Source organism: Cynocephalus volans, chromosome 10 (genome assembly GCF_027409185.1).
Source record: "Cynocephalus volans isolate mCynVol1 chromosome 10, mCynVol1.pri, whole genome shotgun sequence".
Taxonomy (NCBI): Eukaryota; Metazoa; Chordata; class Mammalia; order Dermoptera; family Cynocephalidae; genus Cynocephalus; species Cynocephalus volans.
The window spans coordinates 111,704,838-111,756,646 of NC_084469.1; the positions used below are offsets into that span (position 1 = coordinate 111,704,838).

The 51,809-nt window shown below is 53.1% G+C and overlaps 5 protein-coding genes and 1 non-coding gene across 6 annotated transcripts in view; 2 read left to right on the forward strand and 4 right to left on the reverse strand.

Annotated features, from left to right (window-relative positions):
• SLC5A5 (solute carrier family 5 member 5) overlaps positions 1-649 on the reverse strand; it is a 15,802-nt gene extending 15,153 nt beyond the window's left edge. The window contains exons 1-2 of the mRNA XM_063110080.1: positions 578-649; positions 338-477 (exon numbers count right to left, since the gene is read on the reverse strand). Coding sequence (XP_062966150.1) covers positions 338-477; positions 578-649 — 212 coding nt within the window. The remainder of the gene's footprint in view (positions 1-337; positions 478-577) is intronic.
• A 1,393-nt stretch (positions 650-2,042) lies between these two features.
• RPL18A (ribosomal protein L18a) lies at positions 2,043-5,521 on the reverse strand. Its single transcript, XM_063110906.1, has 5 exons — positions 5,444-5,521; positions 3,944-4,123; positions 3,202-3,331; positions 2,345-2,454; positions 2,043-2,187 (listed from the first exon to the last, which is right to left on the reverse strand). Exons 1-5 carry the CDS (start codon positions 5,459-5,461, stop codon positions 2,095-2,097), a joined length of 531 nt encoding a protein of 176 aa, XP_062966976.1. The 5' UTR covers positions 5,462-5,521; the 3' UTR covers positions 2,043-2,094.
• On the reverse strand, positions 2,634-2,766 carry LOC134389829 (small nucleolar RNA SNORA68). The gene has a single exon (XR_010024791.1). It is a non-coding gene; the product is annotated as a small nucleolar RNA SNORA68 (small nucleolar RNA).
• Positions 5,522-20,605: 15,084 nt separating the features above from the next.
• On the forward strand, positions 20,606-32,496 carry JAK3 (Janus kinase 3). The gene is made up of 23 exons (XM_063112458.1): positions 20,606-20,789; positions 21,271-21,394; positions 21,683-21,794; positions 21,976-22,121; positions 22,546-22,843; positions 23,233-23,355; positions 23,456-23,613; positions 24,044-24,155; positions 24,398-24,584; positions 25,168-25,295; positions 25,523-25,654; positions 26,428-26,512; positions 26,975-27,102; positions 27,814-27,946; positions 28,025-28,176; positions 28,305-28,455; positions 29,096-29,235; positions 29,312-29,501; positions 29,948-30,072; positions 30,359-30,531; positions 30,871-30,988; positions 31,264-31,374; positions 32,306-32,496. Exons 1-23 carry the CDS (start codon positions 20,606-20,608, stop codon positions 32,411-32,413), a joined length of 3,318 nt encoding a protein of 1,105 aa, XP_062968528.1. The 3' UTR covers positions 32,414-32,496.
• Positions 32,497-35,262: 2,766 nt separating this feature from the next.
• On the forward strand, positions 35,263-36,458 carry INSL3 (insulin like 3). Its single transcript, XM_063108929.1, has 2 exons — positions 35,263-35,452; positions 36,253-36,458. Exons 1-2 carry the CDS (start codon positions 35,263-35,265, stop codon positions 36,456-36,458), a joined length of 396 nt encoding a protein of 131 aa, XP_062964999.1.
• Positions 36,459-40,062: 3,604 nt separating this feature from the next.
• B3GNT3 (UDP-GlcNAc:betaGal beta-1,3-N-acetylglucosaminyltransferase 3) lies at positions 40,063-50,221 on the reverse strand. The gene is made up of 5 exons (XM_063110081.1): positions 50,191-50,221; positions 49,790-49,871; positions 43,538-43,597; positions 41,590-42,139; positions 40,063-40,614 (listed from the first exon to the last, which is right to left on the reverse strand). The coding sequence occupies exons 1-5, from the start codon at positions 50,219-50,221 to the stop codon at positions 40,063-40,065; spliced, it is 1,275 nt and encodes a 424-aa protein (XP_062966151.1).
• Between the last annotated feature and the right edge of the window lie 1,588 nt (positions 50,222-51,809).

The window sequence follows — 51,809 nt, forward strand, 5'->3', positions numbered from 1 at the left end:
GGTGTCTGGTCAAGTTTCTGAGAAGCTGAGTAGACGGTGGGAGGTGGTGAATGGGTATAGGTTAGGATGTGGGGGCTCATTCACCCTTGGTTCAAAGTCCCCTCAATAATGGGCTTCACCCCCACCCCTCAGCCGGTTGGGCAGAGCTCTCCTACCTGGCCCCCAGGCTGCTGCAACACGAATGGAGCCCTGGGGGAGCTCCAAGCTACTTGAAGAGGCCTGACATGGGGATGGGGTGTGCAGCGGGCTTTTGTGGCACCCTGGCCTGGCCCCCCTCCCACTTTCCTGGCAATTACCCTCCCGGATGAGCCTCCTGGCCTCTCATCCTCCGGCTCACCTGATGCCCTCCCCCTCCTGCAGCCCTGCAGGATCACCACCCTCTCCACAGAGGAAGAAACTAAGGCTCAGAGTGCACGGGGACTTCCCACTGGCACTGCTCTCCTGGCCCAACAGCACCACACCCTCCTTCAGGCCCAGCTCGAGGTCAAGTGGAACAGAGCCGCTCCAGATTACAGCCTGAACAGCACTGGGGTCTCTTCCAGGTCAGGCCTGGGGGAGGGGAGGCAGTCCACAGGGCCATACTGGAGCTCCTGTGCCTCTCCTGTGTGGCTTCTTCTCCGCCCAAGACAGCTGCTGGAGCAATGGCCATTGTGCCCACATACCAGCCAGACTGATATTTCCTGCAAATGGCACATGTCACCGCTGTTAACATCACATGACCACCCCAACTGAAAGGGAGGCTGGGTATTTGGGGTAACAAGGAGTTTCTGCCACAAGCCACTTTTAAGGGTTCTGTCTGTCCATTTATTTAGCAAAGATTTGAGGCCCTCTTAGAGACACATGGGTGACACACCTGGTCACTGCCCTCAGACACAGTCTGGTAGGAGACAGAAACCCAGGGATCTGTAGTGGGCAGAGGGTCCCGGCCCCAGGGAGTCTTTCCCGTGAGAACGGCTGCTTATGCCCTGTGAGTCTGGGTGCCTCTCCTGGTTCCTGGGCATTGCGACACCTCATGGGTGGGGTTTTCTGGAAACCACCCAGTCCTCTACAGGTGGGGAAGCTGGGGGCACGGTGTCTTTTTTGCCTCAGTTTTCTCACTGGGACACAAAGGCAGGCCCTGTAGCCTGCGTATGGGTCACTTCCCAAGTACTGTGGACTGAGTAAACATGGCATCCTGTGACACCAAGCCCAGAAGGCCAGGCTGGCCCAGGTCACACACCAAGGACAGGAGGCTGCCAAAGCCTGAGCTCTTGGCTGTCTCAGCTCCCCCATCAATGCAGGCTTAGCCCTCCACCTGGCTGAGGGGCTCAGCCCGGTGGCTACCCCCAGGGTAGGATTAGCTTCATGCCTGGAATTTTCCAGGCCTGAAGTGGTTTCCTGGAGACAGGAACGGACAGTAAGAGCCTGACCTCCCCAGCATTGTCGTTAGGCCCCACCTACTGGCAAAGGGGAAACAGAATGCCCACATAGTAGGCCCATGACCCTCTCTGGTGACCCCTTGCTCTGAAATCTTGGGAAAAAAACCCAGGCTCTGGGCCACAGTTGACCAGGAGAGGAAAGCTCGTCATCATGGAGTCTCCCCAGAGTCCAGGCTCAGCAGAAAAGTGTCTTATCACCAGCAACAGCAGACAGGTGAGGCCTGTGTCTGACAGGACAGCTGGGACAGACCTGGGGGTCCTGTGACCTACAGTGCACCCTGCAGCTCACAGCCCAGGTTCTCCTGACAGGGCTCAAAACCAGGCTTCTGGCTCCAAGCCTGTGCCACAACAGTCCCACGGGAACTAGCCTGGTGTGGGGGAGGGCGCTGAGCAGCAGGAAGGGCTCAGGGGTTGGGGCCTCAGCCCCTCAATGCCCTTTCTGGAGAGCCAGTGTCTGGGCCCCACTCCAGGAGGGGAGGCTGTGAGGGTTTGCTTGTTTGCACTGATGACCCCCCCAGGAAAACTTGCAGCCAGCTCGGCAGCTGTGCCCTGGGAGGTGACCCATGGGCTGGCCTCTCACCATGTCCTTCTGAGCCCTGTGGGGTGTGCAAAGACAACAAGCGCTCAGCGTGCTCCCAAGGAATTTATTCAGGCAGACCCGGGCGAGAGGCTGCGCCTAGAAGAAGGTGTTGGGCCTCTTGGTGGTGAAGCGCGGCTTGTGCTGGCGACGCAGGACCCGGTGGGGCAGTGGGAACTTGATCTTGGAGTCCTGTGAGGAGGAGAGGTGGGGAGGGGGAGGAGGCCTCTTAGTCTGGTCCTCTGGGGGTCACTGAAGTATGACTGCCCCCACTGGGCTCCTATGTCAGACCCAGCGCTGCCCTCCAGGGGAGCCCTCCCGAGCCCAACCCTGCCGGCAGGGCACTCACGTGGAACTGCTTGACCGCTGGTCGGCGGCACTTGCTGGCCGCAATTTCCTCCACCTTCATGATCTGGATGGAGTGGGCCCGGGCGCGGTGCCGCGCGCCCATGTCTCGGTCTGCAGGAAGGGGTAGGGTGGCTGAACTTGCGGGGATCTGGGCATAGGGCAATCCTCAAGTGCCTGCTCAGTAACCTGACGCATCCTGCCAGATACAGCAACTGCCTGGGGACCCAACTTGGGCTGACTGGGGAACTAGGTGCCCAGAGCATGTGGCCCCAGTGGGCACTGGCGGCAAAGGATGTAGAAACTCCAAATTCACTTTGAGGGGCACAGCCACAGCCCCACAAAGGCGACGAGATCCACTTGCTGTTTGCACCTCTGTTTAAACCGCTGCTATAAGAAACAGTGATTCTTGGGTTTAGGTGCGAGCAGAGAGGTGTGGGGGCCTCAGGGGCCCTGGGGACACTTGGTGCCAGCTCCCAAAACCAGCCGGTTGGACTAGGTTCTGGGTGGTTCCCAGAAAACAGAGCTGTGACAGGGAGCCCACGCTACATGAGGGGCAGATTCCCCCAAAAAGGCAGGTTCAGGATGTAGATGTGACGGACAATTGAGCCTGGTGGGAGGACTTGAGCTCCCTCCCTCTGAGCCCCAAGGTCCTCATGCTGCCAACTTCCAGATAAAAGCATGCCTGGGGCCTAGGGCCTCCTCTACTCCTGCCCCTAAGCAAAGCCTCCTCTGCGGCCCATGCCACCATCTCTGGGAATCTGTCTCCACCCCCTGCAAGCCTCTTGTGTTCCCCGGCCTCAGTCTGAGGGAGTCAATGTGAATCTACAGGAGGGAGGGGGGTGGAAGCCGGCAGCTTACAGCACTGGGTGACGGCGCCCGCAGTGGTCAGGTCCCGGTATTCCCGGTACATGTTGTGGGTGCCACTGCGGGAGTCATAGCGCAGCCAGATGCCAAAGTTCTTCACCCGCAGAGGGGACTTCTCAAACACCTGCCAAGGAGAGACCGCATGAGGCGAGAGCAGCAAGTGGATCTCACCCCAGTCCCCACCCTCGCTGAACCCACATCTCTGCCCCCTAAGGACAGCCCAGCACCCAGCCTCTGCTGGGGCCAGACTCTCAGCTTCCCAGGCCCACGCCTTCCTGCAGGCATCCTTGGGGACCTGCCGCATAAGGGAATTCCCATGGCAACAGTGGCAGTGCAGAGCAGTCTGGGCCAGGCTGCTTCTCCTGTAAAGGACAATAGAGCTCCAGGCTCCTCCCCAAACCCAACTCTCTGGGACCTGTCTGGGCTAAGCTGGCTGCTGCCTAGCACCCATCATGGCACATATGTCCAGGTGACAGCACCTCTCTCCATTTTATGGATGTGGCCCAGGAAGGGTAACAGCCTCAACCAAGGTGTCTCACCAAGCCTGCCAGTCACCCCTCCCTGGGTCCCAGGGTTCCTAATCAGGAAAATGGCACAGAGACACCCCTCCAGTCTTGTGGCCTGAACATGAACATGACTTGGAGCTACGAAGTCTGGTAACTCTGTAGGGGATGCAGTGCCCCATGGGAAGGTGTGAATCCACTCCAGACTCCACCCTGCTTCCAACACCCCACACCTGTCCACAGTAGACAATTTCCCCCGAAGACTTCTTCATCTTCTTCAGCTGAGATACAAAGTACCAGAAGCGGGACTTGGCAACAACATGATTAGGCGCAAAGATTCGCATGCGGTACAGGGGCGGCGTGCGGCACTTGGGGGTGGGTAGGCAGCGCCCCACCACCTTGTACTCTCGCAGCTGAAAGGAAACAGAGGTGAGGTGGGGCCAGCACCCAGAGCTCCCAGAGGCAACTGTGCAGACCCTCTTCACTCCCCTTCCCAAGCCTGGCAATGTCTAGATTCAGGAAATCCAGGAGGCAGGGCCACCCTAAGGCCTCCATGTGGAATCCCAGTGACTGTGGGTCACACTACTGACCTGAGCTTTATCCACAAACTCAAGTGAGGGCAGGCAGGGCTCGAGGGGAAATTAACTGAGATGTCTGCCCACCCTTTACCAGGGCTAACGTCTTCAGGTCAGAAAAGCTTGGCAGGGCTTTCGACTCTGTTATCCCTTCCTTTCCCTTTTGTAAGTGGGAAAGCAGAGGCCTAGACCAGCCGCCTCCTCTCTCCACACTGCAGTCCCTGTCAAACAGCCACTCTGCAGTTCATAACATCTAGTCACCAACCTCTTTCACTCTCGAGGCCAGAGACAGTGACCGGCCCAGGATCTCACAGACCACTCCAGGCAGAACTAAAGATAAGAATAAAGGTCCCTCCCTGCACTGCTGCCCTGAGTCCTGCAGATGCCTCAGTTTTCCCAGCTGCAGGCCCCCGGTTTGCAAAGATGAGGATATTCCGCCAAGTCCCAGCCCTGTGATGTGGCAGAAAACAGCCGCCTACGTGAAGGACTCGCCATCTCTACTAATATCAATGAAAAATAGGCACAGCTACCGAAGACCTGGCTCTTGCTTCCTGCTCTGAGCTTGACCCACTGGTCTCGGGACCACACAGGAAGGGAACGATGGGGTCCGCCCTTTTCCAAGCGAGGAAACTGAGGCTGGAGATACTTGTAGGACCCACCCGCGCACCCAGTGTCTCCCATCAGTGCGCCATAGAGACCTCGGATCCTGCTCACAACGTGTCCCAGCGACAAGCCACGCGCTTCCCGTCTCAGCTCGCTGTTTACGGTTTTCTGCTCCCTACGGCCAAGCCGGGGGGAAGGGACTACAACTGCCGCCCCCTCCCACGTACGCTTCACAGGTGGGGAAACTGAGGCTCGGCGGCTCCATGAGGTGCCGTGGCACGGGCCTCCAACCCACGTGACTTGTCCCTTCCCCTGGGAAAGGAGACCCGGCCCCTCGGGCCCCGGCGATCCCCGGGCCGGCCCCGGCCCCGCTCGGCCTCCCCACGCGGTGCCCGCCATGGTCGCCATGTTGGCCGCACCTAGGGGGCGGTGCGCGGTCGAGGGGGGGCCCGGACGAGAGCACGCACCGCCGGCCGGGCCCACGCCATCACCCCGGGCCTCCCATGCGTCCCGCGCCACGTCACCCGGCCCCCGACCCCTCCGCGGTTGCCTTACAGTGCCCGAGGCCTTCATAGCGTACTCTCCGTGTAGGCCTCCACCCACCAAAAGGAAGTGCTCACCTTCGCGCAGCCGCTCACCATGACTTTACCGCCGGAAGTCCCGCCGTCTCGACGCCGCGCGCCCATTGGCTTCTAGGCCCCGCGCTCAAGGAAGTCTGCTTTTTCATTGGCTCCGGATCCGTCCACTCCCAACCCTGCCCCTCTTCAAGGCGAGACTACATCTCCCAGGAGGCAGCGCGGCTAGCCCCGCCTGTTCTACCGTTGCCGTCAAGGAGCGTCGGCGCGCGCGGTCCGCCGGGAGTTGTAGGCACTCGGGCGGTCCCGGTGGCAGGTCCGAGTGTCCCTCTGCCCCGGGAAGCGTGAGAGCAGAACGGGACCTCCTGGGGTTTAGGATGACATCCCCGCGCTTTTTCCCATTCGGGGCCTCTTCTTCCCGGGAGGTGTGCTATGGAGGTCGTGAGCCATGTATTGATCAAGATCCAGCCCCCATCTTGAGGGGCTCCGGGCTTAGTCATTTGTTCAGGCAAAAGGAAGCACTCTTGGTGGGAAGACTGAAGACGTAAAAGGAAACAACCACAAACAACTCACTGACAATAGGCTATGAATGAAGTAAAGCAAAGAGGAAAGAGAATATATAGGGGCGTTTATTTTTTTGGGGGGAGGGCTCTTGGGGGAGGTGACATCTGAGCCCAATTAGCATTTTAATTAAAATTAATAATATTAATTAATTAATAATTAATTGGGATATAATTTACATACCATACAATTCACCCATTTAAATTATACAAGTCATCACGGGTTCGGATCCCTGTAGAGGACAGTCGCAAAAAACAAACAAAAAACCCAAAACAGGTACAATTCAATGGTTTTTAGTATATTTGCAGACATACATTTATATATATTTAATGTGTGCACAATTTTAATATTATTTAATGAATGTGCACATTCATGTATATTTAATATGTGCATATCCTAATTTTAGAACATTTTCATCCTCCCCAAAAGAAACCCCTTAGGCTTAGCAGTCTCTCCCCATTTCCTCCCCCAGCCCTAAAGCAACTACAAATCTACTTTCTGCCTCTATAGATTTGCTTTTTCTGTACATTTCACATAATCGTACAAAATGAGGTCATTTGTGTCTGGTTTCTGTCACTCAGTACAGTGTTTTCAAGGTTCATCCACGTGGTAGCGTGCATTAGTATTTCTTTCTATTGCTGAACAATATTGCATTGCATGGATATACCACATTTGGTTTATCCATTCATCCATTGATGGGCATTTAGGTTTTTTCCACTTTTTGGCTATGTTGAATAATGTTGCTAAGAATATTTGCATACACATCTTTGTGTCCATGTATGTTTTCATTTTTCTTGGGTATATAGCTAGAAGTGGAATTGCTAGGTCGTATCCTAATTCTTTGCCTGCAAAAATTACGTTTTTATGCCTGCATCATTTTACGTTCCCACCAGCAATGTGCGACGGTTCTAACTTCTTCAAGTCCTCGGCAACATTTTTATTACATTTCTTTTTTATTATAACCATCCTACTGGATGTGTGAAGTGGCATCTCATTGTGGTTTTGATTTGCATTTCCCTAACGGCTAATGATCTTGAACATCTTCTCATGTGCTTATTGGCCATTTGTATATAATTTTTGGAGAAATGTCTTTTCAGATCCTTTGCCCATTTTAAAATTGAGTTGTCCTAGGGCCAGCCCATGGCTCACTCGGGAGAGTGTGGTGCTGATAACACCAAGGCCACAGGTTCGGATCCTACATAGGGATGGCTGGTTAGCTCACTGGCTGAGTGTGGTGCTGACAACACCAAGTCAAGGGTTAAGATCCCCTTACCGGTCATCTTTAAAAAAAAAAAAAATTGAGTTGTCTTTTTACTATTGAGTTGTAAGAGTTCTTTATGTATCCTATAGATATAAGCTTCTTATCAGATACATGATTTGTAAACTTTTTCTATTCTGTGGATTGTCCTTTTACTCCCTAATGGAGCCCTTTGAAGCACAAAAATTTTTAATTTTTTTTTTTTTGTCCTTTTTCGTGACCGGCACTCAGCCAGTGAGTGAGTGCACCGGCCAGTCCTATATAGGATCCGAACCCGCGGCGGGAGCGTCGCAGCGCTCCCAGCGCCGCACTCTACCAAGTGCGCCACGGGCTCGGCCCAAAAAAATTTTAAATTTTGATGAAGTCCAATTTATCTATTTTTTCTTTTTGTTGCTTGTGCTTTTGGTGTTATACCTAAGAAACTATTGCCTAAACCACTTATGCCTGTTTTCTTCTACGAATGTAATAATTTTAGCTCTTTTTTTTTTTTTTTTTTTTTTAAAGATGACCCGTCAGGGGATCTTAACCCTTGACGTGGTGTAGTCAGCACCACACTCTCCCAAGTGAGCCACGGGCCAGCCCTATAATTTTAGCTCTTATGTTTAGCTCTTTGATCCATTTGGTGTTAATTTTTGTATGTGGTATGAGGTTGGGGTTCAAATTAATTTTTTTACATACAGATATCCATTTGTTCCACCGCCATCTGTTGAAAAGATTATTCTTTCCCCCACTAAATTCTGTTGTTGAAAATAAATGTGTTTAATTCTGGGCTCCTAATTCTATGGCACTGATCTATATGTCTGTCTTTATGCTAGTACCACACTGTTTTGTTCACTGTAGCTTTGTAGAAAGTTTTGAAATTGAGAAGTGTGCATTCTCTAACTTTCTTCTTTTTCAAGATTGTTTTGGCTTTTCTGGGTCCTCTGGAAAAAAAATTTTTTTTTGGCAGCTTATTGTTACAGGGTTCTGAACCCTTGACTTTGGTGTTATAACACTGTGCTCTAACTAACTGAGCTAACCAGCCAGCCCTACAATAAATGTCCTAACTTGGAGTCTACTTCAGATTTATGCTCCCTTAATTTTAATGAGAAATAGAAATGTTACTGCTATACAGCCCATTTCCCCATCTTCTTTTGTGCTGTTATTGTTACTATTGTGCTGTTATTGTTATGCACATCTGTGTATGTTACAAACCCATCAATACATTGTTGTAATTATTACTTTATACAATTTTTTTTTTTTTTTTTTTTGGCGGCTGGCCAGTATGAGGATCCGAGCCCTTGACTTTGGTGTTATAACACCGTGCTCTAACCAACTGAGCTAATTGGCTAGCCACTTAATACAATTTTATGTGTATTAAAGAAGCTGAAAAAAATAAAGGATAGCAAGTGTATATTTATAGAGCTTGTTCTATTAATTTTCTTATTTTGCATTTCTGTTTCTCTTTATTTGTTTTTGCAGATTAGAGTTACCATCTGGTGTCATTTCCTTATCCCAGCAGAGCGTGACTCCCTCGCCTCCTTTGTGCTGTTATTCTTAAACATAGGTCCCCAAATACAACTAATATATTTTTATACAATTCATTTTTAAATGATTTAAGAGATAAGAAGTGAAGAAACATGCATTTATGTTGCCTTTTATAACCACATAATCATCTTTTTTTTTGTTTTTGGCAGCTGGCTGGTAAAGGGATCTGAACCCTTGACCTTGGTGTTCTCAGCATGGCACTCTCCCATGTGAGCTAACTGGCCAGCCCCGGGTGATCATCTTTATGTGTGGTCTTTGGTTGTACACATGGATTTGAAAAACGTTTGGGGTCCCTAGTTTTCAGCCTGAAGAATCTTTCCCTCCCCTCCCCTCCCCCCGCTTCCTTTTCTTTTTTCTGGTGGGTGTCCAGTATGGAGATCCAGACCCTTGACCTTGGTGTTATTAGCACCTTGCTCTCCCAAGTGAGAACTTTCCCTTTCTTGTAAGGTTGGCCGATTAACTTTTTGCATTGAAGAAATCTTCAGCCCAACACAGGCGGGAGAGTGTTAGTTAGCCAGTGCCTTCCTGGTGGACACTTAGGTCATGAAAATTCAGAAAACTGGAGGGAGAGGGACATGATGGGTTTCGGGAGAGGCCAGGGGACCTGGCCAGCCCTTCCCCGGCTTGGGTCCCCTCCCTGGGCAGGATGTCAGGTTGAGAGGCTATTCCGTCTGAACGGCACTGCCGCGAGCGTCCACCAGATGGCAGCAGAACCGTCGTCTTGCTCTGCCCGGCCGTCTCCAAGAGGAGGGACCCGGGTGTTGGGTGCAGACGGGTTCGAATCCCATCGGTTACTCCCGGTGCGTCGCCGCTCCGGGCCTCAGTTTCCCCATCCGTAAGAGGAGGCCAATAATGGTCCTCAGCTCATAGCGTTGTCGTGAGATTTAAATGGCTTACGTCTGTTGGGACTGGGGAGGCTGGGGCCCCGCCCCTCCCTTTGTGCTTGAACACACCTCTCTGGGCCTCAGTTTCCCCAAGCTGCGGGGAGGAGACAGGAGGATGGAAAGAGATACTGGAAAATGCAAGGCGGAGTCTGGGAAGCGGACTGGATCTTGGGAGGGCAGGAGAAGGGGACAAGGGAAGGGAACTGAAGAGGACGGCGGCGACAAGGGGAGTGGCAGAAGAAGGGAGGAGGAGGAAGCGGGGAGTGAGGGCCACGAGGCCCAGCCCCAGCTTTGGAGCCTGGCCCTTCTATCTCCAAGGCCCAGGTCGGGATGACCTTGCAGCTGGAGAGGAGGGGATGTGGCACGCGGGGGGAGCAGGGGTGTGGTGATGTTCTGCCTAATGTTTGTTTCAAACATTTGTTTACGTACTTAGTTACATGTTGGCCCTTTGTTAATCCGTATGCTGGGCCACACCTCAGCTTGGATTGCTGCAAGTCGACAATGCCCACCCGCCCCTTCCTTTCCTGTCTGGCTGTGGCGCCTCCATCCTTCTGGGGCCAGGCCGGAGCCCCGGGAGTCTGCCAAAAGTCTGCTCCTGCTTCCTCATCATCCCCCAAACTCCTGGAAGCCACCCACCCCTCCCAGGCCCTGACCCCTGCCCCCTCCTCTCCTGCCCCCAATTGTCCCTGCTCCCACCCCTCCTGAGGCTTTGTCTCCAAATTAATTCACTCACTCCTTCATTCATTCATTCGGTACCTACTATGTGCCAGGCCCTGTGCTGGCACTGGGGACACAGTTGTGACAGGGACAAATGAAAATCCCCGCCCTGTGGGAGTTGACATTCTAATGGGGGAAATGGACAAAAACAAGATACGTAAGGACAACATGCACCATGGCAGAATGAGATGTGTGCTAGGCAGAAAAAGTGAGGCAGGAAGTGTCTGTTGGGCGTGCCCATGCAACTATTCCACCAGCCCCAGCTGGGGTCGGGTTCCCCTCTCCCTTTTCTCAGCGTAATGTGGGGGTGGATGGAGGGCAGGTGTCCTAGGGCATCGTCCAAAGGGGATGCAAAACAAGCCAGAGCCTTTTCCTTTTGGTCATTTGACCTTTCTGAGCCTCACTTTCCTCCTCTGCAAGTGGGGATCACAGTGCGTGTCTCTGAGGTCGTCGTGAGGTCAAATGAGTTGCCGCTTGTGAAATGCCAGTGTTGGCACCTGGTGCTCGGGGAACACTTACTATGTTTGCTGTTCTCATTATCAATATGATTGTTTTGGTTCCTGATCAACCTCTGCACAGCAGCTCCAATAACTCCCATTTCCTTTTCTATCCCATGTGGTTAAATACGCTTTTTTGTTTGATAAAATCCTTATTTTTCAAACACTGTTATTATCATCGAAATGCATTTACAAATACAGAACTCAACAGGCACAGAAAGGTAAACAGTACAAGCTAAGTCTCTCTCCTTGACCTCTCATGGCTCCCCAGGTTCCCTGCCCGGTAGCCACCCCTGGAACAAGTAACTAATGTTTCCCTCCAGAGATTATGCAGATACAGGAAAGTCCTCCCTATCTGTTCCCTTTCCACACAAACAAGCTCGCTGCGTAGGCAGGTTTGTAGCTTCCATTCTCCTTTACAATGTATTGAAGATCTTTGCACTTGTGCTGCCTTATCCTTTTACACAGCTGCATAATACTGCATGGTAAGAATGGCCATAGCTTATTCAGTGAATCCCCTGTAGCTGGGCATCTAGGTTGTTTCCACTTGGTGGCTGTTACAGAGAATGCTGCCATGAATAACTAACACTGTGTAGGTCTCATTCCTGGAAGGCTCAGTCCCTACAGGGAGCACAGCTGGTTCCCAGGGCAGTTTCTTCAGCTTCTGCTTGATCCCCTCCATAGGACCGGGCCACCTCCACTCCTGACAGCTGGGAATGAGAATTTGTTTCTGCAGAGACTTGAGAATACACTGAGTTCTCATGCTTTTCATTTGTGTCAATCTGACAGGTGGGAAATGGGCCCTCGTGACTCCTTTCTCTCCCCCATTTTCAACTTTATTGAGATATAACTGGGGAGAGCATGCCTGGGGTCCTAGGCAGGAGCCAAGGGCAGCCCCCTCTGCCTGGAAGCAGGCAAGGAGCATGCAGAAAACACCACCTCCACATGGGTGGCCCACCACAGCCACAGCTGCTGCAAAAGTGGCTTGATGCTACACAGCTGCTGTGTAGGTGGCCCGCCAGACACTTGACCGCAGTGACACAAAGAGTCACCAGCAGAGAGCAGAAAAAGAAGAGGACGTCTGTCTCCTCAAAGCCCACCTCAGCGTAACAGAAAAAGCAACTGCTCTACCATGCCCCTGCTTTATTTCTGATTTTAGTAATTTCTGTCTTCTCTCTTTTTCTCTTGGTCAGTCTAGATAAAGGTTTGCAAATTTGTTGATCTTTTAAAGAATCAACTTTTGGTTTTATTGATTTTCTGTATTGTTTTTTAATTTCCTATTGCATATTTTTCTGTTGTGATCTTTGTTGTTTCCTACTTATATTTGCTTTGGGTTTAGTTTGCTCTTTTCCTATTTTCTTAAGGTAAAAGTTTACATTACTGATTTGAGATTTTTCTTACTTCTTTTTCTTTCTTTCTTTTTCTTAAAAAGATGACCGGTAAGGGGATCTTAACCCTTGACTTGGTGTTGTCAACGCCACGCTCTCTGACCTTGACTGTAGCGATAGTTTCACAGGCTTACACACTTGTCAGAGCTGCTTAAGTTGTGCATTTTAAATATGTGCAACTTAGAGGGGCCAGCCCATGGCTCACTTGGGAGAGTGTGGTGCTGACAACACCGAGTCAAGGGTTCGGATCCCTATATAGGGATGGCTAACTCATCCTATTGTGAAAGTCTGTCTAAAAAAACTGTATAAAAAGCTCTTGGGTTAAAGGCTCAGAGTCGCTTTTGTCTTAAATGCTGAGTGACCCCAGCATGCTGGAAATAAACTCCTCTTGCTTGATTGCATCGGTCTCTGTCTCATGGTCTTTGTGAGGTGAGCCATCCCGACGTGTGGGGTTTGCGCACGGTGCACAGATCTTACACTCTAACAAATAAAGCTGCTGCAAACGTTCATTTACAAGTCCTCATATGGACATATGCTCCGATTTCTTTCTAAATACCTAGGGGTAAAATGGCTGGGTCATATGGTAATTTTATGTTTAACTTTAAGAAAATGCCAAATGGTTTTCCACGTGGCTGCACCATTGTACATCTCCACAAGTAGTGTATGAGTCACCCACGCATCATCACCCACGCTTCTTATTGTCTGTCTTTTTAAATTTTGCCCATTTCAGTGGGCATAATAACGTTGAGCATCTTTTCATGCACTGACTGGCCATTCATATATCCTATTCGATGACGTGTCTGTTCAACTTTTTGGGCATTTTCTTATAGTTGTTTGTCTTTTATTATCAAGCTGTAAAAGTTCTTTATATATTCTGCAAACAAGTCCTTTGCTTAATATATGTGTTGCGAATATTTTTACCTGGTCCATTTCTTTCATTTGCGTTTTCTCAGTGGTGTCTTTGGAAGAGCAGAAGTTTTTTATTTTGATGAAGTCTAATTTATCATTTTTTTCTAAGACTAGGAAACATTTTTTCTAAGAAATCCTTGCTTACCCCAAGGTTGCAAAGATTTTCTCCTATTTTCTTTTTCTTTTTTTTCTTTTGTTTCTGTTTTGTTGTTGTTGTTTTTTGGTGGCTGGCCAGTATGGGGATCAGAACCCTTGACCTTGGTGTTATCAGCACCACATTGTAATCAAGTGCACTAACCGGCCAGCCCCTCTCCTATTTGTTTTTTTCTTTCTTCTAGAAGTCTAATGGTTTTAGGTTTTTACATTCAGGACTGTGATCCATTTTGAGTTGGTTTTGTGTATGATGTGAGGTGTCAGTGTTAACTGTTGATGTCCAATTGTTCCAACATCATTTGTTGAAAAGACTTTCCTTTTCCCATTTAAATGCCTTAGCATCTTTGTCAAAAATCAATTGGCTATATTAACATGAGTCTAATAATCTCAATTCTGTTTTGTTGATCTATATGTCTATCCTTTCACCAATACCAAACGGTCTGTATCACTGCAGCTCTACAAGAAGTCCTGGAAATCAGGGAGGACAAGTCCTCTGACTTACCTTCTTTTAAAAAATTACTTCGTTATTCTAGGCCCTTTGCAATTCTACGCAAAGTTTTAAAATCTGTGCTAGTTTCCACCACCGCCCCCCCAAAAAAGAAAGAAAACTTGATGAATTTAGATTAAATTGCATTAGAATTGCACTCTGTAGATCACGTTGGGGAGAACAGACATCTTAACAATATTGAGTCTTCCAAATCATGAACATGGTATATCTTTCCATTTATTTAGGTCTTCTTGAATTTCTCTCAGCAATTATTTTGTAGTTTTTAGTGTGGAGGGCTTAGACATCTTCTGTTATATTTATCCTTAGTTATTTCTCTTAGTCTGTTCAGGCTGCTATAACACAATACCATAAATTGGGTGGCTTATAAATAACAAAAATCTATTTTTCACAGTTCTGGAGTCTGGGAAGTTCAAGATCAAGGTGCTAGCAGATTTAGTGTCTGGTGAGAGCCTGTTTTCTTGCAGACAGCACTTTCTTTCTGTGTCCTTACCTGGTGGAAGGGGCAAGGCACCTCTCTTATAAGAGCACTAATCCCATTCATCAGGCCTGTGCCCTCATTCACCTAATCACCTCCCAGAAGGTCCCAAGCCCTAATACCATTACCTTTGGTGTTAGGATTTCAACATATGAATTTTCGGATGAAACAAATATTCAGATCACACTAGTATTTTATCTTTGTTAGTGGTGCTACAAATGGGATTTTTAAAATAAATTTTATTTTCCAATTGTTTGATGCTAGTATATAAGAATTCAATTAAATTTTGTACTGAATTTGATTGACTTTTAAACCTGTTAACTTGCTAAACTCATTTATTAGTTCTAGCAGTTATTCTGTAAATTTCCTTGAGTTTTCAACATAAACAATAATATTACGTGCAAATAGCAACTGTTTAAATTCCTCCTTTCCAGAGTTTATATCTTTTATTTATTTTTCTTGCCTTATTACAATGGCTAGGACCTCCAGAACAATGCTTAATAGAAGTGGTGAGAATGGTCACACGTGTCCAGTTCCCAAGCTCAAGAGTAAACAATTTAGTCTTTCCCCATTAAATATAATATTACCTGTAGGTTTTTTGTAGATGTCCCTTACCAGTTTGAGGAAGTTCCCATTTACACCTAGTTTGCTGAGAGTTTTTATCATGAATGGTGTTGAATATTGTCAAATCTTTCCTGCATACATTGAAATGATCATGTGATTTTATTGTACTTTTAATTTTCATTTCATCAGTAGGCTGAGCATCTTTTGGGGGGGTTTAAGGGCCATTTGTACTTCATTTTCTGTGATTTCTAGATTCGTATCCTGCTAAGTTATTGGCATTTTATTATTGCTTTCTAGGATCTTATATAATGAGGATCTTTTATCCATGAATTTGTTTACAGTTTCTTTGTTCATTCTGTTTTATTCTCACACAGGCAGCACCCAATAAGGCGTGTAGGTGACTTAATGGTTGTAGTCAACAAAATACTTACCAAAGCCTTGTAAACTGTTTCCAGTTTCCGTTGTTTATTCTTTGGCTGTATTTATGAGCTTTTTGCCAGCAGAAAATTTTGAATGTTTGCCCGACTGATGTTCCCAACTTTTTCTTGAGCATGTTCTGGACTCCACCCCAGAACTTCCTTTTTCTTTTTTTCATGGCTGGCCAGTATGGGGATTTGAACCCATGACCTTAGGGTTATAAGTCTGTACTCCAACCAATTGAGCTAACCAGTCAACCCCAGAGCTTTCTTAAGGAGCTTTCACATGTTCCTCTTTTGAGATGAAGGTGCCACTTTTGTCCTGACTCCTCCCCTCCTGCTCATTCTCAAAGTATTGCAGAAACCATCACATTGGAGTTGTCAGCAGCCCAGAAACTCTCTGTCCTTCCTTCAGGGCAGAGCTTCATTCTTGGGGCCAGGGATAGGAACATATGTTTGCATTCCTCTCTGCTGAAGCCACCCAGGAAGTGAAAGAAAAACCTTACAGCTAAATCCCCGTGTAGCACTTCCTGCCACAGGTCTGCTCAACTCCACTGAGCAGAGGACACAATCTACACCCCTTTCCCTCGACCCATGAAGCCCTACCCATGCCTCCAAATGAGTCTCATCTGTGTCGCTGCCACCTTGTCCTTCCTAGGAACACCCTGAGCTCATCCAGCCTCTCAGCCTTTGCCTGGGCTGTGTCCTCTGCCAGAACTCCTCATACCCCCACCCCTTAGATCACTCTGATTGTTCCCATTTGTCCTTGGATTTCAGTGTCAAAGTCACTTCCTCCAGAAAGCTCTCTCAGACCCAGTTATCACTCCTACCAGCCTGGCCCCAAGGGCCACTGGAATCATTACTGGGTGATAATTTGTTTATTGCCAGCTCCCCCACTACAATATCAGCTCTTCTGGGCAAACATTGGGTCTTCCTTGGCCCCAATTGCCTGAACACAGGCAGTGCCAAATAAGGTCTGTGGGTGACTTAATGATTATAGTCAACAAAATACTCACCAAAGCCATTTTTGTGGCACGATTTGTGATGGGGTTACAGAGACAGGAGACTTCTCAAATCTATTCCCAAAGATCTACTTCCTGGGGTCTGTTTCCTACCAAGGATGCTGGCTTGAGGTCTTCTCAGCTGGCCTCTTGTTTTTTTTTTTTTTTTTTGGCAGCTGGCTGGTACAGGGACAGAACCCTGGACCTTGATGTTATCAGTACCACGCTCTAACCAACTGAGCTAACCATTCGGTCCTATTTCGGTCCATTACAGCCCTTCCTCCCCAGGGCAGCGTCAGTGCTAAATCAGATCTCATCAGCCCTGCTTCAAACCCTCCCATGGCTCCAGGTTACTCTTAGGACAAAACCCACCAGGACCCCCATGATCTGGCCCCTGCTGATTGCCCAGCCGTCCCCTTCCTCCTCATCTCATCCTCGTACACTGGCCTCCTGGCTGCTCTTCAACCTGCTAAGCTCACCACCCCCCCCAGAGTCTTTGCCCCTGCTGTGCCCTCTGCCTGGAGCACAGCTTTCCTGGCCAGTTCCTTGTTCTGCTGCAGGGGTGAGCCCCAGTCTGTTCCTGTCCTGTCACACTGGTTTTCTTTGTTATCAGTGATGATTTGGCTTATCCATGAGCTCCAGGAGAGCAAGCCAGATCTGCCTGGTTTTCTAGGGCTGGGCCCAGGGCATGGAATCAGAAGTGGGTCATTTTCTTTCCTGGATCATAGGGGAAATAGCTCAAAGGGGAACCTGGCATCTGTTTCAGGCAACTTCCCTGTCCCCTTCTGGGGCCAATTCAGCCTGGTTGTCTTTCCCTAGATGCAAAATTAGTCCCACTGGGTGCCCAAAATTAGTTCTGAACATGCCACAGATGGGTAAACTGAGGCACTGGGGCCCAGACCAGGGCCCTGCAAATGGGTCTGGAGCCTGCAGAGATCCCCATGTGATCACCTTCTCTGTGATGTCACCTCTTTCTTGGGTCTGGGGTCTCCAGCAGTCTGTCAGAGCAGGGCCACTGCTGCACAGGCTTCTGGAACTTTCTGCCTCTCCCTGGCAGGGCCCTTTCGCCTCCCCGCCCCCGTCCCCCAGACAGCCCTGACTTTCGGTAAGTGACAGCGGATCAGGAAGCCAAGGGGCCCACACAGGAAGGAGATAAGTGGGACTTTCCTCTTGCTGTCTCCTGGCCCTGCCCTCCCGTCGTCGGCTCAAGGTCCCCACCCGACAGGTAAGAGGTGACACTGTCACAGTGGCTCTGGACGGGCATTGGGGGTGGACGCTGTCAGGGCTGGTGGAGGGTACTGTATGTGCAAAGGCGAGTTTGCCTTCCAGGTATCCTAGGAAAGCTATGAGACAGACGTGAGCCGTGAGCCGGGACCGCTATGTAGCTTCCAGAGGGTGCCTCCCTCTCTGGGCCTTGGCTATGCCCTACGGAAAAGCAGGATCCCGATTCCCTGCCCTGCAGAGCCATGACTCGTGGCTCATGCGCAGTGGGCTCGCGGCCCGAGGGGCTCTCCCACCCCAGGGGCTCCCCCCCCAACCCAACCCCTAGGGCCAGACTGACCAGCCCGGGTGCCGGGCTTTGGGGATTAGAAACAGGTGCATTTTCCGGGCCTGGATGCCACTGCTGACTTTTCCTCTTTTACTTTCAATATTTACAAACCCTGTTTTTTAAAGATTTATTTTATTTTATTTTGTGTGTGTGTGTGTGTGTGTGTGTGTGTGTGTGTTTTGGCGGCTGGCCGGTATGGGGATCTGAACCCTTGACTTTGGCAGTATAACACAAGGCTGTCATCAATTTTTTTTTTTCGGTTGGCGTTCTCTAACCAATGGAGCGAACAGGCCAGACCCTTAAGATTTATTTTAAATATGATAGCGTCATATTGAGGGAAAGGCAAAAGTGGATGTGCTGTGTGATTGCATCTATGTAACAGGCAGAAGCAGGCAACAAGCAGGACAGGCTCTTAGAATCTTACAATCAGGACAGGGTGGCCTCTGTGGGGAGTGATGGGGGTCCCCCGGGGTTCCTGGGGCTGGGAATGTTCCGATTCTTGGTCGGGGCACTGGTGACACCGGGATGTCCATTTGGGAACGTTCTCTCCCCCCATGCCTGCCCTTCCAACAGTAACAACTCACCACTGTGCCAAGGGCCCTCCTGTCTGGTTCAGCAGTCATTTGTTAAGTGCTCACTGGGCACGTCGCCAAGGATTCTATGAGATTCTATGAATTAATGCGGATTAAATGCATTGACACTTTAGCCCTGGGCTGGGCTTGGCAAACTGCCTCACTAAGCCTGGTGAAGAGTCAGCCCATTTCACAGCTGGGAAGCTGAGGACCAGAGGTTCTAGCCCTGCCGGGGCCACGAGGCTGGCATATGGTGGAGCTGAGTTTGAAATGAAGCCTTGGGTCTTCACCCACCTCTAGCAGGAGACTTGTATTCTAGGTGTGTTAAAAACCTCGTTAATACTGTCTCTCACTCCACCCCAGGAATATTGGTTTGTTTGTTTATTTTTTTTGTCCTTTTTGCGACCGTAAGGGGAACGTAACCCTTGGTGTCGCCCGCACCGCGCTCAGCCAGTGAGTGCACCGGCCAGTCCTATATAGGATCTGAACCCGCGGCAGGAGCGCTGCTGTGCTCCCAGCGCCGCACTCTCCCGAGTGAGCCCCGGGGTCAGCCCGGAATATTGTTTTGTAACATAGCTCCACCCCCCCCACCAACATTCTCTTTGGATCTTCTTAGTTCAGGTCAATCTGAGTGGTTCTTGTCTATCTACCTGCTTTTTCTCATTATGTTCAAAGTGCGGCCCCTCATCCCACCCAGCTGAGGGCCCTGAGCTCTGAAGTTCCCTGGGATGACAGAGCTGGAGGCTGGGAGGGGGGTGGGGAGTCTGGGAAGCAGAAGGATGGTTTCCTCCTGGGCCCATTCCAGGGAGGTTTTCTGCTCTGGGGACCTGAGGGGGGCTTAAGAAAAATGCTGTGGGGGGGCAGGGCTAAATGGGGGGGTGACAGAGGGGACAAAGACAGAGAGATGGAGATGGAGAGACAATCACAGAGACCCCTGTTGGCTGGGTCGTCAGACTGGACCTGCCCCCAGGACACACATCACACCCTCCATCCAGAGCTGGGGCTTTGAGGGATGAGTAGGAGTTTGGTAAGGGAGGATGGTGCACAGAAGCTCCCAGCCCCAGCCTTAGGTGGGCTCAAGACCCCCAGACTTGTAACTACAAGTGTTACACCTCTCGCTGTTTAACAGAGATGAAAAAAGATGACTCAAAGCAACACGAATGCAATGAGAAGCCTGAAGGGACTGCACCTCAGCAGCTCCTCTGTTAGCAGGAGAAACTGGGTACAGCCCCGAGTCAGTTTTCGCTTCAGTTTTTATTGTAAAGACAAAGAAATTACAGAAAAGAACAGATGGTTCATCAATCATAGTAAGAACATAAAGAAATTGGCTATGTAACCATCTTCATCCATGCATGCACGTCTCAAAATGGTTTAAACAATATACCATCAAAAAAGTCATAAATCTAAGCCATGTGACATGCAAAAGAAATAATAAGATAATCATTAAAGTGCCTGACTTCTTTTTTTTTTATTTATCTTTTTGTGATGGGCCGTACCGTGCTCAGCCAGTGAGTGCACCCGCCATCCTTATATAGGATCTGAACCCGCGGCGGGAGCACTGCTGTGCTCCCAGCGCCGCACTCTCCCGAGTGCGCCACGGGGTCGGCCCTATAAGTGCCTGACTTCTTAAGAAACTCAAAGAAACAGCTTAAAGCAAAATGTGGAACAACCCCCATGGACTAACTAATCTAGCAGAACATCCTTGGAAATCTTAACTCACATATTTTCCCATCATTTAAGTTTTGCTATATTAAGGGTTATTGTCCTCACAACAATCCTTTTTCTGTTTCAGTTCTCTTGTCCACATTAAAGGCTTTAGTCCTATGTAAGTTTCCTTCTTAGAAAATCTTCCAGTGAACCCATTATATTAACAATCAGTGTATACAGTCCCATACCTGTCCAGTGATTCAGGTTGATTAGATGGGCTCTTTCCCCCTAGCTGTAGGCTCTTGCTTCCTATCCAAGGACTTTTGTCCCATATATGCATTACCTAAAAACCCGATCTAATAATCAAATAGGAATCAAGATTTCTAACCCTCTACAACAAGGAATGACAGCCACCCCTATCCCTCCAACCTCCCATGTGCATGAGCTCCTAAGACTTGTCCCCTCTGGCTGGGACTGAGGGGCTGCCTCCCTCTGTGCCCCAGGCAGGTTGCACTCATGGCTCCTCCGAGTGAAGAGACGCCCCTGATCTCTCAGCGCTCCTGCAGCCTTTCGTCCTCGGAGGCTGGCACCCTGCATGTGCTGCTGCCGCCTCGGGGCCCTGGGCCCCCCCAGCGCCTATCTTTCTCTTTTGGGGACCACTCGGCAGAGGAACTGTGCGTGCGGGCTGCCAAGGCCAGCAGTGAGTGGGTCTCTAGAGGACTGGGCCACAGGGAAGGACAGGGCTATGGGTCAGGGGGCAGATTGGGAACTAGAATAATTGCCTGCAGGAGTCAGCACTGAGATGGGGCTTTGAGGGATGAGTAGGAGTTTGGTAAGGAAGGAGGGTGCACAGGATGAGCATTTGAGGCAGAGGGAATGACCTGTGCAAAGATTCAGAGGTGCGATGGCATATTGGGAACACTTGGTCATCCATGAGGTCAAGTGTAGAGTGGAAGGGGACATGTGTGTGTGGGGGTGGGGGGGAGCTTGGGAAGGAGGCTGTGTGTGTGGCTTCTCTCCTGAGGGTAATAAGGAGCCCCAGAGTGTGTGTGAGCAGGGGTGGGGCAGTGTCAAAACTGAAGGTGAGAAAGAGCCCTGTAAGAGGATGTGGGGGTTATGCTGGCAGCAATGCTGGGGACACGGGTTGACTTGGGAGGGAGTTGATGAGGCTGTCCCCATAGGCATCCTGCCCGTCTACCATTCCCTCTTTGCTCTGGCCGCGGAGGACCTGTCCTGCTGGTTCCCCCCGAGCCACATCTTCTCCGTGGAGGACGTGGGCACCCAAGTCCTGGTCTACAGGCTCCGGTAGGAAGCGCCTCCCAGCCCCCAGAGATCGTACAATTCTATCATCTCCCTGCACCTCGAGGTACTCCCCCTTCCAGGGAGGGCATGACCACTGTCTATTTCACAGATGAGGAACCTGACGCCAGAGAGGGTGGGTCGCTTGCCAAAGGTCACACAGCAAGTTGAGGGCACAATCTGGGCTTTGTGAAGCCTTGGCAGAATCTACCATCCCCTCCAACACTCCCCAACCCAGCCACCCAGCTGAAGCCAGGCTGCCCCCTCATCCCAGGGTTTCCCTTCTGCTCACAGGTTTTACTTCCCCAACTGGTTGGGGCTGGAGAAATGCCACCGCTTCGGGCTCCGCAAGGATCTGGCCAGTGCCATCCTTGACTTGTCAGTCCTGGAGCACCTCTTTGCCCAGGTAGGGGGTCTACGTGGAGCCTGATCTAGGGGTGGGGGTCTTCAGGGCAATATCAGGGCTTGTGGTCGGGGGAGCCTCAGCTGACCCTCCCTGTGGTAGCCCAGGATTGGGGGTCCGCAGGGCAATGTCAGGGCTCATGGTGGGGTGGCCTTGGCTGACCTTCCCTGTGGCTGGTCCCCAGCACCGCAGCGACCTGGTGAGCGGGCGGCTCCCCGTGGGCCTCAGCCTCAAGGAGCAGGGTGAGTGTCTCAGCCTGGCGGTTCTGGACTTGGCCCGGATGGCCCGTGAGCAGGCCCAGCGGCCCGCGGAGCTGCTGAAGACTGTCAGGTGAGGGCCTCCAAGCTGTGGGGACTGGCCTCTGCCTGGGAACGAGCGAACGTGGGCCCACCGGGGCTTCGCCAGGGCCCAGGCCTCCCCTTGCGGTTCCCCTATAAGCCTGCGGTGAGTCCATGTGACCCAGGCTTCCCACATACCCAGCCCTCCCTCCCGCCAGAGGCTCCAACTGGACAGGAGGCCCTGCCTCCAGCAGCTAAAAGGCTCGTGGTGTCCTTGTCCATCCTTGGACGCCAATGGCCCTCTCCCACACTAAGGTCCTGCCCCCAGTCGTGACCCTGAGTGTGTGTCCGTGTGTGCCTCGTGCCCGCACGGAGGCTGCACCCCGGCCCCCTTGGCTAAAGTCCGGGTTTGTGTGTGTTCCTGCTGGGACCCCTCCCCACACTGAGGGCCTGCTGCCACTCCCCATCTCTCATAGTTACAAGGCCTGCCTGCCCCCCGGCCTGCGCGACTTGATCCAGGGCCTGAGCTTCGTGACGCGCAGGCGTATCCGGAGGACAGTGAGCCGCGCCCTGCGCCGCGTGGCCTCCTGCCAGGCCGACCGGCACTCGCTCATGGCCAAGTACATCATGGACCTGGAGCGGCTGGATCCGGCTGGGGCCGCTGAGACCTTTCGCGTGGGCCTGCCAGGGGCTGCTGGTGGTGGCCAGGACCGGCCGGGACTGCTCCGCGTGGCTGGTGACAGCGGAATCGCCTGGAGCCCGGGAGAACAGGAGGTGCGGGCGGGCGCTGGGCGGGGCCAGTGCAGGAGGTGGGACTAACGCAGGGGCGGAGTTTAAGGAGGGCGGAGACTGCGGGAGTGGGCGGAGCTCAGGGAGCACCCGCAGGGTGGGGCTGAAGGTTGAGGAAGGAGGCAGGACAGAGAGGGGGCGGGGCTTGTCAGGGGTGGAGTGGGAGATGTTTGGGGATGGGCGGGGGAGGGACTGAGAGGGGCGGAGTTGATGGAGGGGGCGGGGTTTGGTAGGGTGGAGGTGGGAAAGGGGTGGGTGGGCGTGGCCTGGAGGGGTGGGGCTCAGGAGCTTGGGTTGGTGGGGTCCTGGCTTCCAAGGATTAGGGGCTCGGAGGGGAGGGGACTCCCAGCCTCAGCCCTCCCCCTCTTTCCCAGATCCTCCAGCCCTTCTGCGACTTTCCAGAAATCGTGGACATCAGCATCAAGCAGGCCCCGCGCGTTGGCCCGGCCGGGGAGCACCGCCTGGTCACTGTCACTAGGACAGACAACCAGATCCTGGTGGGTGCAGGACCCCTTCCCCTTCTGCTTTACCTCGAGGGCAGGGACACGCGACCCGCGCCCTCAGGCCGCAATGAGCTCTGATGCGGGTCTCACGCAGGAGGCCGAGTTCCCGGGGCTGCCCGAAGCGCTGTCCTTCGTGGCGCTCGTGGACGGCTACTTCCGGCTGACCACCGACTCTCAGCACTACTTTTGCAAGGAGGTGGCGCCGCCGCGGCTGCTGGAGGAGGTGGCCGAGCAGTGCCATGGCCCCATCACGTAAGCACCCGCCCCCTCTGCCGGCCTTCTGCAACCACGCTGGGGGCCTCAGTGTCCTCGCCTTCCAGAAGCCCTAAACAGCGGTCAGGGGCTCACTGCGCCTGGTGCACAATCGGCGTTCAACGAGGCTGGGGCCTCCCTTCTGCTGCCCAGGGCAGCAGCTCCCCTCCCTCTGACACTGGGGCTCCGGCGCCATTTCTTGGAGATGGACAGGTCACCTACCTCCTCTTGTTTAATCTCCCAGAAAGATGCTGTGACTTTTGGCGGATCTTATAAATGGGGAGGGATGTTTTATGGCGAGGGTCCCAGGGCTTCAGAGGGACCAGAATTCAAACCCAGGCCTGGCTTTGTTTCTCTGCCCGTGTCTCTCTCTCTCTCTCTCTCTGTCTTTGACTCTGTCCCTTCTGCTCCCTCTCACCTTTCCGCACAGTCTGGACTTTGCCATCGACAAGCTTAAGACTGGGGGCTCACTTCCTGGCTCCTACGTTCTCCGCCGCAGCCCCCAGGACTTCGACAGCTTCCTCCTCACTGTCTGTGTCCAGGTCGGTCCACTGCTAGGGGCAGGAGGGCAGGGAGGGCTTCCTGGAGGAGGTGGCATTTGACCTGAGGTCTGAAAGATGAGTCAGCATTTGCTCCCTGAAAAAGAGGTAGGGAAAGGCATTCCCAGTGTAGGGAACAGCATATGCAAAGGCCTGGAGACTGGAATGAGCTTTGGTGCTTGAGGGAGAGGGAATTAGGGGGAAGGTGCTGCCCACTCCTACTAAGGGACCACTCCCCTTTGCAGACCTCCCTTGGCCCTGATTACAAAGGCTGCCTCATTCGGCGTGACCCCACGGGAGCCTTCTCCTTGGTTGGCCTCAGCCGGCCCCACAGTAGTCTTCGAGAGCTCCTGGCAGCCTGCTGGGATGGTGGGCTGCACATAGATGGGGTCACACTGAACCTCACCTCCTGCTGCACCCCCAGACCTAAAGGTGAGCACACCCTCTCCCCTGAGCTAAGTGATGCATCTGGGGCCCTGACTCTCTATGTCTGGAACAGCTTTTGTGTGGTGGCAAGTGGCAGAAATTGCAGGTCAAGGTGATTTAGGGAAGAAAAGATGATTTACTGGCTCATAGGACGGAGTGTTACCTTCAGGTATAGCTAGATTCAGACACAGATCTGAGTGATGTCACTAGCATTTAGTCTATCTCCATCTCTTGCTTTTTCCGGGTGAATTTCACTGTCAGGCAAATCCCTCTAATGGGACATCTCTGAGGTGTAAGCTTTCTAGAGTCTTCCAGAGTCCCTAGTAGGACTGAGCCCTAGTTTTCTACAGTGTCGCCTGCTCACTGGCACCCCCTGCAGGGCTCCTCCCCTTGCTGCTCACGTCCCCAATTCCTGCCCCCAATTCCTGCGGGGGCTTCCTGTGGTCTCCTTTCAAATAAACCATGTGCCCTGAAGTCCTCATCTCAGGGCTAGCTTCTGGGGTACCCCAAACTAAGACAGGGAGTGAGCTGACCCTTGGGGATTTTTCTCCTCTGACCTCTGATTGTCTCACTCACCCCCTTCCCATAGAAAAGTCCAATCTGCTTGTGGTCCGGAGGGGTTGCAGCCCATCCACGTCATCTCCTGTTCAGCCCCAGTCTCAATGCCAGCTGAGTCAGATGACGTTCCATAAGATTCCCGCTGACAGCCTGGAGTGGGTAAGGGGCCCCAGGAGATGGGGAGACCTCAGTCTGGGGTCCAGAGACTCGGGTCTACATCTGCCTCTGCTCTGTGGCCTCAGACACGTGCTGTAACCTTCCTTTACCTCTGTTTCCCCATCTGTAAAATGGGGTCAGTGCCTGTGCTCTTCTTGGGCCATGAATGGGGGCTGGGATCCCACAGGAGTCACCTCACTGGCCTCTCCTGATGTCCCCTCGCCCTCCAGCATGAGAACCTGGGCCACGGGTCCTTCACCAAGATTTACCGGGGCTGTCGCCACGAGGCTGTGGATGGAGAAGCCCGCAAGACCGAGGTGCTGCTGAAAGTTATGGACGCCACACACAAAAATTGCACGGAGGTGAGCGGGGTGTGGCCAGACCTTTAGGGTCAGGGCTGGCTGGAGAGGGGGTCGTGGGTTCAGAGAAATTTCAAAACACACAGGGTCTGGGGCCGGCCTGTGGCTCACTCGGGAGAGTGCGGTGCTGATAACACCAAGGCCACGGGTTCGGATCCCATATAGGGATGGCCGGTTTGCTCACTGGGTGAGCATGGTGCTGACAACACCAAGTCAAGGGTTAAGATCCCCTTACCGGTCATCTTTTAAAAAAAAAAAACAAAGCAAAAAACACACAGGGTCTTAAAACAACACAAGTGTAGCCACAGCCTCTCTGAACCATGAAATAGGAAAAGAGCAGGGATTTCAGATGCAGATGAAAGGCACCCTGGTGGAGGGAAGCGCCAGTGCAAAGGTCCTGAGGCTGGGCTGGGCTGGTGTATTTAAGGGGCAGCAAGGAGGCCAGTGGCTGGAGAGGAGAAGGTAAAGGAGCAGAGGGGAGTGACGCAGGTGAAGATATCGGCAGGGGCTGCTTCACACGGGGAAAGACTTGAGCCCTTCTCAAAGCTGGAATCTTCCACTTCCATGTGAGAGATTCAAGGTGGACTGTGGTGGGACCTCCACTCCCATCAGAGAATCAAGATTGAGTGCTGTGTGCACTGATGGAGGACTCCAGGGCCAAAGGAGGCTTGTGGCCAGGTCTCCTTTGGAGGCAGGCCAGTGAGCACCAAGTGTGGGATCCCCAGTCTGTTCCTGGAGTGGGAGGAACCAGAGCATCTTCTCTCTCCCCTCCCTAGTCATTCCTGGAAGCAGCGAGTTTGATGAGCCAAGTTTCGTACCAGCATCTCGTGTTGCTCCATGGCGTGTGCATGGCCGGAGACAGTGAGAGACCCCCTGCACCCCAACCCTGCCTCAGTCAAGCCCAGGCTGCTCTTCCTGCCTCTCTACTGAGCCTGTACATGGCAGCACCAGCAGTACACTAAGCCCAATGCCCACCAGGGTCCCTCATCCTGTACTCATGTCCCTCGATGATCATTCCTTGGGCAGCAGCTCCAGGCTCCCATCCGTACCCAACCCCAGAATTATCTCAAGTCAGACTGACCCAGAAAACGGGTATTTGAGGCAGAGGATGCAACATGCAGAGGCTTGGAAGTGAGCTAGAGAGAGAGCATTTTAGGCAAATAGTTCAGAGATGGGAGTGGGGAGGAGGGGCACGTAGTGTAAGGATGGAGAAGGGGACAGAGCTGAGAGTTTGAGAGACCCGTGGGGGTGGGCTGGGGGCAGAGACTGCTGACCACAAGTGCAGTTCTGCCCACCAACCCTGCCCCTCCCTACCGCCACCAGGCACCATGGTGCAGGAATTTGTACACCTGGGAGCAATAGACACATATCTGCGCAAGCGTGGCCACCTGGTGCCAGCCAGCTGGAAGCTGCAGGTGGTCAAACAGCTGGCCTATGCCCTCAACTATCTGGTGGGTGCTCTTCTGCCACCCTCCATTCCCAGGAAAGGCTTCTTCTGGGTGGAGGGGGAATTAGGGGTGGGCTCTGTCGCATGGGCAGGAGTTGATAAGTGTGTGAGGGGAGGGCATTTTAGGCTGAGGAGGGTGAGAGCCCTGCAAGGGAACAACGGTGCATCCATGGGTATTGGGTAGGGTGGTGGGGAGTAGCGAGTGATGAGGCCTGGCAGGGGGAGGGTTTCCGAAAAAGATAGCATTGGACTTGGGGTCTTGAAGGTTGAGTAGGAGTTCATTGAGAGGAGAAAGGAAGGAGGGCATGTCAGCCTGAGAGGACAGACCGGGCAAAGAACGTGTGTCACACGTCCTGGGACCCCTCAGGCAGTTTAGTTGGCGGGAGACCAGGGTTGAAGGTGTGGAAGAGAAGCTCATGGGAAGAGCAAGCAAGGGCCTTGAACGCCAGGCTGAGGAGCTTTGACTTTGTCTGGAAGGCAGTGGGGACAGTGTTTGAGAAGGGGACACAGGGTAGGGGACAGTGTTTGAGAAGGGGAGAGACACGGCATAGGGGATGGAGTAGAGGGGGTAAGACAGGATGCCAGGAGCCTAGAGAGGATGCTGGAACAGCTTTGAGCAGCACAGGTGGGCTTGGAAGGATGTATAGGAGTTTGTCAAATGGACTGTTCATTCATCCAACCCTTCCTGGCATCTCCCTATGCCTGGCCCACTTAGGAGGACAAAGGCCTCCCCCATGGCAATGTCTCAGCTCGGAAGGTGCTCCTGGCTCGGGAGGGGGCTGATGGGAGCCCACCCTTTATCAAGCTGAGTGACCCTGGGGTCAGCCCTACTGTGCTGAGCTTGGAGAGTAAGTGCCCAGGGGTGGAGGAGGGAGGGGTCTAGCAAGACAAGAAAGTGGATCCTGACCCCATCCCTCCCCCCTCAGTGCTCACCGACAGAATCCCCTGGGTAGCCCCTGAGTGTCTTCAGGAGGCCCAGATGCTTGGCTTGGAAGCTGACAAGTGGGGCTTTGGTGCCACAGTCTGGGAGGTGTTCAGCGGAGTCACCATGCCCATCAGCACCCTGGATCCCGCCAAGGTCAGAGCCCCCACCTGGCATTGGTCTTGAGAGCTCCCATGTGACAGAATCGTGGACTGAAGTCCAGCTGGGGGAGGTTGGGCGGGTCTGGTGGGCTGGGGGTAATCAGCCCCTCTTCCTGCCTTCAGAAACTCCAGTTTTACGAGAAACGGCAGCAGCTGCCAGCCCCCAAGTGGACAGAGCTGGCCTTGCTGATCCAACAGTGCATGGCCTATGAGCCGGGCCAGAGGCCGTCCTTCCGAGCTGTCATCCGGGACCTCAACAGCCTCATCACGTCAGGTGCCCACCGGCCAGGCAGGGTGGGCAGGGCCAGCATGTCGTTTGGGCCCAGTGGGAGGAGTTCGAGGTTTGCACGCAGAGCCTGCCCTTCATGCCTGGAGAGGTTGGAGTGGTCGGTGACTGTAACAGTCAGTGTGAGCTGTGACAGCTGCTGTAAGAAACAGACCTCTTGGCTCAAGATTCAAAATGGTGATATTTAGTTCACATTCAATGAGGGTGTCCAGGTCCACGGGCATCTCTCACTTTGTGGCTCCACCTACCCATGGCCTTGGGTCCCTGTTGGATCCTTTGCAAAGAAGAGAGAGAGAGTGTGGAGGTTCCCTTGCTAGGTTTCCATGAGCGAGGACTAGGGGGCTCCCAGAATGTCTTGCCCATCAGCCCAAGGTCAGTCATGTGACCACATCTCATAGCAGTGGAACCTGGGAAATGGGGTCTCCGAAGCCATGTGACATTGCACAGGGTGTGCACTGCACAAGGAGGCTGCCTTTTTCCAGTTTCCACAAGGTACCCTTTGGCTTGCAGTGGCCCTGCCATAATGCACAGAGAGGGTTAAGTGTGCAGACCAAGGTTACACAGCAAATCAGCTGAGGAGTGGGGTCCAGGATGAGATGTGCTACTCACTACTGCCCGTGTCCCCCAGATTATGAGCTCCTTTCCGACCCCTCACCGGGTGCCCTGGCACCCCGTGACGGGCTGTGGAATGGCGCGCAGCTCTATGCCTGCCAGGACCCTACGATCTTCGAGGAGAGACACCTCAAGTACATCTCGCAGCTGGGCAAGGTGAGGTGGGCTGGGCTGGAGGGGGCAGGGCAGCATCCAGGCACCTGGACACCAGCCCATCCCTGCCATCCCCCAGGGCAACTTTGGCAGTGTGGAGCTGTGCCGGTATGACCCACTGGGCGACAACACAGGCGCTCTGGTGGCCGTGAAGCAGCTGCAGCACAGCGGGCCAGACCAGCAGAGAGACTTCCAGAGGGAAATCCAGATCCTCAAAGCGCTGCACAGTGACTTTATCGTCAAGTACCGCGGTGTCAGCTACGGCCCGGGTGAGCCACCTCTGGGATGGGTGAAGGGGTGCTTTTTGATTGCACGTCCTCATCCTCTTGCAGTGCCGTTTTAGATGGGCTAGGAACGTCACCACCAGGGGTGCTGTTATTAACAATCGTGTTTATCCACGTTCAGACTGATCATGAGTTCCAATCCTGACTCTACCCCTTATCAGTTGGGCAAACTTGAGCAGGTGATTTGGCCTCTCTGAGCTTCAGTTTCACCAGCTGAAAAATGGGTCACTGTTTAAACGAATCAGGGTAGAAGGTGCATTGTAGAAGGTGCTCAAGAGATATTAGCGAGTGTCACTGTCGCCGTTCCCATTTTACAGACAGAAGCACTGAGGCCGGGAGGGACACAAGGTCCCACTGTGCGGGGGGTTGGGGGTAGAATAGGAGTAGTAGTCAGGGCCGGCCTCCTCGGTGATACCGCCCACCTCCCCCAGGCCGTCAGAGCCTGCGGCTTGTCATGGAGTACCTGCCCAGCGGGTGCCTGCGCGACTTCCTGCAGCGGCATCGCGCGCGCCTGGACGCCAGCCGCCTCCTGCTCTACGCCTCTCAGATCTGCAAGGTGCGGGGCGGTCGAGAGAGAGTGGGAGCCCCGGGGCTCAGCGGGCTCGGCGTGGGCGGGGGTCTGCGTGGAGGTCGTGGTGAAGGCTGAGCGGTGAAGTTTGGGGCCCAGGTGGGGTTGGGGGTGGGATTGATAACGTTAGCGCTCAGAGTCAGAACTGCAGGGGAGGATGGGTCAGGGGGTAGGGTTAGGCTTGGGGTTTGGGTTGGGGTGGGGGTTGCATTCCAGGTTAGGGTTGGGGTCCCGGCCTGGGGTCCCCCTACATGCCCACCCCGCCCACCCACAGGGCATGGAGTACCTGGGCTCCCGCCGCTGCGTGCACCGCGACCTGGCCGCCCGGAACATCCTCGTGGAGAATGAGGCGCATGTCAAGATCGCCGACTTTGGCCTAGCCAAGCTGCTGCCCCTGGACAAAGACTACTACGTGGTCCGCGAGCCGGGCCAGAGCCCCATCTTCTGGTGGGGACCCACGCCCGGCCCTGCCCCGCTCCCGCTGCCCTGCTCTCGCCCCAGGCTCAGCCCCGCCCTTCCCCCAGCTCTAGCCCCACCCCCACTCCGCCCACGGCTCTGGCCCCGCCCCTGCCCCGCCCTTCCCCGCCCAAAGCTGTGGCTCTGCCCAGGCGCATCACAGGGTCGGAGAATCCCCTCATCCCACAATCAAGGAAACTGAGACTCCGAGGCCGGGACTGACCTTCTTCCAGCCCCCACCTACCCCGACCCGTTCCCCGTTCCAATGGTACCCGTTTCCTGTCCTCTGCCCTACTCTCGCATCTCGAGACCCACCCTGTCCCCCGCCAGGTACGCCCCCGAGTCCCTGTCAGACAACATCTTCTCGCGCCAGTCAGATGTCTGGAGCTTCGGGGTCGTCCTGTACGAGCTCTTCACCTACAGCGACAAAAGCTGCAGCCCCTCGGCCGTGAGTCGGCACCCCTGGACCTCCAGCCCCCTCGTGGCCAGTCCCCATCCTGCGTCCTTATTTTGCTCGGGGGCCTCCTAGTCCCAGCACCGTAGGCCCCAGTGGGGAGGACCCTCCTTCACCACGCTGACCCTCCACATCGTAGGTGGCCCCCCATCATCGGTGACCCTCCCCCTTCCCCCTGCACTATGGCCGACACCCCCCCTCGGGCGGCCCCTCCCCCCTCCATCGCGGATGGCCCCTCCCCCACCACGGGCGCTCCCCCTTGCCCCCAGGAGTTCTTGCGGATGATGGGATGCGAGCGAGACGCCCCCGCCCTCTGCCGCCTCCTGGAGCTGTTGGCCGAGGGCCAGAGGCTGCCGGCACCTCCTGCCTGCCCCGGTGAGGTGAGCGCTGCAGGGCCGGCCTCAGTTTCCTAGCCCGTAGATTCGCCCAGGGTCTGGCGCAGGCCAGCTGGCGCCTCTGGGCTTCTCCACTGCCTTTGTCTCTTGATCGAAAGCGTAGACTGCGGTTTGAGGCTGAAGGGGATCCTGGCCCGGACTTGGCCACTCTCGCGCTGTATGCAAGTCACTAACGCTTTCAGAGCCTCCGTTTACCCATTTCCAAAATGGGAATAATAACGCCTTATAGGGTGGGAGATAAGACTAAGGAAGCCTGTGCGTGCTCAGCTCAGAGCCCAGCACACAGCCGGCACTCCACAACGGTGGTGACTCTTACGGTTTATAATCCTAACTTTTGTGGAAGTGTCCCACATGCGGTTGATCATTCATAAGTTAATTCACTCAGGCCACAAACATTTATTGAATACCAACTGTGTGTCAGGCCCTGTACTGGGTGCCAGGGACCCAGCAGGGGAGGACAGGTACTACCCTGTCCTCCCAGTAACCAGGACATTAACAAGAACATTCTAGTGCTGAAATGATGGAGCCGGGGTGGTCAAGGAGGGCCTCTCAGAGGGGGTGATGCCTGCGGAAGAGGAGTCCACCCACGGGTAAAGCTTGGGGGCGGGGGCATTCCCAATGGAGGATACTGCAGGTGCAAAGGCCCTGAGGTGGGAGTGGGCTTGGGGCATTTAAGTAACAGTGAGAGGGAGGCGGGTGTTACTGTGTGGGACAAATGAGCTGGGGGGGATGTGGGATGGAGGGAGATGTTGGACGGAGGGCATCAGGGGAGGGGTCAAGATTTTGTTCTAAGATCCATAGGGAGCCATAGGAGGTTTTGGAGCAGAGATGAAATGGAATCTGTTTTTAAGCTGAATGGGAGTCATGTCCTTTTGACTGCTCGGGCATGACTCCGTTATCTTCTCTCATCCCTCAGGTTCATGAGCTCATGAAGCTGTGCTGGGCCCCTAACCCACAGGACCGGCCATCATTCAGCACCTTGGGCCCTCAGCTGGACGCATTGTGGAGTGGGAGCCAGGGATAGCAGCTGGCGGGGGGAAGGGTGAGATCCACGCCTTCCCTGCACATCCTGGGGGCAAACCCCACTCCCTGTCCTTTTTATGTCTCCCACACACAGACCTCTGGATTTGGTCTCTGTTGACTGGCTGTGTGACTTTGGGCCGAGAGCTGCCCCTCTCTGGGCCTCAGAGGCTTCATGAGGGTCCTCTGCTTCAGGGAGACCTCCTGGTGGCAAATGACATTGCATTTGGGGGGCTCCCCTGGCTTGCGGAGCAATGTCAACCTCATGGTCTTTGGAACTTGTAAAAATTCAAGGCAGATCCATCAGTGGATCTGCCTCCTGAGCCCAGCCCTGAAGAAACAGGGACCACATTTCTTTTTTTATAGTTCTACAGCAAGAAGCTTTGTTGCTGGGGACTCAGAGAGCCCCAGATATCAGAGGCTGGCAGTGTTCAAAGATCCAGAGGGTTGAGTCCAAACTGGCACAGCTGCTGCTTATGCCAGGCATGGAGGCTCAGCACAGCCCCGTCCCACTGAGGCTGGATGGCCCTTAGCTGAGCCAAGAGCTGGTCCAGGCTGCCTTGCAGACACCAAGCTTTCAGCCCCAAGAAGAGAGAGGGCAGGGGTGAGGACTGCCTCAGGTTGGTTTGTAACCATTCCCAAGGGACCAAATTTAAGTCTCTCCCATCTTCCCATTTTCTCGCTATCAGGCCCTGAATCTCCTGTCTTCGTTCCAATGGGGATATTAACATAGCTTTAAATATATGATGTCAGAGTTCTCCCCCATCTCTCTCTCGCTGGAGGAAGCCAAGGGCAAGAACAGTTGCCATGGTTGGGAATTTGCTTTTTGGGGGAGCCCATGTGTCTGTTTGGGATCCTGTAAGGAAGCAGGGGAGTCTGGGGTCTCAGTCCCCCTAACTGTAGCTGAGTGTCTCCACACTTCAGTTTCCCCACCTGTACAGTGGGGGCCCTCCTGTCCTGACCCTCCAAGGGTCACTAAGGGATGACACAAGAGCCTGGCGGGAGCTTTTCAGGCAGTCAGGGAAGGAAAGGCATTTCTGGCAGAGGAAATAGTGCATTGAGGGTGAGGAGGTTCAGAGTGTGGAGGTTAAGAACCCAGGTGTTGGAGCCCGCGGTTTTGTTACTTCCACGCTCTGTGATGGTGGACAAGTTGCTTTCCCTCTCTGGGTCTCAGCTCCATCTCCTGTGAAATGCACAGAGCTGGCCTGTGGCCATGGCCATGAAGTCAGCTTCCCGGTGAGAGGCACCTTGTGCAGGTGAACCTCCTGCTACTCTCCTCACCGTCCTGCAAAGCTTTTTTTACCTCCTTGGAAAACTCCTGTTCATCTCTCAAAACCTCAGCTGTCGTGTCCCGGCAGCCTTCCCTTGGTGTACCCGCATCATGATCCCAGCCCTGTCCTTCCCTCCAGCCCGACTCTGACCCTGGGGCTGGGGTCCAGCTCTGTCTCCCCCCACCTTGAGCCCCTTGGAGGCTGGGCTGAGGCCTCAGCATGGGTGGGCATGGAATGGGTTCTGGGAGTGTTCGTTGAATGAATAAAGGATTTCAGTGGAAATGATGGTTTGTTGCTGAACTTAGGGTGGTGAAGACCCTCAGAGGGTGTGTGAGTTGGGAGGGATGGGGTTACGGCTGTGGGTCAGAGACCTCTCTGGGACCACTGTGGGGGCCTCAGGGCAGGCTGGCAGGGGAGGGACAGGTGGGAAGGGCCCTTGAGGACAGATCTCCTCCCACCCCCACCCCCAGCCCCAGCTGCTGGCCTTGGCTCCATCCCGAGGAAGCTGATTACAGGCTCTTGGTGGGTGGAAAGAACAGTCTGCTCTGGGGGATCAGAGGGCAAGGCCAAGTTGGGGGAAGTGACGGTACCAACATTGAGCATTGGAGGGAACCAACATTGTGGGGGCCAGGCCAGATCCCCCTGTGCACCTCGGGACTGCTGAGAAGATATGGAGAGTGACAGAGGGAGAGAGAGAAAAGGAGAGAAACAGAGGGAAGCTGAGAGAAGCCGAGACAGACTCAGAGACAGACAGAGACAGAGATCTCTGTCCCTGCTCTCTTAGCCCCAGAAAGGTGGAAAGGGGGAGGGGGCTGCTCTGGTGTCAAGCAAGACCAGGTTCCAGGCCAGGTTTTCCCCTGCCTGGGTCAAGTGTCCTCCCCTCTCTCTGCCTCAGTTTCCCTCCTTGGTAAAACAGAGCCATAAGTTCCCCTGGGCGCCAGGCTGACACAAAGCAGAGGCTGACAAAATAAATCCTGCTTTATTCTGGGTGCTCCAGCCCCTGCCCAGCCTTAGAAGACCCCGGTGTAGGGGAGGCAGAGCTGCGGGTCACCCCCTACTCTGGGGGTCAGGGGCCTTGGACCTGGGCTCTGCTCAGCCCCCTGTGACCTTGGGTGAGTCTAGAGTCCTCTCTCTGAGCCTCAGTTTTCTTATTTGTGCAGTAATAGGGACAATAAAGTTCTGAACATTCCTGGTCTCCGAGGATGCCCTCTCTGTCCCCTCCCCCCGACTTCCCCCAGGATTATTATTTTTCAGCTATCTATTTCACCATTTTTTGTTTTTTTCGGCTGGCTGGTACAGGGGTGGAACTCCGGACCTTGGTGTTATCAGCGCCACACTCTAACAACTGAGCGACCCGGCCAGCCCTCACTTTTTAAAAAACAGACCCCTCAACCAGTGCGCCCCTTGGCGGAGGTACACCGAAGGTCGTGGCACAGGGACAGGAACCCTCGCCCTGACCTCACTCTTGACCTTCTCCCCAGCCCTCCTGCGGAACGCTCTGTCCTCCCGCCAAGGACCCCAGCTGGGGCGGTCCAGGCACCTATAAGGGGGTCCCCGCCAGGGCCGGGAGCTTCCCACAGCCATGGACGCTCGTCTGCCCGCCTGGGCACTGGTGCTGCTGGGCCCGGCGCTGGTGCTGGCACTGGGTCCCTCGCCCACCCCAGGAGCGCGCGAGCAGCTGTGTGGCCATCACTTCGTGCGTGCGCTGGTGCACGTGTGCGGGGGACCGCGCTGGTCCCCTGAGGCCGGGAGGCCCGCGGCTGGTGGCGACCGTGAGTCAGGGCGGGCGGGGACTGTGCTCCGGGGTACCCAAGTCGGGCAGGTGCTGGCGGGCGCACGCTGACCTCACGGCTCGCCTGCCAGGCGGCGTCCTCACCCACGGGTGACAGAGCCCATGGAGGGCGAGTCCCCGCTGCGCCGGCACCGGGCTGAGCGAGCGTGGCAGAGCCCTGCCAAGTGCACTGTGGGGTCCTCTACTTAAAATGTCAACATTTGGTCTTCATAAACGTTTGCCTTAATTTTGATTTTTAAAAGTATTGCATTAAAATATTCGTCTTGATTGCTGCTTTTCTTGGTACTTCCCCCTCCTTCCCCTAGTCCTGGCCCTGGTGCAGGGTGTGGCTACAGGTTTGTGCACTCGTGAGTTACATACGTGCATGCCCCCCTGCCACTACGGGGTGAGTGTGTCCCTGTGTGTACACACAGGGCTGTAGTCCTTGTGTATCTACTTCCCGCTCTCATGTGCATGCTCATATGTCACCTGCCTCCTCTGCATCATGAAGTCTGTGGGTCTGTCTCTGACCAGGTCTGGGTGCCTCGTGTTTCCTCGGGCCCGTTGGGAAAAGGGGCAGTGTCTGCAGCTCCAGGAACCTTGATGCTCCCTGCACAGGGCTTGAGGCTCGCAGGTGGCATGTGGGGTGTGCACAGCTGGGGAACGTGAGTGTGGACATGAGTTGGGAGTGGATGAGGGGATTAAATAAATGACCGGTATACATTAGGTGCTTAATAAGTGCTCAGTGTTTTTATTTGTGTGCATGATGTGTTTGGTGAGTCACTCTCACTCTGTCCTCAGGTGAGCTGCTGCAGTGGATGGAGGGACGACATCTCCTCCATGGGCTGGTGGCTGATGGGGACCCCGCCCTGGTACCTGATCCACAGCCCCTACCCCAGGCCTCTCACCATCATCGCCACCACCGAGCAGCTGCCATCAACCCTGCACGCCACTGCTGCCTCAGTGGCTGCACCCAACAAGACCTACTGACTCTCTGTCCCCACTGACCTTTCCTTGGGGACAGCCAAGGGAGACCAAGGCCCAGAGGGGCCTGATCTGGTGAGCTCTTGAGTCCACACAGCACCATAAAGTCCCACATCTGGGGGGACTGTTGATTTCCACTACCTACCCCAAGCCAGTGCCATCTGTATACTGTGGAGTCAACTGGGGAATAAAACACACCCCAACCCTGACTTGAAGGGTCCTTTGTTTTACAAAGATGCCAGACACTGAGGGCCAAATGTCCTCACCCTGGAGGAGCCCCAGATGCTGCCCTCCCTGGATTGTGACTCCCCTTCCTGCTGTCTCCCCAACAGTCAATAAATAATCTAAGCAGCATCTTGTGTTTTCTTTAGAAAAAGAAACAATCCCAGGTCAGTCCCTGTGTGGGCTTTTACCCTGGCAGCCATGGACCTACTTATGGGAGCTTAATAACAGCTTGAGAGTCATCACAATGTAAAGCAGCGAAAATGAGGCCCAGGGAGAGGGCTGCTTGCCAAGGTCCCACAGGTTGGGAATAGCTAAGTGTGGGACTTGAACCCAGCTCTCTACCAAGGCCCACGGGAGTCTTTTTTTTTATTTGGTGGCTGGCCAGTATGGGAATCTGAGCCTGTGACCTTGGTGTTACAAGGCTGCATTCTAACCCATGTGCATTCTTAACCTCAAGGCTCTAGAATGGTGGGCACAATACATAAATGTCTGAATGATAACCACAGAGGCCTTGATCCAACCTCAACCCTTTCTCTCACCTCATCCTCCCTTCACCCGGTGATAGGGATTGTATGATATGACCCCTCATGAGACTAATCAAGCATTTGACTGTGTGTCCCATGCACATAGTTTCTAGGGCTGCCATAATAAATAACCATAAGCTGGGTGAATTAAAACAACAGGATTTGATTCCCTCCGTTTTGGAGAGCAGAAGCCCCAAACCAAGGTGTCAGCAGGGCTGGCTCTTTCTGGAGGCGCTGAGGGAGCATCTGTCTCAGGCCTCTTTCCTGGCTGGGAGTTGCTGGCAGTACTTAGGGTTCCTCGGCTTGTGGCTGTGTCACTCAGTCTCTGCTTCCATCATCACATAGCCTTCTCGCTGTGTGTCTGTGTCCTCTCCTCTTTTTATAAGGTCACTAGTCATTGGATTTAAGGCCTGCCCTAATCCAAGACCTATTCTTGGTCTTTACCTTAATTCCATCTATGAAGACTTATTTCCAAATAAAACCATATTCTGAGGTTCTGGGTGGACAGGAATTCTTGTGGGGACACTATTCAATCCAGTGGAGCAGAGGAGCTGGGACTCCCCCAAGGGTGATGGGGAGCCACAGAGGGTGTGTGAGCAGGAGCAGGAGGAGGTCAAATGTACCCGTTAGAAGTCCTCGCAGCTCCCACCGCATCCGGGCCTGGTTTCTCTTGCTGCCTTGGCCCAACTCTACCACCACGGTCCCCACAGAAGCCATTTCTAAGCTTCTGAAAATTAAAACTCAGTCATGTCATTATCTTGCTCCAAAGTGCTATCACCCTCAAAATAACACCTTCTCTCCTCCCCCAGCCCCAAAGGCCCCATATGCCCGGCCTCTGTAAACTCCTGTCCCCTTTTCATCCATCTCTTCCTTGTTAACCTCACTCTAGCCATGGCCTCCTCGCTGCTCGTCAAATGCTCCAGGCTCATCCCACCACAGGGCCTTTGCACATGCTGTGTCCTCTGCCTGCAATGCGTCCCAAGTCATCCCCAAGGCCATGTCCACCTGCTTCCTTCTTCAGGACTCAGCTCAGACATTACCTCCATAGTCCCAGCTCCCTGACCTCCCAGCTAATGCTTGTCCCCACTACTCTGTATCCTGCCACCTCATTTTATTTTACTTTTTTTAAAAGATGACTGGTAAGGGAATCTTAACACTTGACTTGCTGTTGTCAGCACCACGCTCTCCCAAGTGAGCTAACCAGCCATCCCTATACAGGGATCCAAACCCGTGACCTTGGTGTTATCAGCACCACACTCTCCCAAGTGAGCCACGGGCCGGTGCTCTACCACCTCATTTTAATTCCCCTCAAAAGTCTTACCGCTTCTTGTAACTTCCTACTTGATTGCTTACAGGTTTGTTTCCTCCAGGTCAGTATTGGCGGTCTTGTCCCATGAGAGAGAGGAAGGGTACAGGACAAGATGCACAGCACACAGTAGGTGCACAATAAATACTTGAGGAAGGGAAGGAAGGATAGGGGACAGAGGGTAGCAGAGCCATAGTCCCAGCAGAAGGAGGTAAGCCCGGTGAGGAGAGAGGAGGTTGTGTGGCAGCCAGGATGGGACTCACAAGGGATCTTGCTGGAAGCAGGAGACCGAGGTGGGCCCAGTGTCCCACCCAGCAGAGAACAGTCTCACCCATGTGCCTCACACTCCTGAGACTGCTGACAAGCTGGCAGCAAGAATCAGTCTTGGGGCATATGAGCTGAGGGCAATAGGGAGCCATGGAGGGTGTGTGAGTAGGGGTGGGACATGGTCAGATCTGCCTGATAGAAACCCCTGTAGCCTTTACCTCATCCACGCCGTTTTCACTGATGTATATTTTCTACTGGAAATGAGACTTTTAGAAATGAAGGTAGACTAGTCTCTGTTAAAACATGCAAATTGCTTTAAAAACCAAAACTAAAAAACAGAAAACCCCCCAAAACTTCCATGTCTTCACAAAACTTTTTATTTCCCAGTGATCCACTCCCCAGACTCCCCCCCCCCACCACAATGCCTGTGAAGCCTGAGTCCCGGGCACCTGCCTGAGGCTGGAGGCTGCAGGGGGTCGCTGGCTTGCTTGTACCTCACCATCTGTGAAGCATGCTGGGGTGGGGGCCACCTGCGAACCCAAAGTTCCCTCTCCTCTGAGCCTGGGGTGTGTGCCTGCTGGCCTTGGGCCCACTGAAGACCCTCCAGTCCCAATGCTGTTCCCTGAATTCTTGGGGAGTGCAGGTGTGGAGTCCTCTCAGGGACTCAAGAAACCCTGGGCTCCCACAGCCTTAAGGTGCCTCCTTCCTCTGCCCCACACTTCCACCATTAGAGCACTTGATACCACAGGCAGGACAGGGCAGTCCCGTTCCATGGCCTCTCTGGCCCCTGCCATCGTTTGAGGAATCCAGAACAGGAGCCCTTTCCTGGGCTGAAAAATCTCTCTCACTTCCGCTACACGTGGACACAGGAGTTCCTTGAACCATGTCTGGACTCATCCCCCATTAAACCATTGTAGGCTCACTAGCAAGGAGAGGCTGGCCACTGCTTAGGGTCCAGTCTATGACTAAGGTCAGGGCCTGGAAGTGGGACCCAAATCAGACAGATGTGTCCACCTTGCAGAGGTGCTTCTGCCACTAGCCACCATGAAAAGGGATATTTTCCAGGGGTTTCTCCAGCCAAGAGTCCAGAGAGGACGCTGGAGCATGGTCTGAGCAGTACCTGTTGGGTTTTGAAGGATGTGTAGGAGTTCACCAGACAGGATATCCGCTCATCAAACCTTTCCTGGCACTCCCCTATGGCCAGCCTCCTTAAGAGGACAAAGGTCTCAACGTCCTAGAAGGAAGGTGCTGCCCCTCTCTATGGGGGTGGAGATAGAAGCCAGATGCTGGGGACTTAACGCTGCCTCAGTAGACCTGCGTCCGTTTGCCGCAGGTGAGGTCAGCCTGGCTCAGCGCATCCCACATGAGCAGCATCTCATAGGGCAGAAAGCGGTGCACCAGCAGCAGCTCCCGGTAGAAGCAAGGGTCAAAGGAAGACAAGCGTGCAGAGGGCGCGTGCACGCCGGCCGTGCGGATGCCGCTGTGCGAGCTGGGCTTCAGTCCCTCCAGCTTCAGGCACATGCCCAGGAACACGTCGTCAATGGGGAAGAGGTCCAGGACACGGGCAGCCCGGCGCAGGGCAGTGGCCGTGAAACGGGACAGCAGGAAGCCACCTCCGCCACAGTAGGGTGGGTATTTCTCCTCCTGGGTCACCACCATCGGCACGTAGTACTTGCTGTATGAAACCCGGATGGGGCCCACATTTTGGATCAGGTGTCCCACGAAGAGATGGCGGTCAGGGTCATGGCCCTGCAGGTAGGAGACCATGTTGTCTGTGTGTGCAAAGACATCATCGTCCCCATTGAGCACGAAGCTGGCGCTGGCACACCTTGTCTCCTGCCACTGTAGGAACAGCACCTGTGGGCAGGTTGGATGGGGCACACTGGCTTGAGGGCTGGAGCAATTGGCCTTGGGTCCCTCACCCCAGCCCAGTGAACCCCGGAAAGGATGTGTCCCCCAGTCAGGACAGCTTGGGTTTGAGGCCCTACCCTATGGGGTGACCTGGGCAACCGACTGCCCTCTCTGTGCCTCAGTTTCCAACTTTTCAGACAGGTCTCATTGTAGGACTTGCCTCTAGGAGTATTAGGAGCCCTTGATCCCAGGCCTCTCTGCACCTACTATGAGCAGGAACCACACCGTGCCCCTTGTCAACACGTCTCTACTCAGGTCACTCTACCTGCCAACCTAGGTGGGTCCTTGGAAACTTCAATTCCTTGTCTGCAGATGGACAGGAGTTTATCCACCTTTCATGGTCTCTTACCCATCAAGAAGGTCTTTATTGGGCACCTACTGTGCACCAGGACCTATTCTAGCCACTGGGAACACTGCAGTAAGAGAAACAGATACAGACCCCCGCCTCATGGGAGACAGACCATAACAAATAAACCAGGAGCTGTGTCCCCCTGTCATAGCCAAGGTTAGTTAAGTGCCAGGCACTGGTCCAGGTGCCTTATAAGTACCATTTCATGTAATCCTCACAGCAGCCCTCAAAGGTGGGTGGGTCTAATTCATATCCCATTTGCCAGGTGAGGCAATGGAGGCACAGAGAGGTCAATAAACTCCTTCGAGTAAGAGGCAGAGTCTGGATTCGAACCCGTGCCATTGGGCTTGAGATCCATGCCGGTAACCTCATGCCCCTCTTCCCTTCCTCCAGCCTCCCCTAGAGGAAGAGGACTTCAGGTCACCCCAAGGCCAGTGAGGACAATGGAGGGACAAGACGGGACAGGACTGGTCAATGGGGGTCTCTGGGTCCCCGAACCCCTCGGAGGAGGCGGTGGTAATTTAGGAAGGAAGGACATGTGGCCCTGGTCAGGGGACCCCAGTCCGGCCCACCTGCTTGAGCGTGAGGTTGAAGAAGGAGTCGTGGAAGTCCCACTGCAAGATGTCACCGTGCGTCCGTGCCTCCAGCGCCAGCAGCCGGTTGACCTTGCGGGCCTCATGTGGGCTGGGGTCGGTGCCAACCAGGAAGAGGCGGCGCAACTGCAGGCCCTGCACGCTGCGCTCACGGCCCCAGGTGCGCCGCAGCAGCTCCCTGCGCTCGTAGTTTCTGGGTGAGGACTTGATCGCCAGCAGCAGGAAGACGGGCTGTGAGCACTTCTCCAGGGGCACATCCTGCAGCTGCGGGAAGTTGCGGCAGTGTCTATACAGCAGGAAGTTGCGGATGTGCTGAGGCTGCTGGGTGAAGTCCGGGAGGTCGGCCATAGAGGTGTTGGCATGGCATGGGGTCGGGGGTGGACGGGCAGGCGGGGTGGTCCAGGTCAGAGTGTCAGGGGTACCTGGGGGCTTCTCAGGGACTGTGCAGGTGGGTGGTGACACGTGCAGACTGAAGAGAAGCAGGAGAGTGAAGGCGCCCACAGTCAGAACAAGGCCCCTGTTGGGCCACCTGGGATGGGAACACTTCATTCTGGCCAACCTGGGTCTGGGGTGTGTTGGAGGAGCCCCCTGGGCAGCTCCTGTGGAGAACAATGCTCACTGAATGCTGGCCATGGGCAAGGTGCTTTTCCTGGGCTACCCGTTGAGCCCCAATACCTGGTTGCACCTGTACGGTTGCCCAGGTTGGCAAATACTGAACTTCACCACTGAGTTGCAGGATCCCCTTCAGCACCCAAACCCATAGTGGCTCTGACAGGTGCCCAGGCCCAGCTGGGGATTAAATGTTTTTACCATCACCTCATTTTTCAGGGAAAACTGAAAAACAGAGATACCAAAGTGGGCCCCCAGGCTAAGAATGCCCAGAATCCACTGACCCAGTCTGGTCCTCCTCGTGTTCCTTCCTTAGAGATGGCTCAGGAGCCTCCCTGAGATAGGCAAGGAACTCCTGTCTTATCAGAAGAGAGCTGCAGGGGTCTTTCCTCTTGTCTTTTCCCTGCCCCTCCAGGAAGCTCTGAGCTTCTGATACAGCCATCACCCATCTGTCCTGATTGTTCCTAATGGGACCTGGCACTGCACAGACCCCCCAGGCCCAGCACATCTCAAACAAAGCAGTCTTCCTTGGCAAACTCCTACTCCTTTAAAATCCATCTCAAATGATCCATTCTCCAGGAAGCCCTCATTGACCCCTCAGGAAAAGTCTTGGTTCTGTTTGGCACCTCCAATCCCCATTTCCCCCTCTGGCCCAGTCCTGATCCCATGTGGGTGTCTGTGTCTGGCTTTGTCTTCACCAGACTGGGGGCAGGGGGCATCCTGGGGCTCCTAGCACTGCCCAGCATCAGGCAGACACATGGGAGAGAAAGGGAGTATTTGACGAATTTATGAATAAAAGTGAATTCATTCAGTTTCCTCTCTGGAAAACTCTTATGCTTCCTTCAAAACCCCAGCTCTAATGGCCCTTCATCCTGGATGTTTCCCCTCCCCACATCCAGGCAGAACTCTTGATCTCCCTCCCAGATCCTTCCCCCAGGCTTCCCTGGGCTCCCTCAATGGCCTTTTGTCTGGGAAGGTGGTATCTGTGTTGTTCTCAGCCCTGAATTGGAGATCTACTTTCCACTGCAGCATGAAAATGCTAGATTAGACTCAAGGCAGGACTTATACCTAGAGGTACAGAACAATTCAGCACTTGAGAGCACACACTCTGGAGTCCCCTTCCTGCATGTGAATCTTGACTCCACCACGTCTTGGCTGTTTGCCTCCCATACCTGGGGTCTTGGTTCCTGTAAAGGGAGCATCTACCTGAGCAGTCCTCAACTCACAGGGTTGTGTAGGTATGAAGGGCTCCCAGTGCCTACACCTAGTGGGCACTCACAAGTGTTTGTTGTATGAATATGTGAACCTCAGCACTTACCTTGGGCTGCCTTGGGGTGTCCGTGCTGAGCTGATGTCTCCTTCGTTTCCCCAGTGGCACCTGGAACAGTGTGGGGCAGTCAGTGGGACCTACTGGGCCCCTTCAGTTCCAAGTAACCCCACCCAGCTATTGCCCGTAAGCAAGGGAGAAGGCAGATTCCTGTTTTCATCTGGAGCCACAATTTGCCTCTCTCCCTGTTCCATGCAGCCATTTCCCTAACATGCTCGTCCCTGCCTCTGTGTACTGCCTGGCCTAGGCTTCTTGGGCCAGATGTGTATTTACAGCCCCCAAACAGGGCTCAGGTCCCACCCCACGGGTTCTGCTGTGTGACCTTCGGAAAGCAGCTTGATCTCTCTGAGCCTCATTATAAAACAGAAAGAATCAACCTATCTAAAAGTATTGTGGGGGTTTTATCCTTTGACATGCTGGGCATGGTCCTGCCCCAGGACCTTTGCACTAGCTGCTCTCTCTGCCTGGAACACTCTTCCCCAGGTGTCCACACAGCTCCCTCCATCACTTCCTTCCTGTCTTTGCTGAAATGTCCCCTTCTCAGGGAGATCTCATGGGCACACTATCTCATTGGCAGTCCTGATCCCCCAGGACTTTTTTTTTTTTCCATAGCACTTGTCACCTCCTAAATACATAATAAAATATTAAAAATGTATTGTTTCTTGTCCATTTCTCCCCACCAGAACATGAGCTCCTGTTTTGTTCACCATTTTATCCCTAGCCTCTAGGACAGTGCTTGGCATATAGCAGGTGCTCAATAAATGTGTCTTGAATGAATGAATGCATGCTGGGTTGCTACAGCATCTGAAAAAAATATTGACTCTCAGAATGAATTTATACATATGTTTTTTTTTTTTTTTTTTTTTTAAAAGATGACCGGTAAGGGGATCTTAACCCTTGACTTGGTGTTGTGAGCACCACGCTCAGCCAGTGAGCGAACCGGCCATCCGTATATGGGATCCGAACCCGGGGCCTTGGTGTTCTCAGCACCGCACTCTCCCGAGTGAGCCACGGGCCAGCCCCTATACATATGTTCATACACAAAAGTCCCTGCTACTGTGAAGCCCACATTCTTGAGGGGGAGCAAACACTAAATAAGTAACTCAATGGATCCCCTTACTGGCCAGCCACCAAAAAAAAAAAAAAAAAAAAAAAAAGGATAACTCAGTGAAGGATATGGGGAGACAAAAGCCAAGGGAGGAGATGGAGTCTGGTGGGTGGTTTTGATTTTGCAGGCTGGGTGACATTTGGGCTGAAACCATTTCCTTGCTATGGTTTGAGTGTTTGTTCTCAGAACCCATGTATTGAAGGCTTGATTCTCACTGCAGAGGGGCTGGGAGGGGCTTGAGTCATGGAGGCGGAGCCATCACGAGTAGACTAATGTCTTTGTGGTGGGAGTGACTTAGCTACCAGGAGGGCAGGTTGCTGTGCTGTGAGCCCACCCCATGTGTTTTTGCTCATTCCACACATTTGCTCACCTTTCCACTTTTCTGTTGCATTATGATGCAGAATGAAAGCTCTTGCCAGGAGCTGCCACCATGCCTTTGGACTTCCCAGCCTCCAGAAATGTGAGCCAAATAAACTTCTTTATAAATTACCCAGTCTCAGGTGTTCTGTTATAGCAACAGAAAATGGACTAAGAGAGATGTGAATGGCAAGCAGAAGCCAGCATGGCTGAGGTCTTTGGGAATGGAGTCCCAGGGTGGAAACAGCAGGTGCAAAGGCATTGAGGCAGGAAAGAGCTGTTTGAGCCTGAGCAGCTAAGGGACCCTGCATAGCACAGAGAGCCTGTCTTGTTGCTGTCATATCCCCCCTTGGCTGCCAGCTCTGGGTGTAAGAACCCAAATGCCCCAAGGGATCACACCCTGATCACATAAGCCCTTCTCGGCCACACCCCATCATGGCGCTGATTGCCCTTCTCTTCCGCATTCTCCTTCCCGCCCGCGAGAATCGCTCCCAAGCCCCATGCGGTATGCTAAACAGGGATTGTATTTTAAACCAATCAGCTTTCCCTTAAAGCCCTATATATATGTGTGTGTGCTGCCTAATAAACGAGCTCTCTCTGGAACGTCAACTGGTGTCAACTAGTCCTTTTCACTGGGGGCTTCTGGAGGGCAGGTCTGGAAACCCCAAAAAGCAAATAAGAAAGATCTTGTAATGAGACCGTGAATGAGATGCAAAAATGAACTGAATCCTAGAAGGAGATTTTCCTGAGCTGAAGGGAAATCCAAGTATGGGCTGGACGACAAGAAAGGAGTGCTCCCAGCCAAACCTGGCAAAACCCTGAGTTCCAAAGATGGGAAAAACCTCATGAGCTTCAGTAGAAAGACCAAGACACCAAAAAGGAGATCAAAGGACAGAAGCCTCAGCATTCTCCTGGGCCACACTGGCAGCCAGAGACCCACAGATGCGGGAGACAAGGGGTGCCAGGGAACCCAACTTCTGGGCATGAGATAAGGAGGAAGAATCAGGACATTAAGGACTTGTGAAACTTAGAGGGTGATTCACCCTTGCCCCATTTGCAGTTTACGACCGAAACCAGTGGTTCTCAACCAGGCTGATTTTGCCCCCAGGAAACATTTGTCTGGGGACATTCCTGGTTGTCAGGACTTGGGCAGGGTGTGGAACTGCTAATGGCACTAGTGGGTGGAGACCAGGAATGCTGCCTGACACCCTACAATGCACAGGAGAGCCCCTCTGCCACAGCCATCCCCAAATGTCAACATTGTCAAGATCAAGAAACTAGAATAGAGAACTCAAGGTGAGGTGTGATCAGAGGAGGAAAATCAGGGTCGAGCAAAGTTTCATAGAAATTCATCATATGAGGTATTTATTAGATTTATTATTGTTTGCTTATACATGATGTACACAATTATTAAAAAGAAAATTAAACCTAAATGGCTAAAGATCAGCTCACTGGGAGAGTATTTTTCTAAGTTCCAAATAAGGGCTTGAAAACAAAGGAAGATATCTCAGAAAATACGATTGTTTACAACTCAGCAAAACCTGGGCGTGGGGGAGGGGAAGGAATGACAGGAGATAAAGCCACCAAACGGCTCATATTACTGGGATCCAGGCATGAGTGCTAAACAGAACCTCCTGGCGCGGCTGTTTGGCTTTAATTAATTCCATTAACACCTCCTCTTTTCCTCGCATTCTCCTTTCTTGTTTATTTGTAAGAATCCTTTGCATAGGAAACACAGTAGCTGCCTCCTTATCCGCGGTTTTGCTTTCCGCGGTCTCATTTACCCACGGTCAACCACAGCCCGAAAATATTAAATGGGACATTTCAGAAATAAACAACTCATAAGTTTTAAATTGTGTGCCATTCTGAGCAGTGGGATGAAATCTCACACTGTCCCGTTCCATCCCACCCGGGACGTGAATCTTCCCTTTGTCCAGCGTGTCCACGCTACAGATGCTAGGTAGTTACTTAGTAGCAGGTCATCAGATCAACTGTCTGGGGAACGTGTGTTCAAGTCACCTTGCTTGACTTAATAATGATCCCAAAGTACAAGAGTAGTGACCCTGGCAATTCGGATATGCTCAAGGGAAGCCGTAAACTGCTTAATTTAACTAAAAGGATAAAAGTTCTCGACTTAATAAGGAAAGAAAAAATTGCACACTGGGGTTGCTAAAATCTACAGTAAGAACGAATCTTCCATCTGTGTAGTTCTGAAGAAGGAAAAAGAAATTTGTGCTGGTTTTCCTGTTTGGCCAAAGCTGCAGCCGCAGGGCGTGGTAAGTGCCTCCTTAAGATCAAAAAGGCATTAAATGCGTGGGTGGGAGACACCAACGGACATGCTTTTTTTTTTTTTTTTTGGCAGCTGGCCAGTATGGGGATCCGAACCCTTGACCTTGGTCTTACAAGGTTGTGTTCTAACCAACTGAACTAACTGGCCAGCCCTCAGACATGCTTTCTGATGGACAGCAATCAGGTTCCATACTATCTGCGGTTTCAGGCATCCGCTGGGGGTCTTGGAGCATATCGCCCACAGATAAGGGGAGACTACTGTACTCCGTGTGGGCTGCCTCTCTTTCTCCCCAGGTCTATGGTTACTCTGCATGGAAGGATTCTCCATCAGGTTCCTGGGGGTGGGGGGCGGGGGTGCCGAGCGTCTCAAGGGGGGTTGGGAGGAAGAGCTTTGCTTCCCTCCCGGTACACTTAGATCTCCATTACTGCAACCAAGATCCTCTTCCTCTTTCCATCCACAGCCCCCACTGAACTCGTGGTCCCTTAAAACCTTAAGCAAGAAATGTTGCTGTCCTCAGAGCCACCCACATCCGGACTGACATGACAACTTCCAGCCTCCCTTTCTGTAAGGCTGAGCTTGCTGAGGATTCACTGGGGACATGTACTTTATTTTGCTGAAAAGTAGAATTTGGAGAGGGAGTGATTTCTGAGGCTGGGGGTGGGTGGGAGCTGGGCCGTGTAAAGACTTTGAATGCCAACTTGAGAAGTTGGCTGTCTCCTGGGGAGTGACGGGGCACTACGGAGCTGTGTGAGCAGGAATGGGCGAGGTCAGATTCATTGCTGAATAGTCCCTCTGGGGCCAGCACAGGCCAGGCTGGACTTGGGGAGCCCAGGATGAGGGGGAGATGGAAGCTCAGGAAGAGGACAAGCAGGTCTCAGGGTGGTTGGGAAGGCAGGAAGGAGTCCCTCCCCCATTCACAGGCCAGGTAAGGACCGTGCCTCATTTTCAGAGGGGCAAAGTGGGGCTCAGAGTTGGTACGTGCTGCAAAGAGAGTGAACTGGGTTCAAGGCTTGAGGCCTTCAAGAAAGTCCCCAGGGGGACCCCGATACCCCTCCCAGACCTTGCCCATCCCCCAAGGGCATCCACACTCTGAGGGGAGAACCTCAGCCTCACACAGTGTCAAAATTTTATCCCATCCTGGAAGCGTCCAGGACCTGCGTGGGTGTCGGGCAGAACCGAGCTCAGGGTTAGAATCCTGTTTTGCCCTGAGTTGACCTCTGCAAGTCAATTCCTCTTTGGATGCTCAGTTCCTCATTAGCACATGGGGGTGCTGAGACATCCCCCCCACAACAGGTGACAGGCTCAGTGACCCTCAGTTCACTGTCCTGGCTATTTCCACCCCTCCAGCATCCCCCACTTACAGATGGGGACACTGAGGCTCAGTGTGGAGTGGGAACAAGATTGGAACCCGGGATCCTGATGAGCAGGGTCTGCCTGTCCCACACTTCCCATGACCTCAGAGCCTTCCAGAATCTGTCACAAGGAACTGCATCATGGGTGGCACTAAATATCTGTCAAAGGACAGAGTTCCCGGGGCAGAGGTTGGCCAGTGCACCACTGCTTGGCCACCCTGGCACAGACTAGTGAGTGACTCTATGCATGAGTCCAGTCCTTTTACCCGTTGTGCTGACCCCTTGGCCATGAGTATTTATTGAGCACCTACTGTATGCTGGACACTGAGGATGCAACCCTGACCAAGCCAGACCCACCCTTATGATATTAACACATTAATGATATTAACAATTAGTGGCAGCTGTGATAAATGCTACTGAGGAAGGCAGGGTCCACAGGGAACCTGATCAACCTGGGGATCAGGGAGATCCTGGAGGATCATGGGGAATCACCTGGCAGAACTCTGGGGAAGGGCATTCCAGGCAGAAGGCACAGCAAGTAAGTGCAAAGGCCCTGGGGAGGCAGCCAGTGTCGTTGGAGAGGTTGGAGAGGAGGAGGAGGACGGCGGGGTTACCAGACCATGCTGTGGCGGAAAAGCAGAATGCGGCAGACCATGAAGAATCTCTTATGTTTCACGTGAGAAGCAATGGGGAGCCATGGACAGTGTGTGAGCAGGGGAGGGACCAGATCAACTTATGCTTTTAAGAAGTCCCCTATGGCCACCAAGGGGGCAGGGACAATCTGAGTAGGAGTAGAGGCTGGGGCAGTGTCCAGGTGGAAGAATTTGGGGGCCTGGGCGGGGGGCTGGCCAGCGGGGTGTGGTAGAGTGGGGAGGTTTAGAAAATAGGATGTAGGGACTCATCAAAGTTTAGAGACTGGATGTGGAGGGTGGAAAAGGGAGAACCAGGGAGAACGGAACATGAGAAGCTTCTGAGCCTTTCCATAGGACATCAAGGGGCAGCAGGAGACGCAGTCTGCTGTCCAGGCAAGAGCCGCTGGGTCATGATGGACCATAAACCAGGAACAGGTATTTGTTGGATGAGCACGTCCGTGTATTGCTTGTGCATGGTGCTCAAGGTGGGTGGAGAAGTCTCACCTCACGTTGGACAAGGTGCTACCAGTGTACAGAGTCACAGCAGTGACATACGGTTGACTCTCAGGGACCTTCGCCTGGCCCCCTACTGCCAGACCAGTCAGTCCTGACCAGGGCTGTCCGCCTATCACATGTGGGTGTGATTTCTCCATCACCAAGGCCCAGTTCTTGTAATGCACACAGAAAAGCCACAACACCACCTATTTTTGTCTGCCAAGACCCAGGGCCCCTTACAGGCCAACTGCCAAAAAAAATAAAAAATACCCATGAGCTTCCGCAGGGGTGAGGCTGCCAGATGTGGGTCCTCTCAGCCCCTGTCTCTCCCCTCTCAATCTCTGCCACACGGCCTCCTGATCTGTCCTTTAACACCCAGGCTCAGCTCTGCCTCAGGCCTTTGCACCCACCTGCCTCCACCTGGGACACCCTTCTTTCCATTCCGGCTCCTCCCCCTGGCTGTCCTTGATCTTCAGGCCTCAGCCTGAATGTCACCTCCTCAAAGAGGCTCCTAATGCCCAGCCCTGCTGTCCTCCGCAGCATGCACCAGCATCAGACATGGGAAATCTGACTTGATTCACACGTACGATTCGATTCGTTTAAGGTTAAGTCAGCAAGAGCCTGCTGGAGCCCAGAGGGTGGGACCAAGAGGTGCTGAACATTCCTGGCTCTGAATCTTCCTAATACGCTAAAGCGCTGAACTGTCACAGCTCTGGAATATCCACGATTCATTTAATAAGCAAGCAGTGCTGTATGTTAGTGAAGTACTGAATATTAATGAGTCATTAAATATACAGGAGCCAGTCACTATTTGTGATATATGAAACAGTCTCAAAGCAACAATGAATTGCTGCAAGGCACATTCATGATACATGAATGAATATTAATGGTATCATGATGAATATTAACAAGCCACAAAACAGTCCCAGAGGCACCATATATTCATGGCCACTGAATATTCATGATTCAGATTATACATAGCACTAAATATGAATGATGCACTGAATATTAATGAACAAGTAGATATATAGAAGGGCTCACCACTCAGCAGCATTAATTCCAGGCCTCTTTTGGTGGCAGCACTCTGGCCCCATGTCCTTTGCCATCACTCCCAGGTGACAGCCAAGGTCCAGCCCTTGCCCCAGGTATGTGTGACTCCAGGCCCCTCTGTCTCCTTCAACCCTGGTCTTGTCACTGTTCCCCAGGAGTCTGATGAGGCTGAGAGACACAGGGACATATAAGTGCAGGCAGTGAGGCCCCACCCACCGGCACCATCTGGGCCTGGCCCTGGTCCCTTCTCTCCCTAACATTGACTTTAAGACCTCCATTGTGTCAAAGTGATATTTCCCACATGATGCTCCCACTTTCCAGATGAGGAAACTGAGGCTCAGACAGGGCTAGTTCTGGATCTCTCTCCGGGTCTGTCAGACACACCTGCCTCCCATCTCTCCCACCCCTCAGCTCCTGCTTCAGGCACATGCAGGCCTGGGTACCCCTGACTGGCCCAACAGCTGGGTCTCAGTTTTCCCCATCGGAAAATCAAGAGCTTGTCCTCACCTGGCCCAGCAGCTGTGAGTACTAGAAGAGCTGATGCCTTTGAAGCAGCCATGGTAGCCCCTGGCAGCCCTGAGGAAGGACATTCTGACCCAGCTAATGACCACCCATGGGACCTGGGGCAAGTAAGCTGGCCTCAGCATCGTTGTCTGCAAAGCTGGGACAGTGGCTGCTGCCAACTGGTGGTTCACCCTGAATGTAGCATTGCTGTGGCCATTTTTTCTGCATTTCCTACCAGCCCTCAGCTGGGATTTAGATGGGGGCATGGAATATTCAGAGGCTGCCAAAAGGCAAGGCAAGGGGTGGAGGGTTAGAGAAGCATCTGGAAGAATCCTATTTGTGTGTATAAGGACCTGAATCTTGGGAAAGGCTGGTTGCTTGCCTCCTCCAAGCAGTGGCCTTTTCTCCAAGTGACACATTTATGGAGCACCAACAATGAACTATTACTATTAGCAGCAGCTACCATTATCACCTG

Coding starts and splice junctions, on each gene's coding strand:
- RPL18A (XM_063110906.1), bottom strand. Junction 3,332..3,943: donor AAATTGTCTACTGTGGACAG/GTGTGGGGTGTT, acceptor TCTCCTTGGCAG/GTGTTTGAGAAGTCCCCTCT. Junction 2,188..2,344: donor CAGCGGTCAAGCAGTTCCAC/GTGAGTGCCCTG, acceptor TCCTCCTCACAG/GACTCCAAGATCAAGTTCCC.
- JAK3 (XM_063112458.1), top strand. CDS start 20,606: ATGGCTCCTCCGAGTGAAGAGACGCCCCTGATCTCTCAGCGCTCCTGC. Junction 25,655..26,427: donor CACACAAAAATTGCACGGAG/GTGAGCGGGGTG, acceptor TCCCCTCCCTAG/TCATTCCTGGAAGCAGCGAG. Junction 27,947..28,024: donor TACTGTGCTGAGCTTGGAGA/GTAAGTGCCCAG, acceptor CTCCCCCCTCAG/TGCTCACCGACAGAATCCCC.
- INSL3 (XM_063108929.1), top strand. CDS start 35,263: ATGGACGCTCGTCTGCCCGCCTGGGCACTGGTGCTGCTGGGCCCGGCG. Junction 35,453..36,252: donor GCCCGCGGCTGGTGGCGACC/GTGAGTCAGGGC, acceptor CTCTGTCCTCAG/GTGAGCTGCTGCAGTGGATG.
- B3GNT3 (XM_063110081.1), bottom strand. CDS start 50,221: ATGGAAAGAAGGGTGTCCCAGGTGGAGGCAG. Junction 43,598..49,789: donor AGCACCTTGTCCAACGTGAG/GTGAGACTTCTC, acceptor ACACTGTTCCAG/GTGCCACTGGGGAAACGAAG. Junction 40,615..41,589: donor TCAACCTCACGCTCAAGCAG/GTGGGCCGGACT, acceptor ACCTGCCCACAG/GTGCTGTTCCTACAGTGGCA.